Source organism: Urocitellus parryii, chromosome 4 (assembly GCF_045843805.1).
Source record: "Urocitellus parryii isolate mUroPar1 chromosome 4, mUroPar1.hap1, whole genome shotgun sequence".
Classification (NCBI taxonomy): Eukaryota; Metazoa; Chordata; class Mammalia; order Rodentia; family Sciuridae; genus Urocitellus; species Urocitellus parryii.
Genome location: NC_135534.1, coordinates 61710832 through 61782920, shown reverse-complemented (window position 1 = coordinate 61782920; position 72089 = coordinate 61710832). Strand labels below are relative to the sequence as shown.

The 72089-nt window shown below is 34.6% G+C and overlaps 5 protein-coding genes across 5 annotated transcripts; 4 read left to right on the top strand and 1 right to left on the bottom strand.

Annotated features, from left to right (window-relative positions):
• Nucleotides 1–14605: 14605 nt before the first annotated feature.
• On the top strand, nt 14606–15553 carry LOC113191348 (olfactory receptor 51L1). The gene has a single exon (XM_026401059.2). It carries the CDS (start codon nt 14606–14608, stop codon nt 15551–15553), a length of 948 nt encoding a protein of 315 aa, XP_026256844.1.
• A 14908-nt stretch (nt 15554–30461) lies between these two features.
• On the top strand, nt 30462–31403 carry LOC113191387 (olfactory receptor 51G2-like). The gene has a single exon (XM_026401107.2). The coding sequence runs from the start codon at nt 30462–30464 to the stop codon at nt 31401–31403; it is 942 nt and encodes a 313-aa protein (XP_026256892.2).
• A 7733-nt stretch (nt 31404–39136) lies between these two features.
• On the top strand, nt 39137–40072 carry Or52j3 (olfactory receptor family 52 subfamily J member 3). Its single transcript, XM_026401017.2, has one exon. The coding sequence runs from the start codon at nt 39137–39139 to the stop codon at nt 40070–40072; it is 936 nt and encodes a 311-aa protein (XP_026256802.1).
• Nucleotides 40073–50377: 10305 nt separating this feature from the next.
• On the bottom strand, nt 50378–60742 carry LOC113191318 (olfactory receptor 52E2). Its single transcript, XM_026401010.2, has 2 exons — nt 60738–60742; nt 50378–51332 (listed from the first exon to the last, which is right to left on the bottom strand). The coding sequence occupies exons 1-2, from the start codon at nt 60740–60742 to the stop codon at nt 50378–50380; spliced, it is 960 nt and encodes a 319-aa protein (XP_026256795.2).
• Nucleotides 60743–67982: 7240 nt separating this feature from the next.
• LOC113191320 (olfactory receptor 52E1-like) lies at nt 67983–68921 on the top strand. Its single transcript, XM_026401013.2, has one exon. It carries the CDS (start codon nt 67986–67988, stop codon nt 68919–68921), a length of 936 nt encoding a protein of 311 aa, XP_026256798.2. The 5' UTR covers nt 67983–67985.
• The last annotated feature ends 3168 nt before the right edge of the window (nt 68922–72089 follow it).

Here is a 72089-nt window from a genome sequence, read left to right as displayed (position 1 = left end):
TTTGTGGTGAGAACTTTTGAAATTCACTCTTTAGGCAACTTTAAGATTTACAATACATTCTCATTAACTATAGTAACTATGCTGTGCAACAAATCCTAAACATTTGTTTCTTCTAACTGAAAATTTACACCTTTGGAACAACAAATCTACATTCCTTCTCTCCTCACTATTGAAGTTGTCGAGTATCTTTCTCACTGTTTGTGTTTATGCTTATTTTTGAATTTTTAAGAAAATCTCATCTTCAGTGGAAATTTCCTTATTTGTGTGATGATGTATTTTTGTTCATGCTACCAAATTAGACATGATGTTTGGTCTTCCTTGTTCCCTGAAGTTTGCCAATATTATCAGTTTTTTTTTTTAATGATAGGTAAGAGATCATGTTTCAAAAGATAACCTAAATAGAGTTTTGCCCAATTTATTCCACCTATCCCAAGATATAGCATGTTATATGTTGCAGACCTGCGCTCTGACAACAGATACTTCCGTGTGCCATATGGATTAGTAGCTTCACATCCCATAAAAGGTACCTTCACAATTTTCAAATGTGGAACACTATTGTGTTGAGTTCCTTTAAGTTATTAAATTGTCAAAAACCAATACATCTCTAGACTAGGAGCCAAGTTAATCCATGAATTCAACTCCAATGAAGGATTATATTTTTACACTGAATTCCATTATCTATGTATCTGTCCCTTGGCATTTATGAATTTATGTATCTATGTATTTATTTACCTATGTACCAAATATCTAGCATCCATCTTTCCGTTCGTCTATGGAGAATGGCAATGACCCTTTTTTTTAACATTATCTATTATTGATACTTTTTTTTTGAGTGGAAGTTAATATATTGCATTTGGCTTATTTTATAATATTAAATATAATCTTATATAAATACCTAGAAACAATTTTACTGATGTTACCTATTAGAGCACATGATCAGAAGACATCAATTTTGTGAAAGATTAATGAATATGCTAATTTATTTGATAATACACTAGAGCTCTTTGCAGATTTCAACATCACTACAAAATATTTAGGCAACTTCTTATTATTACTGTATGAATAGTGAGTGATATTTAAACAGTAAAATCATATTAGCTTTTCAGGGATAAGTTTGATGATCAATGAGATACACAATAGGAACTTTAGTGTTTAAGTACTTACCAAGCTGTCTGCCACTTAGTGTACACTTCAAGGTCAAAAAGGGTTGAGCCCAGGAAGAAGCCACCCCAACCTCAATTGTTAGGCACAGATACAGATCCTTGCAGTCTAATTCTGATCCTTGTATCCTGATGCTTTTTTAGTAAAACAAAGGCTCCTGGGAATTAAAACTCTGCAAGCTATACACTGAGGGACTAAGATGTCCACAATGTCCACAGATTTTTTTTGCATAAGTGAATCTTTAAGTGAGAGTGGATTCAAGAAGGGTTCAGTTGAATTCCCATTACATGTTGTGTTAGCCATTAGTAACCTATGATATCTCTCCTTCTCCATCCAAAATAATTACGCTTTCACCTTCTTTTGTCACACTTTATTTTCCTAGGTGATTATATTTGTGACATTATAATTGAGTTTATATATTCATTTTTGCTTCTTGCTGATAAAATGAGAGATGGTAGTCTTCATGTTCAAGACCATTTGAGTTTCTTTTTGAAAGCCAGTCTATGTACACAATTTGTTCATTTTAAAATTTTATTTATTACTTTGTGAGAGTGCTTTCTGTATAAAATCAATTAACCTTTTTTGTGATGTGACATACAAAGAATTATTCCCCTTGATCCATTTGTATTTTTCTTTGATAATGATGTTGTCATTGGTTGATTCCCTTTAAGTTGAACACTGAAGTAAACATTTGTGTGCAGAAGTATATTGGGGGAGTGCACTTAACTTAAACAGCTAAGTGGAAAGAAAGTACAAAATTACAACTAACAGAGAATTTGAACTCTATTCAATTGTATCAAAGGCTACATTCAAATTTGAAGAAATTTCTGGAGTTAATATAATGACTCTTAAGTATCTTTCTGAATGGAAAGAAAACCCTTTGGGGTTTTCTTTATGACAGATCATGAAATGTGGTCTTCCCACAAGAAGGGTATATGACATTGGTAGCCCCATTCAGAAGGAAAAATTCTCATGAAGGGCTTGAATAAGGCCTGTCATCTGTAACACTCTCACCGGAGGAATAGGTGTTTCAGATCTGGCATGATCATGAGATCTGGGTGATGCACCAATCATTATTCAATAACCATTGCATACTTGGATCCAAATGCATCAATGATAAATTCTGAAATCAGCTTCTCCAGAATTCATGTAGTTTTTTATTTCTTCATTGGGAAGTGACAAGAGGATGGTTAGTGGGAAAATCGTATTAACCATCTGCACTATAGCTGTCCTGAGGTTCTAACTTTATGTCATCTCTCTGCTCTATCAATCTTAGATTTTTGCCATCCTTAGCTAGTAGTTCACCCTTGGCCACCATAAGCTTTGCAAACTGTGACTGTGACTTTTGCATTTGACCATTTACAATCAATACTGAGCAAAAAATGTCAAGAGATGCCACAGATCATCTAATGGCAAGTGTATTCTTGGCTATGTTACTACATTGAATATCAGTTCTATTTCAGGTTGATTATTAAGAATCAATCAATTATTTTCTTAGAATGATATGGTGATCTACTAACTGAAAATTTAATAGGAATATATATTCTTTAGTGTTTACTCCCACCAATGAAACTAGGACCCCTAAACTAACTGTGCCTGGCAGAATGAAAGAGGAAATCACAAAGTCACTGAGTAGGTAACTGGAAGTGATGTTCAGTAATGACAGCACTGATTTCCACTACCAGGCTCATGTTTTCTCCTTATTTAAGAAAAATAATAAATTTTGATTTAGGTTGAATATTACATCCCAGAGGATATTGCTCCAATCTCTTAGGAGTCATGACTGAGCTGACCCTTTGATTTTAACAGGGATTTTCTTCACTCTAAGAGACTTGTGGAATTTAGGTAATGCAGTTTGAGAAGGAACAAGAGAATTTCATGGTAGTTTCCCATCTACTGAGCTTTCTTTGCTGAAATTTAGGTTCCTTGTTGAGACTTGACATTATATGAGAATTTATATAAGTTGCAGTCATGTTCTCTGGACAGTTGGTGATGAGCACTTGGCAACTGTATAGCTTATGTGAAATTCAGACTCTTAGTTGCAATCAAAAAGCTCTCACATTGTGCAGCAGAGGGTAGGCTAATAATCAACCCCAAGACTTCATTGTCAAAGAGGCTAAATCTTAGACCTAGTTAAATATCCAGCCAAAACAAGTTTATTATGCCAAGTTCAGGGAAACATAGGGCCCTGATACATAAGATAGGAAGAACATAGTGGACAGACCCAAGGATTTATACTTCCCAAGATTCCTCCAAAACTTTGGATTAGCCTGTATAGCCTATCCCTCCTTTGTATTGACTCTTAGATCCATGTAAAAATTGATGACTCACATTGAAAAAAAATGAAATGTAAGAATGACAGATAGTGGAGAAAGGATTGAAAACGGTCAGAGCATGATTATGATGGAATGAATAGACTAGGTATAGGCAGAAGATCAGGCAGGTAATTATGTGCCTTTGGCAGATCTGAAAGTCACACCATTTCCTACGTCTCAGTGAGAGAAGCAGCAGAGTCACTGAGTTCACTGATAGTTTTCTTGGTGTAGACCTAGGATGGTGTTAGGAATTCCATTCCATTAATTCCTCACTAATGGCAATTGGAAATATAAGACCCCAAAGTTATAGATGCCAGAGGGGATCATAAATATGATAATAAATGGCAAGCTTAGACTAGCAGTCAAAGAGGGCTGAGGCACAGAAAGCTTAAACTTTAACCCAAAGACATGTCCTTCATGTCCTCTTCTCTCCCTTTCTCTCTCCCTTCTTCCCTCCCCGTCTCCCTCCCTCCCACCTTTCTCTCTCTCTCTCTCTCTCTCTCTCTCTCTCTCTCTCTCTCTCTCCTTTCCTTTTTTTTCCCCATTCCCTGAGTTCCCTTTAGCTCTTTATTTACCTCCTCTGACCAACCCAGGGAGATTAGCTTCCCATTCCAGTTACTCACTAGTCTAACTTGTGCATATGTTTATTACAGGGTTTATCACTGTCTCATAATGTTTACTTAACAGGCTATTTTATGGCTTTGTAGACTAATTTAAGGTAGGCTGTGTATCTTAATAACTTTTATATCATCAACAATATGGCATTTTTTTAATAGAAAAAAAGTAAGTTGTGAATGCAGAGTAGTTTCAGGAAAGAAAATCAACATGATCTAAGTTGGTAATTAAATATTCATGTGGTTCTGACATGGAGATATTGATGACTCTGTGTCCCACCCCATTGTGCCCATCTTTCATTTCCTCCCATGTAACCTTTCAGGGATTTTTTTCAGTCTAAGCCCAAAGTCAGGTCCTGTGGGAGAATCATTTGTTCTATATCATGATGAATTAGACTCTTTCCCAGCAGGGTTGCCAGTGCTATGACAAAGGAACCAAAGGGATACAAACATGAAAAGAAGAGGTTAAATTATTTTTTTTGTGCCAGTGACATTATCCTATATTTAGAAATTTATTTAGAAAACTCTCCCCCCAAAACCTGCACCAGAAGACTTCTAGAGTGCCGCAGTCTTGGCTGGGCACAAGATCACGAGCCACTCACAGCTTTGTAGCCCTCAGCACTAGAGCTCTAAATTAATTCAGTTCTGTAAAGTGGCCCCAAATTCTCCACCCCCACCCACGTGGCTTACTGAGTCAGAGAGAAACAGGTTACACATTACTCTGCCTTTAAAACTTTTGGTCATAACACCAAATAGTTTATTTAGAATGAGATGGAACAATACAGGATCTTCTGGGAAATGGCTGAGGCATAGGCTGGATTTTTAAGCCCAAAACACCAAAAACCATGAGAATGAGGAGAAGGGTCTAAGTGTAGGTAGGAGTAGGAGAAGAGATGGATTCCAATTTCTTACAGTTTTGACTTCAAAATAAAATACTAAACCTGGTTTCCAGTCTTAAAACATTCTGTTAAACTCACACCTCTCACATCCCCTACATTGTCAACACATTCCACCTCACACTGGCTATCTGAAAGCTTGCTAGAAATTCAGGATATTAGGACCATGAAAACCTATTGGATCAGTGTTTTTATATTTTTGAGGTTATTGTGAATGAAATAGTTTTCCTAATTTCATTTTCATCAGATTCATCATTAGAGTATAGGAACACGATTGATTTATGGGTATTGATTTTGCATCCTGCTACTTTACTGAACTCATTTATGAGTTCTAGACATCTTCTGGTGGAGTTTTTTTTAAAGGAGGTATTATAAATATAGGAGATGTCATTGGTAAAAAGAGATAATATAAGCTCTTCTTTTCATATTTGTATCTATTTAATTTCCTTCCCTTGACGACTAATTGCTCTGGTTACAGTTTGAAGAAGAATGTTGAATAAAAGTGGTGAAAGTGGGCATCCTAAGTCTTATTTCTGTTTTTAGAAGAAATGCTTTCAGTTTTTCTCCATTTAGAATAATGTTGGGCCTTGGGTTTGTCATACATAGCGTTTATAACCTCTATCCCTGGGTTTTCTAGTGTTTAAAAATTAGTGGCTCTTGCACATTGCCAAATCCTTTTTCTGCATCTATTGAAATAATCATGTGATTCTTGTCTTTAACTCTATATGGTGGATTGCATTTATTGGTTTGTATATGTTGAACCAACCTTGAATAACTGGGATGAATCCTACTTGATCACAGTGCATTATCTTTTTCATGTATTTTTGTATGAAGTTTGCCAATATTTTATAAATAATTTTTTTGAAAAACTAAAATACTTGGGAATCAATCTAACAAAAGAGGTGAAAGACCTCTACAATGAAAGCTATAGGACACTATTAAAGGAATAAAATAAGACCTTAGAAGATTGAAAGACCATCCATGTTCTTGGGTAGGCAAAATTAATATTGTCAAAATGGCCATACTATCCAAAGTGCTATACAGATTCAATGCAATTTCCATCAAAATCCCAATGATGTTCTTCACATAAATACAAAAATCAGTGTGAAATCCACCTGTAAAATTAAGAGGACCAGTAGCCAAAGCAATCCTTAGCCAGAAAAGCAAAGCAGGACGCATCACAATCCCAGTCCTTAAATTATACTACAGAGATATTGTGACAAGACCAGCATGGTATTGGCACCAAAACAGGCAAGAAGACCAATGAAACAGAGTAGAAGACATAGAGACAAACCCATATAAATACAGTTAACTCCTAATAGGCAAAGGCAGCAAAAACATACATTGTAGAAAAAAATAGCCTCTTCAACAAATGGTGCTGGGAAAACTAAAATCCATATGTAATAGAATGAAATCAAATCCCTCTTTCTCACCCTGCACAGAAACATAACTCAAAGTGATCAAGGACCTAGGAATTAGACCAGAAACCTTGCACCTGAAAGAAGAAAATATAGACCCAACACTATATCATGTCAACTCAGGAACTGACTTCCTTAGCAGAACTCTAAAGTACATGAAGTAAAATTAAAAATCAATAAATGGGATGGCATCAAACTACAAACTTCTTCAAAACAAAGGAAACAATCAAGAACATGAAGAGAGAACATATAGAACGGCAGAAAATCTTTGCCACCTGTTCCTTAGATAGGACATTAATATCCAGCATATACAAAGTGCTCAAAAAACTTACCCCATAAAACAAAATAATCAATAAATAGGCAAAGGAACTAAACAGACACTTTCAAAAGAAGAAATAAAAATAGTCAACAGATATATGAATAATGTTCAACATCTTTAGCAATTAGAGAAGTGCAAATTAAAACTACACTGATATTTCATCTCACTCCAGTCAGAATGACAATTATCAAGAACACAAATAACAATAAATGTTGGTGAGGATGTGAGTAAAGGGAACACTCATACATTATTGGCGGGACTGAAAATTGATACAACCACTCTGGAAAGTAGTATGGAAATTCCTCAAAAACCATGGAATGGAACCACATATGAGCCAGCTATCCCACTCCTTAGTATATTTCCAAAAGATTTAAAATCAATATACTACTTTGATCCATACACATCAGTGTTTATAGCCGCACAATTCACAGTAGCTAAGCTATGGAACCAACCTATGAACCATTCAACAGATGAATGGATAAAGAAAATGGGGTATATATACACAATAGAGTATTACTCATTCATAAAGAAGAAATGACTTTATGCCATTTGCCAGTAAATGGATGGAACTGGAAACTATCATGCTAAATGAAATAAGCCAATCCAAAAAATCCAAAGGTTGAATGCATTCTCTGATGTGCAGAAGCTAATTCAAAATAAGGGAGGGATAAAGGAAAGAATAGAGAAAATATGAGTGGAATTCACAAATGGGAATGAAGGGAAGGGAGGAGGAATAGGAAAGAAAGTCAGTGAAATTAATCTGATCTTTCTTATGTATAGATATGAATAACCCACAGTAAATTTGACCATCATCTGCATCTATGAGACACTAATTAAAAAAATACTACAAGTAAATAGGAGAACTGTCAGTAGAAGGAAAGGAATAGGGGGTGAGAGGAAGAAGAAATACTGAGGAATGAATTAGAACAAATTATATTCCATGTTTTTTTACAATTATGTAATAGTATATTGTCATATACAAATAAAAATAACCAATAAAAACTATTGGATCAGAATCTGTATTTTCCTCAAAATTTCCAGTTGATTCCTATGCACATCACACTTTGAGAATCACTAGGAAGAGGCCCTTTGTGTTACCACAGTGGGAGAGTTTAAGAAAATAGTTCTGTTGTTGCTGTATTTATGATGTTAGCTGTAGAGTGTTAGGTTTGGTGGGTTATCCACTTACTACCTACGCAGCTTTGGTCAAGTTATTTGACGTTTTATGACTCAGTTTTTATATTTGTTAAATATTTCTAATAATTTTACTATCATAGTTCTAACCAGCATAGGGTGAATATAAGCCTCTTTAGTCTATTTTTCACAGTATAATTTTAAGTAGTATTGTTATTACAATAGAAGATATAAATTTATTCTTTTCAGCCCACCCTTTGACTGTGTTTAGGGGGTGAAATCTTGGATGGACAATTTGGAATGGATAGGTCAGCAGTGTGTGATCAGGTGTGTAGTAGAAGACTTATAGGTTATTAGATTGAAGAATTATTCCAGTCACCTGGACAGACAAAATCACATACCTTACCTATTTAGAATCAAGAAAATTGGAGAAAATTTCTGACACAATGGATTCTTATGACTCATACAGTATGCTTTTAGTAATGGAAAGAGGTAATATATTCAGTTTAGTGCATATAGCTTTTTGAAAATACAAAGATATTTGGGAGTCGTTTCTGAAAATTCTCAAAATTTTCTGCATCAAATAATAATTTGGAGTTTCCAAAAGAAACTGGGGGATATTTGATGAAATAGAAGAAAACAAATGTGTTGAAAACCCATCTAATTATGTGGTAGGACATGAACAGAGATATTTTATCTGCTTCTCCAGGGTTTGTCTCAATCCCTGAGAACCATGCTCCTGAGGTCAGTCACTTCCAGGCATCTCATGTTAGATGAGCAGATGGATCGGAGTCTTAATGCCCCAGTGTGGGCTGGAGAGCCCCCAGCTGTAGGCCAAGATATTGCCAGGCACCTTTTACAGTTCATCTTGCCCAGTCCTGATTTCTCTCTCTTCCCTTCACAGGTTTCAATGCCTCATACATAATTTGCATAAAAACTTAACTCTGCATGATCTTATAATACCAAAACATGGCAAAGACATAGTTAAGTAAGGGATATTTCAGGCCACTCTTACTAATAAACATTGATATAAATTTTGTAACCATATATTAACAAATCAAATCCTGTAGTAAATAAGGGAAAATAAAGTGATATGCCAATTGTGGGTTTATTCAGAAATGTGAGGTTGATATTTGAAAATAAACCAATATAATTAATCACAATAATAACATGATAAGAGAAAATCATAAGGGTCATAATGTCATAAATCTCAATGGGCACAAAATAATTTCATGAAATCTGACATTTATTCTTTTTTATTAAATTTTTAAACCATTACTTTCAATTATTTTTAATAAAGGCACATTTCTAATTTAAAAGCAGCACGTATAATTACAGAAAATAGGTATAATAAAGACAATAAAAGTAACTAATCATCTATCCACCCAGATATTTATATTTTTTTTATTTGTTCTAATTAGTTATACCTGACAGTAGAATGCATTTTGACACACTGTTCTCAAATGGAGCACAACAAATGTTGAGAATGGTAACTCTGATATCTGCAGAGAAAAGGAGTTTTGATCAGTTCCACTCAGTGTGGCACTGGAGATTGGAACCAGTGAAGCAAAGCAATGAATAATATATCAGATTGGAAATAAGGCAGAGGAAGCTGGGTTAACCTGTGTGGGTGTGATTAGTTACAAAATAAGGCATGAAGAGTCTACCAATTGCTTACTGAAAATAAAATAATATAAATCAACTTCATTTTTGTACATCAGTATTGAAGATTTAGAAATATGGAATTTATAAAACTACTTACATTAATATAAATTTATACAAAATACATAAGAATGAATCTAAGGTAATATATGCACTCTCCAAACAGAAAAAAAATGGATAAAATATTTCTAAAATTTATATTTTTTATTATTAGTTGGTTTTGTTAATTGAAACCAGGGTGCTGTACTTCCAAGCTTCACTCCTAGCACTCCTCCAACCCTTTTAATTTTTTTGAGACAGAATCTTGCTAAGTTATAGAGGCTGGCCTCCAATTTGCAATCCTCCTGCCTCAACCCCCCAAGTTGCTATGATTACAGGGATGCACCACCCTACCCTGCTAGAATTTAGAAATAATTGCAAAAAGTTAGAATAATTAACATATAAGAAAAGATTGCACTGAGGGGACAAGCTCCATACTGTGGAAACAGTGGTGGACTTCTGCCTTTACAGTATTTAGCATGGATACTTGAAGGTCATTGTTTTTTAATAGATGGTTTTTAAAGATATGCCTGATAAACAAACAGACAGCAGAATACATCAGACACTAGAAAGGCAATTTGTCAATCAATGGAAGGGTAACTGATGTGATTCAGCAATCTGTATACGGGGTATAATTGGGAGTTCATAACCCACTTGAATCAAATTGTGAAATATGATGTATTAAGAACTATGTAATGTTTTGAACGACCAACAATAAAAAAAAAAAGAAATGCAAAACAGAAAGCTCTACAATTCTGCTTCGTTGCTACGGTTCTGCATTGTTGCAGGGCCTAACCTTAGATCCTCATGGAGGAATGCTTATCTTGCTCATTGTGAAGCAGGGAAGTCCTAACATAGAACGTTTTGTTTTGGGACAGAGTGCTGTCAGAATACTGGCAAGTGGCATTTCCTTGCTCCCTTGACAAGGAGTTATTCCCTGTTTGGTGCAAAGTTGGCCTATGTGACAGTTTCTTGACTTGGTGTCTGGATTCCTGTAAGATGGTATTTATGTATCACTTCTGGCCTATCATGACTGTTATGTGTAAATTGGCACATACCCATTATAAAAGGTATTTTTGCTGTGCTATAAAGCAGATGCTATTCTCTGAAACTGTCTCTGGAGGGGTTTCTCCACGCCCTCAAGCTCCCCACAGTGGATGCTGGAAGGGCAGGCCCCTCAGCACTGCATCGTGTCTTAATTCAAGTCTATTTCAGGATTTCTCTGCATCAGTGAAGTCATTGCAAATTCACTTTATTATGCTCACTGGAGAAAAGTATTACATTTGAAAGAAAAGACTGCAAATCACATTTCTGTGATTTTGAGGAGTCTGATCACATTCTGTTGCTGGAGCTGTGGTTAAGACCTGTTTACGGCTGTTTCATCCCTGGAGATGCAGCACAGGCTGTTATCCATCCCTCATGTGCTATCCCAGGAGAAACAAGGAGTGCTTATAAACCTAGTGGAAGCATCCAATCCTCACTACCTGCAGGATTAAAAGTTTTCAAGATCTGAGGTCCAAGGAGAATCAAAATTGTAGATTTTGTAACCAGTACAGGTTTGAGTCTTCCCAGGTAAGGGAAAATCCAAAAATAGCAAGAACTAGAAGTACAGAAAACAAAACAAAACAAATAAAGGAAAAAAGATAAGGTAAGAAAAGGACTGAAAAATAGTATTATGTGCTGAAGAGACATACATTTAGACAAACACAAAATAGAAATAAATGACAGAAGAGAAAGGTACAGACAAGACATTTAGACAGTAAATTAAAAGAGAGAAAATGAGAAAGTCACAAAAGTAGAAACAGAAAGAGGATATTCCTTCATCTACAGTGAAGAAAATTTTAGTCAGAACGGCACAAAGTGCAATTTAAATAATTTGGGAAACAGCTCTTGGTTGCATGCTAAGCCTTTATAGTGATACAACTGTCTAATGCACAAACTTCAGGTAAGTGTTAAAATTAAATTATACATAATATTAGATATATTTTATTATATTTTGTGCTAAGGTATAGTTCCAAAGAGTAAAATTATTAGAAGGGCAATGTATAATTTTATGTAGGAGGGAAAAATGGCTGTCACCATGTGTGAACAATTTTGAAATGCATGGTATATTTTAAAGTCCTTCTTCAATCTTTTTTTTTCAATTTTAAGGTAATACGGTTGGTAGAAAATAATTTTCAAGAACTTTGGCTAAGATGATGAAGAGGCTGCAAGAAAATAATCTTACCTTTAGGCTTTTCCCCTCATTACTTGCAGTGTGTGATGTGAGTCTTTTAACAACTCCACCTTTTGAAACAGTGGTCACTGCTCTCAACTTCAGTGTGGTTAAATTACATTAAAACAAACAAATAAACAACACCCTGAATTACTCAACGTGAATGATCTATAAATAGAGTTAGAAGAAAATCAACTGAGAAAAGACAACAATAAAGAGAATGAAGAAAAATAAAATATGTGAGAGATTTATAAGAAAGAAAATGCATACACAAAAACAGGAAAACAGTGGTGGGCAGGGGGAGGACAAAGGGAGAAAATGGTCAAAGGACGTAAACTTGTAATTACATAGTAATAAAAATCTAACACAGAGCATGAAGGCTAAAGTTAATGATAGAGTATTGTATACTGAGAATTTGGTAAAAGAGTAAATTTTATGTGCTTTTACCTTCCATCCTCATAACATGTATGGAACGTAACAGGATAATCTGCTTGACTGTAGTAATTATTTCACTATACATATGTGTATCAAAACATCATGCTCTAACCCTGAAATGTATGCAATAAAAAGAAATGGAAAGCATACACAGGGGTATTCTTGTATGTTGTAACTTTAGTCTGTGGAATTAACGGACAGGATTTTAATTTTATTAATTACAGCTGCAATTTTCTAAGCACTGCAATCAGCACATAGGAGATTTAGAGCTGGGAGAAAGATCTAAAGAATGGTGATTTGTTTAATTTCCTTATACTAATCTGATAACTTAAGAAAATATGATTTTTATTAGGGTTGGAAGAATTAAGGAAGAAAGCATAGAATAATTTCATAGCATGGAAAAAAAAAACAAAAACAAAAACAAAAACCCCCAAACCAAACCAAAAACAAAAACAAAAACCCTGCTTAGGAGTAAAGAAAAGTAAATGTCCAGAATGAGTATTCTGCCTGGTAGGTGTTGAATTGGTGAATAGTTGACTGCTTTATTCAAGACAAAAGCCCCAATGAAAGCTCAATTTAGGCTGCTTGGGTCTGGAGAAGAATACCAGGGTGGAGTCTGATCCAGAGGATGGACTTGTGGAAAGTGAGATAAATCATTCTTAACACATGGAGAGTTGGACTGGCATTTTCTTCTTTTCTAAAGTCCTCTTCAGAATTTTAGGTTGCACAGCCTAAGAACTTTTAGTCTTCCCACTATAAAATGGAGATAAGAATCAGTAGAAAGGAGAAAAAAAATAAAATCTTTTTATACAATCAAAACAATAAGAGATCACTGGTAGGTAGCCAGAGCCCAGACTCTTCAGTAAGAGCCTGAAATCTTCTAGGAGCAATGAGGGAGAGGCTGAGCCATGGCTGTAGAGATGTCTGAGGTCTATGTGGCCTGAACTCTAAAGCACAAGGTATGTGAGGGCTAGACATGGGTGAGATAGGAAAGCACAGAATGGAAGGGCACAGAACCCTGTAGCGCTTTGCTGTTGAGTTCAGTGCCATCAACCCAGGAAACGGCAAGGGCAACAAGGGCATCTAGCTCATCAGGAGAGGCTGCCACAGCAAAGATGACCCAGGAAAGGAAAGGCAGGCATTGGAGTCAAGTTTTGAAACAGGAGGAAAGAACTTGGTGGTTGTAAAAGGCACTGATGGTGAGTATTCAAGGCTGTGTTCCTGGGGCTCCTATGGGTTCATAGAAGTAGGTGCAAATGAGTCTAAAATTTGAAGAAAAAAACCTTGAAATTTGTTATTATAAGCAGAATTTAAAAAGAATAATTAGTCAATCAAGAAATGATAGGGGCTGGAGGTATAGCTCAGTTGCAGAATGCTTAGCTAGCAAATGTAAAGCCCCAGCACTACAACAAAGAAACAAAAATCCTTAAAGAAATGATGAATTCCAATAAAGTGGGATATTATTCATTTTACCTATTTAAGACATATTTGATAAGTACCTCTTAAATGTATTGTTTTAATATTATTTTGTAGGGGAACAGTTGCAAAACTGCCTTTGGAAGGACTTTCATGTTTGCAAGTTGATCTTGCACTCTAAAGACTTATTTTTGAAGTATTTAATCCATGATCTGATATATACATAAAAGTGTGTGTATATGTGTGTGTGTGTGTGTGTGTGTGTGTGTGTACATACAGAAACATTCCTCTTCCTCCTCCTCCTTCTTCTCAACCAGGAGAATGGTTTAGGTTGGGAAGTAGTTGTTATGTTAAGCTGCTAAAACTTATATGAGTGTGTGGCTATTGTGGAATTTGTTTTCTCTTGTCTGTTTTCTTTTCATACAAAAGGGGTATTTATCTTTTAGCACTATGATATTAAATATTTAAATGCTTAAATATTATGAATTATCAAATAAAAATAAGATCAAAGGGAAACTATGTTAAGTTCTTGGAATCCATTCAAAACTTATTCATAAAAATAACCTTAGAACAATACTGATTTACTCCAGAACATTTATAACTGGGTATTTATGCAAATACTTAGGAATTTTCATTACTTTTAAAATTATCTTTATACTATATAGTAAAACTTACTTTCTCTACTCTTGTTCTGCTTGAGTTTTTTTTTTTTTTCAGTGTCCTCAATGCAAATCCAAGAAATCTTTCATCAGAGATGACCACATTTATGTGGTGCAAACTTTTGTTCCAGAGTTTGGTGCCCTTTAATTTGGGGAAATGTTTCTTATGTAAGACCCACAAGAGTCTCCTTCTTTCTTCTGATGTGAGGTTACAGGAGGGACATATTTATCATCCCAGTTACACTGTTGCACTCAGAACAGATAACTTTGAGGAGTAACACAGAACGTTCTTCACTATTCACCAAGTCACACAGGGGTCATCATGGTAGTTTGGAACAACAGTAATTCTGTGGATCCCATATTTATCCTGAAGGGCTTTCCTGAATCGGAGTATGTTCACTCTTGGCTCTCAATTCCGTTCTGTCTTGCATATTTGATAGCATTTGTTGGAAATATTACCATCCTCTCTGTTGTTTGGATAGAGTCCTCACTCCATCAGCCCATGTATTACTTCCTTTCCATCTTGGCAATAACTGACCTGGGTATGTCCATGTCCACACTTCCCACGATGCTTGCTGTGCTCTGGTTCAATGCTCAGGAAATCCAGGCAAGTGCTTGCTATGCCCAGCTGTTCTTCATCCACACATTCACATTTCTGGAGTCCTCCGTGCTGCTGGCTATGGCCTTTGACCGTTTTGTTGCTATTTGCCGTCCATTGCACTATTCCACCATCCTCACCAACAGTGTAATTGGGAAGATTGGTTTGGCCTGCTTGCTACGAAGCATGGGAGTTGTACTGCCCACACCTTTGCTACTGAGACGCTATGACTACTGCCATGTCAATGCCCTCTCCCATGCCTTCTGTTTGCACCAAGATGTTCTGAAATTATCCTGCTCAAACGCCAGGATCAATAGTGTTTATGGACTGTGTATAGTCATTGTCACACTAGGTATGGATTCAGTCTTTATACTTCTTTCCTATGTTCTGATTCTGAATGCTGTGCTGGGTATCGCCTCTCACGATGAGCGGCTGAAGGCACTCAACACTTGTGTATCCCATATCTGCGTGGTGCTCATCTTCTTTGTGCCAGTTATTGGGGTGTCGATGGTCCATCGCTTTGGGAAGCATCTGTCTCCCATAGTCCACAACCTCATGGCTGACATCTACCTGCTTCTTCCCCCAGTGCTTAATCCCATTGTCTACAGTGTCAGGACAAAGCAGATTAGGCTAGGCATTCTCCGCAAGTTTGGACTATGGAGAAGGCTTTAAATAAACTTCATCTTCCAGTTCTCCCACTGAAAATATTGGACAATTTATTTTGTTATATAGTAAATATAAATAATTTAGGTCGTAGTCTTATTCATCTTGTGAAATTCTTATTCTTTCACTTCCTAGATCTGTGATCTCAGTTATTCATTAATCTTTATATCATTTGGGTTTTCTATGACAAATTATGATAATAACCATGGCCTTATTTATCCCCAAGATCATTATGAAGTTTAATCATAGATAATGTGTAAATTAGAAATGAAGGTTTAAATACTGTATACATTTTTAATATTGTAAAATTAGTAATAATAGCAGCAATAACTTTTCTTCAGAAATGTAACTGCTTATATAGTTAATGATAATGTACAACTCAGAAACCGATCTCTATTTCTTAATTTTTTTCTAACACATGTGCTCATATTTTGTTTCTTGCATTATAATTTCATAACATTCAACGTAAAGACTTCTGAGTTCTTATGGCAAGTTAAGAACTTGAGGTCCTGGCATGACTTTGAACTGTTACTATGGCTGTTGGCATAGACTAAATCCTAATCTCCTCCCTGGACAGTGATATGTCCTTCCTCTCATTGTTATTCTAGAACTATAGTTTCCCTCAGTTTACAATTAGATACACAAGGGTTGCTCAAAAAGCCTGAAAGTACCTTTCTGAACATCCAGACAACTGCGTGGAACAGTTGGTTGGGAACTGGGTACCATCTCCGTCTTCATCTTTTAGCAATCATTTTCTTACTGTTCTACAAGTCTATGCACATCTTTAGAACTGCATTTTCATTCAACGTCTTTATTATAGATAATCCATTAACTTTTTTCTTTTCCACTAGGAAGACATATATTCATGCTTTTGTGGATGATGTTTTTATTTTTTCATTTACATTCACTTTCTTATAAAGTATACTGCCAAATATTTTTAGTATAGGGCTATAAATTCTCCAGTAACACAGCACTGTACAGTTGGTCTCCTCCAGTAATGAGTACTCATAAAATAGTTGAAAGTATAAAATTTGCTGCTTATTCATTCATTCAAGAAAATATATTGAGACAAATTAATTGGGTATTACAGTAGTTATTACTTTTAATACTGTAGGTGTATAAACATCAAACTGCATGGTCTTAATGTTAAGTAATATATTTTTTTAAATTGGGGATTGAACCCACAGACACTTTGCCACTGAGCTATATCCCTGGTCTTTATAAGTTTTTATTTTGCTAAGTTGTCAAGGCTAGTTGTGAGTTTGTGATTCTCCTGCTTGAGCCTCCTAATTCACTGGTATCACAGGCATACATCATTGCTCCTGGCAAGAATAAAATTTTAACAGTGAAGATACATATATAAAAAGTTTAGTAAATTCAGTGTAATGGATTGTATTATGAAAATAGGTGCCCTATATAATATTAATAAAGAATAGTCAATTTTACTCAAGGAATTAGGAATAAAGAATTATAGTAGTTGTTACTTTAACTTTGTCTTGGGTTTCCAATTCATTCTCATTACTTGAACAAAGTTTAAAAAAATGGTATGCTGAAAGCCAATTGGGAATGTTTTATTCTAACTGTGTTCTATAATGTCACATTGGTAGTTTGAAATTGGTCATGATGGGGTATTTAAGTTCCAGATATTATCAACACTATATACCAGTGTTTTAAAAATAATTCCTATAGAGCTGATTATTAAGAATTTACTTATATATCACTCAGAATGTATTCCTGGGAGAGGAGATAGCATGAATAAAAACAAAGGATTTAGAAGTCGCCTGTATGAGTAATAATCTTCAATCTCCAAAAGAGACTAAAAAGTTGTCCAATGCATCTTGCATTTACCCCAAACCCAAAGTGCTTTGACATGGTTGTGATGGACTAGAAATGTACTATCCAATCCCATTTGAATGAAGGATTTGTAGCTCTTGGTCCTATTTCTAACAGAGAACCTTCAACCATTAACCCCTTCGAGGATTGCCTCAGGTGAAGAAATATGCCTTGTTCAAGATTATTACCCATCCATGAATGAAGTATAAAGTAAGATATAGAGGCATGTCATTTTGGATCAATGCATAAAAAAATGGTTGGACAGTTTGAGCTCTTGACTTCCTTGTTGTGTTGGATAAGAGTATCATCAGACATGATTTACAGTTCCAGTTCTCTTTCTGCCCAATTCTACCTTATTCTATTCCTCTTCTTTCTTAGATGCTTATCCCAAGGATTCTCTGCATTAAACCTAGTTCACATTATGGGTTAACTCAAGTTTGTTTCCTAGAGAAACTTGGGGTAAGAAGTTCCCAGAAAACCTAGGGCATAGAGAAAACATGAAATAAAAAATTTAAGGATATCCTTTTCTAGAAAGTTGGAACAGAATGAGAATTCAAGAATAGGTAGCCATATTTTTTAATTTTCAAAGTTTAAAAAAAAGGCCAAACTAGTATGTGAAGGAGGAAAAATGGAAGTAACCCTGTGATCTAGCTGATATTTTAAAATATATATGTCATGATATGTGTATGTCTTAATATGTGCATGCTCTTAATACTATGTTTCAAAAATATTCTTAATTTTAAATAAAGTCTAATTTATAAATTTTCTTAATTTTATTGTTTTTAAAGAGATTTCTGTCTACTATGCCATTCAGAGTCCAATCAGAAAACAAAACTGCATAAGAATTTGAATAGGGTTAGTTAATCCCTGTGTAAGTAATTGACTTTGTCAAGGAATGAGTTTTAAAGAGAGACAGAAGTAAGTCCAAATAGTAACCTAGACTGAGGGAGACTATTCAGGGAAGGAAGAAACTTGGAAGAGAGGTGGTCTCTGCAGGTTGGAAGTAGATGCTTTATTGAAGGACATGTGGTTTCTACCCACTGGATACCAGGGCAGTTCACTCAGTTGCCTTGAGCAAGAAAGAACATCCCTATGGGGAATAGGTGGCCTGAGGCTGGCAACCAAGATTCCCTACTAGGCATAGGGGGAAGAAAGTATCCCTCCAGGATGCAGGTGGGCTGAAGCTGGCAGACAGGGAAACATAGTTGGGACTGGCAACTATGATACCTTTGTGAAGCACATAGGAAATCACAGCTTGTACTGGCAACTTAGAAACACTCCCTGCAGTGTGAGGGTATCTTATGGCTGGGAAGCCCACTAGTAGAGTGACTGTAAAATTCAGTTAGAAGTTAGTCAGGGATACTGCTGGAATTTGATGGAATGAAACCAGATATAGTGCTGCATACCTGTAATTCAGGAGAGCGAGGCAGAGAAATTCTAAGTTTGAGAACCTGGTCAACTTAGTATGAACTTGTCTTAAAAAAAAAAAAAAAACTGGAAGGTTGGGGAGTTAGCTCAGTGGTGGAGCACACATGAGTGATATCTCTGGTTACACACACACACACACACACACACACACACCCCTCCCTATCCCTATGTGCCACTCATATCTGCCTAATAGAAGTAAGAAGAGCATTTCTCTTACTGCTGTCTTTGTAATGTCCTCTACTGGCTAAGCTTAACACCGTGTCATAGCAAAAAAAAAAAAAAGTCCATTGGTTCTGGTTATCATTATTGCAGAGTAGGCAATAAAGACCATATTTGCATGTTTGAGGCTGGGGCAATAAATAGACAACTGTCATATTTACTAATGTAATCAGTGATATCCTTCTGGGAAATTTTTGAAAGTTCTATGGCTTTACTTTTTATATTTGAATATGCAATCTGTATTGAATTTATTTTTATGAATAATGAACATACGTTTTGTATGAATATAGAGTTCAATCAGACTCTTTATTTACATAAAATGCTATATTGTATACTCTTGTCATACAATGTAAACGAATTTGTATAGGCCTATTTATGATCATTTTTGTTCTATTAATTGGATAATGTTTTGCTTTCCTGAGTTAATCTAATACTGTCCTTAATTACAATGGTTTTACATTAAGTTTTGTTACAGGATAGTGTCAGCCCACCAGTTTGATAAGTATTCTCACATCGAAGACTATAAATATTTTTATATTTGTGTTTCACTTCTAAGTTTTACAGGAGATATTCAATTTCTACAAAATCTTGAGCTTGATTTTATACACTATTTTGGAGTGAGCAGCCATTTAATAATATTAAGACTTACAATATATAAACACAGTGCAACTCTTGATTAAATTAGATGATCTTAAATTTCCCTCACTTTTCTTTGAAATTTTAAGTATAGAAGTTTTGCACGTTTTCATCAGTATTTTTATCCTCTGTAATTTGGTTGCCAGTATGAGCAGCATGCTTTAATTCTTAGTTTATCTTTACTTTTGCTAGCATATGATTTTTGGAAATAGAAAAGGTACAAGCTTACCATGATGAGTTAACTTATTGGTTCTGATGACTTATCTTTAGAGTATTTTGCATTTATTAAAGGTTAAACAATGTTGTATGTGGATAAAAATTTTTCTTTCCTTCTAATCTTTATATCTTTTGTGTCTTTTCTCAACCAGTTTTATTGATGAAGACTTTAGCAAAATTTAAAAGTATTGTATTTTCTTTTCCTCCTTTATCTCTGGGAAAATTGCTTAATATTTAATAACTCAGATTGAAGTATCATTGCAGCTTTTCAACCAAAACAAGTACAATGTCTTCTGTTTCAGTTTTAATGTTTGTTTTTGCATTATTATTAACATTGCACTTATTTAACATTGTTTCTTCATAAATCTATATTATAATGACTTCCTCATTTTATGTTAATATAGTGAATTATTTGTGATTTTTTTCATGTAAAATGACTTTAATCTCCAAATAAAATTCAAGAAAACCAATATATGTATGTGTGTGTGTGTGTGTGTGTGTGTATGTGTATGATCACTACATAAGATTGGAAATATTTTTGGATTTCATAATCATTTTATAAAAGAATCATAGTCTTTGATATTTGCTTTCTGTGATAGTGTTATCCAGTATTTCAGTGCAGATTGTTGTTGCTTTACAAAAATCTCTAGGGAAATTATCTACTCTACATTCCGTAGCAATAAATTTGTGAACTTCCTATCATTCCTTACTTAAAAGTTTCAAATGATTCTTAAAGATGGTATCTTGATTTGGAGTTCTTGATGATCTACAAAAATGAATTTCAAATGGGAACTTCAGGGCCATTCTACCTTAAATATCAGTCAGTCTTATTCTATTCTCTCCTTAAACCCCTCCATATATTAGAACTTTTAGAACATAACTTGGATAACAATTATCTTTATTTTTCTGTTTGTTTTGGTTTTTCATCTTTTTTGTTTGTGCTTTGCGTGGGCTCTCTCTTGTCCATCGAGGAACAGGAGAGAGGAGAGTGTGGCTGTGGAGTCAGTATTCACAACCTCTGGAGACCAAGCTGGAAGCAGCTCTGATTTTATTGCGCAGTTACCATGTATATATACTCAGGCAGTAGCTAGGCAGATTACAGGCAGCCACCAATACACTTTCTTGCTAACTGTCCTTGCAGTGACCAATCAAGGAGTGGGTTGTGGAGTAAGTGCTAGGATTGCAACACATGGCCCCATACCCAGGGCTGTGCTTACCAGTTAAGTGTTCTGTTGCTCAGGCACCTAGCATGAGGGGATGGCCTGCCACTCAGAAGCCCTTAATGTAAGCCATGTATGCAGTACTCCATGCATTTGTCCCCAAAGTGCTTTATATAAGGTTTTAGCAAAAGACTCTGTGAGTAAAGGCTTGATCTTGCCCAACTAATTTGCCTTGAGAAAAGGAGATACGGTTTCTATCCCCTAGTGTACTAAACTTTGTTCCTATGGGGTTTTTTATGGGTTAGTTTTAGTTTGATTTTTAAATTTGTTTTTACCTTCCTTTTTTTTTGTTCCTTTTATTAATCTTTCTTTACTTCCCTTCAATCCTCTCTAATAGCCAAACTCCCTTGTTCTGTCTTCCTCTCCCTTTCTCTATTAGTTTTAGTTTTCTCTACTTCATCCTTATAAACATAACCAGCTACCTCTCTCCTGGTTCCCTTCTGTTCACTTTTCAAATATTTCAAATTTTGTCTTGCCTTCTTTTCACTTAAGGAACTGCAATTTTACTATATTTTTTAACTCTTTATTTATTTCTGTCCCCCATCATTCATGTTGTTATGGTTATTGGTACTGTGGATGGCATAGATGACATTTGCTATTTAATGCTAGATCTATTATGCAACTGTTTTGTTGTTTTTGATGATGTTAAATACTGAGTAGTAATCAGTATTATAGATGTGATATTAGACACCAAACATTTATTTTAATTCTGTATATTAGTGCTATTTATTGCTCTCTCTTTTTCTAAGCGTGAAGAGATTGGGACATTACAAGTTCAAAGTGTAGACTCTCTGCTGCTGAGCTACACCCATAACTTTACCAAGTGGCAGTAAACCTTAATCCATGCACAAACTAACTCCATTCAAGCTCCAATATTACTTAACACATAGATTAGGAGAGGCAAAAACCCAAACCAATATTAAGGCTCCAAGCAGGAACAGTTAGAAGGGGACTTCTGGTCTACATCGCCAAACTAAGTGGCATTGGAGGTTGAAATTAACAGTGGGATTGTGCTTAGCCTGGGTGTTGAAGTTTAAAGCTGCCAACAACATAGGAATTCATACAAGAAAGATAAATACACACCAAACAACACACACACATAAAATAGAAAGAGGAAGCCATCTCAATAGATGTACAAGACCAGGAACTCTGAAAGTGCAAGGAAACAGGCAAACAAATCTACCCCCAAAATTTACAACTCTCCAACAAAGAAATCCACAGATATGAAAGTGGATAACATTTCAAAAATAGTATAAAATTGATTACTAAAATGTTCAATGAACTAAAAGAAAATCTAAGGAAAGAATTAAGAGAAAAAATACAAGTTGGACATGGTGGTGCATGTGTGGAATCTCAGTGACTAGGGAGACAAAAGACAGGAAGATCACAGATTCAAGACCAGCCTCAGAAATTTAGCAAGACCCATAACAACTTAGTGAGACCCTGTCTGAAAATAAAAATAAAAGAGTGCTTGGGATATGGCTCAGTGGTAAAACACCCCTGAGCTCAATCTTAAGTATGAGAGAGGCAGGAGTGGGGGTGTGGAGAATACAAGAAGAGAAAGAACAATTCAATAAAGAGGTAGAGATTCTGAAAAGAGAATAATTAGAAATCTTATAAATTAAAGCACAATGAATCAAATAAAATATTCACTTGAAATTACCACCAACAGATTACATTATGTAGAAAATAGAATTTCAAGCCTTGAAGTCAGAACTTCTGGCCTCAAAGGCAGGGTATGTGAACCTGAACACTCAGTATGCAGAATGGGGAAAAAAAGAAATATTATCACAATATACTAGAATTAAGGACAATAAAAATAGACTAACCTAAGAGTCATCAGAATATAAGTTTGGAGATACAGGCTAATGACATTAAGAAACGTTTTAGTGAAATAATAGCATAAAAATTTCCAAACCCTAGAAACAAGATGTCAGGTCACATTTAGAGGTAAACCAATACAGCACATTTCTGACTTGTCAACATAGACTCTAAAATCAAGGAGGACTTGAAAGGAGATATTCTAAGTCCTGAAAGAAAACACATGCAAGCCAAGATTGCTATATCCAAGAGAGACATCTTTCAAAATCAAAGAAGAAATTAAAAATTTCCCTGATGAGAATAAACTGGGAAAAAAAGAATAATGTGAAAGTATTCGTGATGACTAAGCCAGAACTACAAAAAAATACTGAAAGATAAGCTACACATGGAAGAATTGAAAAACAAACCCTAGTACTCTAAAATGGATGAAACCCTTTAGAAGACCAATTATGTAAATGAAAATTAAGTCCAAATTAAATAAAGGAAACAAGCTAAAATGTCAGGAAATAACAAACATATTTGCATAATAGCACTGACTATTAATTGTCCAACTCTCCAATTAAAAAATCTTTAGATAGAATGGATTAGAAAACAATATTCAACTATATCTTGTTTTCAATAGACTCATTTCATAGACAAAGATATCCACAGGCTGAAATTAAGAGGATGGAAAAAGATAGTTCATACAAATAGAGTCTGAAAACAAGAAGAAATAGCTATCCCTGTATCTGACAAAACAGATTTCAAGCAAAACTTAACTAGAGGAGACAAAATAGCTCACTACCTAAACAGTAAAATTCCAACAAGGGCATACAATAATAATAAATATTTATGTCTCAGCACCAGTATATCCAATTACACAAAACAAATACCTCTTGACATTAAATCTCAGATAGACCCCAGTACAATAATAGTGGTAATTTCAGCATGCCCCTCTCACCGATAGTTAAGTCAATCAGAAGTAAAATCAATAAAAATATTTTATACTGATAATATTGTAAATCAAATGCATCTAACAGACATCTATAGAGTATTTCATCCAAGCCAGGTATGGTTGCAGAAGCCAGTAATCCAAGTGATACATGAAGCTGAGGCAGGAGGATCACAAGTTCAAAGCAAGTCTCAGTAACTTGGTAAGGCCCTAAGTAACTTATAGATAACCTGTCTTAAAATAAAATATAAAAAGGGGTTGGGGATGTGGCTTAATAGTTGAGTGCCCCTAAATTCAATCCCCAGTATTAAAAAAAGAATATTTTATCCCCAAACAGCTGAATTTACTTTCACTTTTTTCTCAGAAGATCATGGAACATGTTCCAAAATAGATCCCATTCTTGTTCATAAATACAAAACAAAAAGATAAGATAATCCCATGCATTTTATCATATTATAAAAATTAATTAGAAATCAACAGTAAGAAAAATTATAGAGAACACATAAATATATGGAGGTTGAATGATATGCTTTCAAATGAGAAATGGATCGGTGAAGAAATGAGAGGAGAAATTTAAAATTCCTAAAATCAAATGAGAATAGTGATATACACAAATCTCTGGAACAAATTCAGCAAAGTTACAGAATACAAAATCAACACATGGAAATCAATTGCCCTCCTATATTCCAATAATGAATCTGTTGAGAAAAGAATCCAGAAAACTATTACATTCACAACAGCATCAAAAAATAAAATAATTGCTAATAAATCTATTGAGAAGGTGAAAATATCTGTACAGTGAAAATCATAAAACACTGAAGAAAGAAAATTAAGACCCTAGAAGATGAAAAGATATTGTATTCATGGATAGGTAGAACTAATATTGTCAAGATGGCCATATTACCAAAAGCAATTTGTAGATTAATTTTCATCAAATTATCAGTGAGATTCCTCACAGAAGAACTAGAATAGTCATAAAATGTGTATGGAAGAATAAAAGACCCAGAATATACAAAGTCATCCTTAGCAACAAGTGTGATACTAGAGGCATAAAAATACCGGATCTCTGGGGTTGTGGATGTGGCTCAAGCGGTAGCACACTCGCCTGGCATGCGTGTGGCCCGGGTTCAATCCTCAGCACCACATACAAACAAAGATGTTGTGTCCGCCGAAAACTAAAAAAAAAAAATAAAATAAAATATTGAAATTCTCTCTCTCTCTCTCTCTCTCTCTCTCTCTCTCTCTCTCTCTCTCTCTCAAAAAAAAATAATAAAAAATAAATTAAAAAAAAAAAATACCGGATCTCAAATTAGACCACAGAGCTATAATCACAAAAACAGCATATAGTTATTAAGACTAATAGTATAAACAAGAATACATAGAAACAATCCACATAAATACAATCAGCTATTACTTGATAAAAGTGCCCAAAGCATAAGTTGGAGTTAAAATAGCCTCTTTAATAAATGGTGCTGGGAATGGTAGATAGCCGTATGTTGAAGAATAAGACTAGATCTCTACCTCTCATGCTGCACATAAATCGACTCAACATTCATCAAAGACTTAGGCATTAGACAAGAAAGAGTGAAATTTCTAGAAGAAAACATAGGAGTAACACTCCAGCACAACATCCTTAATATGACTCTTTTTCTTGGGGGTGGGGAGTACTGGGGATTGAACTAAGGGGCACTCAACCACTGAGCCACATCCCCAGCCCTATTTTGTATTTTATTTAGAGACAAGTTCTCTCTGAGTTGTTTTGTGCCTTGCTGGCTTTGAACTTGTGATCCTCCTGCCTCAGGCTCCCAAGCCACTGGGATTATAGGCTTGCATGACCATGCCCAGCCTTAATGAGGCTCTTAAAGCTCAAAAAATGAAATCAAGAATTAACAACTGGGATAGCATTAAATGTAAAAGCCTTTGCACAGCTAGATACAGAAAATCAGGTATACATACACAATACAGTCTTACTCATTCATAAAGAAGAATAAAATTGTAATTTTTTTTGTAAATTGGATGAAACTGGGGAACATCAAACTAACTAAAATAAGCCAGACTCAGAAAGTCATGGGGCATATGGAAGCTAAAGAGACAAAGGAGGAGGAAGGATGGGAGAGAGAAGCCAAAACTAGGGAGTAAAGTTGAATGAATGATGCTATGTGCATGTATGACTATATCACAATGTACTCCAAGTTTATATGTAATTACAATGCATTGATTAAAATAAATCAATTAATAGAAGGGAAAAATCAATAGAGTTAAGAAAGGAGATCAGGGGTAGGGAGAAGAGGAGAGAAGAGATAATCCTTTAAAATAGAGAAAATCAAAATCATGTTATACACATTTATGAATGTGTAAAATAAACCCCATTGTTATGTATAATTACACAGCACTAAAAATGTGGCAAAATAGAATTACAATATAAATTTTGCATTAAAAAACCTATTAGATATAATCATTATTAATTAATTTCGCAAATGAAGAAAAAGAGGTAAAAAAGTCTATATAATTTTCTTAGATTGTACAATTCATGTCAGAATGGGCACTCAAAGAAAAGTCCTTCAAGATCTAGAGTCCATGTTCTTTAGTGTCAGGAGTCCAGTATCCACACCCTCTGTCTTTACATAACCTGAGAATTAAACAAAGAATTTTGATGTTTAGTGTAGTTTTCTCCAAAAAAATATTGTTTTTCGACAATGGCACTATTTACAATGGACTAGATGACCCTTTTTTTTTTTTTTTTAGGTGAATGCTTAGAAATATCCCAAGTAACTACATTCTAGACGTCAGAAGCATTTCCCCAGTTATGAAACTTCTCAGTTTCATTTCCATGCCCCAAGATAATGCCAAAAATCCTCTATAAAGCAAAGCTGCTTTTGTTGAGAATCGCTGCCTTAAACCAAGGATTTTCCAGTCTGTTATTCTCACATTGAGTTTCACAGAACACAATTTTCCTATGTTAACATATGCTGTCTGGGTAAAATGTGTGAAAAGTGTCTGGAAAAGACTGATCTGACTGTTAAACAGATTTTCCCAATTCTTGATTTCCTGGAAATGTTAATATATTAATGGGATTTATGGATATACACACACATTGCTTTTACAATGGGAAATTTCTCCCAAATATAGTGGACTAAGAATTGATAATTGATATGTATTTTTTGGCCATTAACACTTTAAAATAATGGTTTATTGTAAGATTCAATAAAAGCCATCTGAGAAGAAAAATACAATTAGAGCAAATTTTAGAGAAGGTGAAATTTGAGAGGCTAGTAAACATATTATTTCGTAGGAGACCATTGTGGAATTTCTAGAACCCCCATGAAGTCATTTTCCCCTGAGTCAAGATTTTATTAGTAATGACATGAATTTATCTGGCATTAAAGAGAATAAAATCAAAACAAGGGATCCAATAAGTAGTTTACATTGTGGATGGAAAAATACTTGTTATTTATGTCATGCTTCAAGAGAAAAAGTGGGGGAAAAGGAACTGTTCATGAGAAACAGCAACAAGACATTTGAGAAAAATTTGCTAGTGCTGAAAGAGGCAAGAGGAAGAGTAATAAAGAAATAAGACAAGCAGCATAAAGTATTTTAACTTAAAGCAGAAGAGTATTGCCAAATCTGTCCTCTCTTCTCATATTTATTATGTGTACAGTTTGTGAATGAACAGATAAGATGTGATTTACAACTGTACTTTGGGGAATTGATTGATTGATTGAGAGGATATGAAGGCATAACTTTTTGTATAATATCACATTTTTGTCTTTTCCACGAAATATAACAACTCAGTATTGCTCAGAGACAGATTTGCGGGACAGTGTAAATAGGAATTGCTGCAGGATAATAAAGATTGTGAAATATCACCCTTCTTTCAGGGGTCTGCTAGAAGAATTGGATATTATGGACCAACTATACATGGATCCCATAGTTTTTTAGGATTTATGATTGCTATCATAAGCACTGCTTTTGAGTAATAAATTTGCATTTTATATACAATTGTTTTACATTCTTTACAATAAGTTAACAAAGAAGAGCTTCTCTGTTTCCATGGTATAGTTGCAAAATATGACCCTAAACAATTTTCCTAGTTTCTTAGTGCGCAAATGTTTCCTTATTTTGACAAAATTCATTCCTTTTCTCTATTAGATAATCTTCAACACTTCTCAATTACTTTGAATCTGTGAATCCAGATCAGTGTGTCCACCTCCCATCCTTGAACAGTAGAAATAACTTGTATTTCCCTAGGGTTACAATGAAGGGGAAAATAATGGTCTTAAGGGAATGTACCAGTCAAGAGTGATAGACAGGTGAGAGTAGTTTAAAAACAGAACTTCAGGATGCTGGAGGCAAAAGTCACCCTACCCTGGCTTTGTCTTCACAAGAGAAGAGACTGTTTCTTTGCTCAGGGTATCTACAGTTCCTTGAAGAGCTGTCTGTCTTAGAACACTGTATTCTATTCTTTTACATCCATCTTCAGTGCTTTCTGTACCTACAAGAAGTTCCTAGGTTGACAAACTGGAAACCCAGCCAACCTACATCAGGGTGAATGGCTGTCTGCACCTGAGGGTTCAATTGTGTCAGAAAGAAGGCTTTGAGGTGAGAAGAAAGGGTAAGATGTTAGTACATCAAATATTTAAAGCATTCAAGAAGTGGTAGGGAATGTCAAGAGGTATCACTGATTGTTCATGTGAGATCACTGCTCTGGGACAGGCAAGAGCTAAAGATGGAGTAACCCACAAAGGGGCCTGTAAACTCATCTGTAAACTCATCTCCAGGCATAGTCAGTACCTAAGGTGAGAATTGTACTGAACTCCCTGTTCTTTCCAAATATTGCTATCAAATATTAACTAAAAACCCAAGCTCTAAACCCTTCTTATAACTCAATAACTCAATATTGCATTCTTTCTTTTTTTCATTTTCTTTTTTTTTTCTCCAAAAAAATGTTTTTTTTTTTTCTCTCTCTCTTCTTGTTTTGTTAAGAGTTCTTAATAATTTCCTGTGAGTGGAAGTAATTTCCTCTTTCACAAACCTCTATTTGGAGCAATATACCACTACCTCCTCAACATATATACCTCGAATTTATCATAAGTTAACTCATGAATTTCCCCAAATTTTCATGCAGGACTTTTTTTTTGTTTCTGTCTCTTTCAATAAATGAGAAAAGTTCTAAAAAAGAAATGAATTTATCCTAGTTCACTTTCTTTCTTTCTCTTAGCATAAGATAATCCACATTATCTGTGCTATTTTTCTTTGTATATAATGTTTATGAGTATATATCCTTATCTTACTGGTAGATTTTACTTTCATTCATTGTTACCACCCTAATAATTTCCATGCTTTCTCTCTGCCAATTTAGAACTTTTGTATCATTGGTCCCAGTTTGTCATTGGTATAATATACATTTGTTCAGCTGACCACTTTTTATTGTAGTTAGTATATCGAGTCCTCTAAGAATGAATACAATCCCTTTATATTTACATGCAAGTACCTTTATAAATTCTGATCCATTTATTTTATTTTATTTTATTTTTATTTTTAGTGGTTGAAGGACCTTTGATTTATTTATTTTGTATGTGGTGTTGAGAATCAAACCCCATGCCTCACACATCCAGGCAAGCACTCTACCACTGAGCTACAACCCCAGCCCCCCATTTCTTTTTAAAGTTAGCTCCAACAAGCATCTGGAGAGCCACTCATGTCCTGTAATTTTGCTAGATTATATGGCTGACAGTAATATAGTAGTCATACAATAACTGGTAACTATAGCAATACGGTAGTTCCCCCTTTACCCGCAGTTTTGTTTTCTGCCATTTCAGTTATCTATCAACCTTGGTCTAATATTAAATGGAAACTTCTAGAAATAAATAATTTGTAAGTTTAAAATAACTTATTGATGTACATTGTAATCATTCAGTTTTAGCACTAGTTGTTATTATTCATCTATTTTTATACTAGTTTATGAATTAAACTTCATCATAGGTGAATGTTGTAGGAATACACAATACATGCAGAGTTAAGTCTATTATCCACAGTTTGAAACATCCACTGGGATTCTGGAATGCATCACCAGGTAAGAGGAGATCCACTACACTCTTAGTTATACATCTACAATGACCTGGGTGCCCATCAGTATGGAATATAGATCATATCCCTTTGATTCCATCTAACTTGTATTTGAATTTTAGACCCGACTGAAGAATCATTTTCATTAAGTCTTCCCTGACCTTCCTGAATGAGCTTCCATCCTCTTTTGTATTTTGCATCTTATGTTTTCATATCACCTTTAAAGTTTTAAGCAAACATCTAATTTTAGCTTTCCATCCACTAGTTTTTAAGTATTTCAAGACATTTCTCATTCATTTCCCTATTCTTAGTACTACTATATTTCCTTTGATATGCTCTTAATAAATCTGTCATGAAAAAAGAATAAATTTGTTGGTAAAATATTACTAGTGAAAATTAAATATAATGAGCAAAGGGGAGTTATCAAAAACACTAAACACAGAGCAGTGTACATAGAGCATTTTTCCTTCTCAAAGTGTTGACTTCTATCCCAATTTTTTCTTGTTCTTTTCTCTCCAGGTAGACTGAGGGTGCCTCCATCAGCACGATGTCTGTCTTTAATGACACTGCCCTGTACCCTCGCTTCCTACTGACGGGCTTCTCAGGCCTTGAAAACAGATATGGCTTGATTTCTCTCCCTTTGTTCTTGGTTTATGGCACTTCAATTGCAGGGAACATTACTATCCTCTTCATAATAAGGACTGAGCCTTCACTCCACCAACCAATGTACTACTTTCTATCCATGCTGGCGCTCACTGACTTGGGTCTATCCACCACTACCTTACCCACTATGTTGAGCGTCTTTTGGTTCCATGCCCGGGATATCCCTTTCAATGCTTGCCTGGTCCAGATGTACTTCATTCATTTTTTTTCAATAATTGAATCTGCTGTGCTATTGGCCATGGCCTTTGACCGCTTTGTAGCAATCCGAGAGCCTCTGCGCTATGCAACCATTCTAACCCATGGCGTGATCACTGGGATTGGGTTGGCAATTGCAGGAAGGGCCTTGACCCTGGTCTTTCCAGCTTCCTTCCTCCTGAAGAGGCTTCAATATCATGCTGTCAATATTCTTTCCTACCCCTTCTGCTTGCATCAGGACTTAATAAAGACAACTGTATCCAGTCGCCGGGTCAGCAGCATCTATGGTCTCATGGTGGTCATCTGCTCCATGGGACTTGATTCAGTGCTCCTTCTCCTCTCCTATCTCCTCATCCTGAGCACAGTGTTCAGTATTGCCTCCAAGGCAGAGAGAGTGAAAGCCCTCAACACCTGCATTTCCCATATCTGTGCTGTACTCACTTTCTACACACCAATGATTGGGCTATCTATGATCCGTCGCTATGGGCAAAATGCTTCTCCAATTATCCATGTGCTCATGGCCAATGTATACTTGCTGGTTCCACCTCTCATGAACCCCATTGTCTACAGTGTGAAGACCAAGCAGATTCGTGACAGAATCCTCAAGAAATTCAAGAAACAAAAAGTTTAGTTGAATCAGAGACTCTAAAACACAGTCCCCCACCCCCACATCGGATGACTCTCTGTATGAGAGTGTTTCTTAGTAATAAAGACTTGAATGTAAATATTACTAATAATTTTCTTCAAGGCATTGCATCTAAACCTTACTAATAGCAAATATTTGCTGTTTCAATAAAGAGAATAAAGGCATGGTTTCATAGTGGAATCATTTTGTATCCCTTGGGAAACCTTCAATTTCTGAAGATTTAGATTTCAAGGGGCTGGGGATGTGGCTCAGGCGGTAGCGCGCTCGCCTGGCATGCGTGCTGCCCTGGTTCGATCCTCAGCACCACATACAAACAAAGATGTTGTGTCTGCCGGGAACTGAAAAATAAATATTAAAAAAAATTCTCTCTCTGTCTCTCTCTCTCTCCCTCTCCTCTTTCTTAAAAAAAAATAGATTTCAAGAAAATTCTGTCTAAACTTAGTGAGGTCCTAAGCAATTACTGTGTTGATTGTGGCCATAGTTTTAGGAGTGTGTACTCATATCCAAATGCATGAAGCTGTATACATTAAATCTCTACAGCTTTTCGTATGTCAATCCATGTCTGCCTGATGAGGCTATAGTCTCAGCCAGTGCTATAATAAAGTGTGAAAGAGAAGACCCTATCTCAAAACTAAAATTAAACAAAGGGTTAGGAATGTGACTCTGTGATATAAGTGTCCCTGGGTTCAATTCCCTGTACAGAAAAAGAAAGAAAGAAAAAAATTCTGTTTAATACAGACTTTGCAAACTAGATCAGCAATATTCACATATAGTACTATACTGCAGTATAAAAATATTTCAGCACATTTTTATTTTATGTTCAGCACAGAGAAAAAATTTCTAGTAGGAAAGGCTGTTAGCAAAAGAAAATGATGAATGAATGAAACTTAGCAGACTTTCAGTATACTATAAGAAATCAAAGCTGAGCCAAACTCATTCATTTAGTAGTTTATTTATATTAATATTAACTTACAGATATTTATTTTACTTTTGATTATAAATCAAATACTTTTTATTTTGTTTTTCAAGTTGTTCCTGCTTTGACCCAAAGGAACGTTTTTAGTTGATTTCTATGTTCTTTGACATATACCCATTAACTTTGGACTTCATTTACTTATTTTTTTTATCATGCCCTTGCTCTTTTGTGCTATTGGATGTTCCTGGATCATCTTCTATAGTCCATGTTAAACTCTTTGCATCAGTTATTTCTCTAGATAGCCTTGATTCCTTTTAAGAATGTTATATGAAACCAAGATGTGGGTACTGGATATACTTCTTTCTAATAGGGTGTACTTGATTTCAGTCCTTTTTATCTGACAAACAAATGGAAGATATACATGCATAGCAACCTGTGCATACACACAGGAATGTCTATAAAGATTCCTTTGTGTAGCCACTTGTATCTACACCAAGAAGTATGAGTTTATGCTGACATCTCCAAGTATAAGCCATTACCATACCCATTTTTCTATCACCTCCTCACTTACCTGTAAATGCTGATTCCAACCTTGTTCCTATTTTCAACTATCTGTGTACAGATCTGTTCATCTCTAGTATATAGAATTTGCAATATCAGAATTACATTCTGGGTACAAATCATTTGTCATTTATGTAATTTGTAAATAGTTTTTCCTAACTGTGGCTTCTCTTTTTATTCTCTTCTTTTTATTGTTTTTTTTTTACTAACATGACAGTAGAATTCATTATGATATAATTATACAATCATGAAATATATCTTATTCTAATTAGGACTCCATTCTTGTGGTTGTACATGCTGGTGGTATTCACTTAGGTATTTTCATATATGTACACAGAAAAATTATGTTAGATTCATTCTATCATCATTCCTATTACTCTCCTCCCTTCCCTTTTCTCCCCCTTTGTCTAATATACTGGATTAGCTTCCACATATCAGCAAAAACATTCAATCTTTGTTATTTTGGGATTGGCTTACTTCACTTAGCCTGATGATCTCCAGATCCACCATTTACTGGCAAATGTGATAAAGTCATTCTTCTTTATGGCTGAGTAAAACTCCATTTTATATATATACAACATTTTCTTTATCCATTTATCTGTTGAAGGGCACATCAGTTGGTTCCATAGTTTAACTATTGTGAATTGAGCTGCTATAAACATTGATGTGACTACATCACTGTAGTGTACTAATTTTAAGTCCTTTGTATACGTACCAAGGATTGGGTTAGCTGAGTCTAATGGTGGTTCCATTTCTAGTTTTTTGAGAAATCCCTGCACTACTTTCCAGAGTGGTTGCAACAATTTGCAGTCTCACCTGCAATGTATGAGTGTACTTTCCCCTCCATCTTCGCCAACGTTTATTGTTAACTTATATTATTGATAATTTCCATTCTGACTGGAGTGAGATGAAATCTCAGTGTAGTTTTAGTTTGCATTTCTCTAATTGATAGAGAATATAGGCATTAAAATGATAAATTTCCCTTGAAAAACTGCTTTAGCTGCATCGACAAATTTTGATATATTTTGTCATTATTTTTATTAAACTAAATGTACCAAAGTAAAAAATCTATCTAATTATTTCCTAACAGTTTGACTTAATTTTTGATTAATTTATTATTTAAAATTTTCAAATTACTTTTGACATTTGTGTGAGTTCCTTATATTTTTTGTTTTTTAGTTAGTTTTTTTTTTTTTTTTTGGTGTGTGTGTGTGTTGTTCTTGTTGTTGTTACTGGTTTCTAATCTTATCTTGTTGTAGTCCAAAACATTCTTCATTTTATTTATATTATTTCAAATGTACTGAGGTTTTTTTATGTTTTAGCAAATATTGTTTCCTGTAGAATATTCCATGTGCACTTGAGAAAAATGTATATTCTATTGTTATTGAGTGGAGTGATTTACAGTGTTGATAATGTTTTCTATTTCCATATTGACCTTCCATATATTTGTAGGTATCATTTATAACAACATATTAAAGTCTTAACTATTTTCAATTGCTTATTTCTGTTTTTATTTGTCAGTGTTTGCTTCATGAATTTTGAGAGTCTATTAACACAGGAATACATGCTATTAATTGTTATAGTTTCCTGATGAAATGGTCTTCATGTCACTACACTATGACCTATTTTATCTCCTACCATTATTTTTTTTTGGGTAAAATAATGTGATACATTGCAGGTTTTTGAAAAACAAATAATCCAAATGATTTTATCCATTAATGGAGATTCATTGGCTCTCATATCAATAAAGGTGTTGACTTGTTCTTATATAAGAATTGCTTGATAACTAAAGGGTGTCACCAAAGACAATTTTATTTTTATGTTTGGAGCTGAGATTCTGTACTTCATCTTGGTCCTAAAGTTCGCCTCCTCCTCCAACATGGACCCAAGATGTCTTGAGTAGCATTCAACTTTAGGTGCTTCCTCATCTATGACAAGAATGTGTCTTTGAGTAAATGTCTTAAGATTGATTTTGATTATAGGTGGAAACTTGATCAGACCAAAGAGAATATTTTATTATATATACACAAGACAAAAACTATGAATTTGATGGAGATAATTTAAACATTTGTATGGAATTATGGAGAAGATAGAATCAGTTTAAGGATGTTATTTCTCGTGCTTACATTTAGTGCTTTATTTTTTAAGCCTGATGATGTCCTAAGGCATTCACAGAAACCTCATCTGGGTAACAAAGTGATTATTTCATTTAAAAAAACACATTAAAAATAGAGACCACACAATATTTACATGTATGACTTCAAAATTAGGTTGGAATTATTTCTCATTAGAGATTTCAGAAGAAAAATGTCTATAAAATTGGTAGTATACTATACATGATTCCTCAATTTGTTCTGCATGAATAATATCTATGGGGCTGGGGATGTAGCTTAGTGGTAGAACACTTGCCTAGTACGCATAAGGCCCTGGGTTCAATTCACAGCACTGCAAAAAAATAATTAATTAATTATAAATAAATAAATAGCCTATGGAGTTATTCTTGCAAACTGAAATCCAGAAATAATAATTTAAAAATTAGTATATTTGATAACTTTCTAAGTACAAGACCCTGTTCTAATGCCTCAAAGAAGTTTAATTTATGTGTCATATCTATTGAATGATGGAAATATAATCATAATGTTCTCATTATGTAGATAAGAAAATTGAGACATAGAAATGATGCATAAGACACCCAAAATCACATAGCTAGAATGTGACAAGCCAGATATGAACACCAGCAAGATTACTCCAAGATTGGAATTTTTGAGATTTGTCATTAGAGTTTTTTTTTTTAAAGTTATACATTTGAAAGTTTGGTGGTGAATGTGCAATATTCTTATACAGAAAAAAAATTTGGAAAAAAATCAAGGCTCTGTGTTCTTATGTTAAGCAGGGAATACTCAATGTAGTTATAGCAGAAAAAAAACTATTCATGAGGAGAAATGGTGACACAGTAAAAAAGAAGCTTTTGATATTAATAAAAATGCTTAAATTAAATCAGCCAGTTTCTTCTATATGTAGAAAGACCATAGAATTGGGCCACTTAATCATATTCATATGGAGAAGCAGTTATCTGTTTTTACACCATAAAATACAGATGACATTACCTGTGTGTTTTATCCCCACTTGTTGATGTTTATTTCCATACCTCTCAATTTGCTTTTGTGTTCCTTGGGCTTTTCTGCTCCTGAAGCAGGATCTAGGAGTTTGTGGAAGTCTCTGAGGACTTCAATCCCGTAGGTCTAAGTCAAGATTAAAATGGATATCCCATAGGTTTTAGAAAACTGATATAAACATGTCTTACAGGCTCTACTCAAAAAGGGGAGTAAGTACTGGGCTGTTTGATGTTTTGTGGAAGACGGAGGTGAATCAGCTCTTGATGTCTGGTGCGTATATGTGGCAGTACATGGAGAGATATTTGGACAGTGAAGGCCAAGACTAGACCATGTGTCCAACATGCACCAAGCAGACAAGAAATTTAGGTGTTAAATTGTAATACATTTTGTCTCAAATCATAATATATATAATTATGCAAGCATTAAATCATAAATATAATAAAAGTTATGTTTTAAATTTAAAAGTTAGGTATGAACTCTCTCATGAAGATATAAGCCATAATATACTATCATTTGCCTTAGATGAAATCAATTTCTACAGCAGTAAATGCAATGAGTCCAGTAGAAAACATCTGTTGTGGATGGGCTCAGAGGTTAACCTTAAAGTAAGCCCCTAGAACTTACTAGCATTGAGTATTGCCATTGTCTTTCTATTGAACAACGATGGTTTAATTTGCCAGGGTGTGTCTATTTTTTAATATTTTTATTGACACCTTATATTTATACCTAATAAATACATATCTTACAGGCTCTACTCAAAAAGGGAGTAAGCACTGGGCTGTAACTAACTCTAATAGTAGGGTTAGTTCTGATATAATCATAAATGCTTTTAATATAGTTTGCTGATATTCAGTTCCTAGTACTTCTTCTTTGCCTCTACTCCTCCCTCCCTCGAATCTCCTTCTTCTACTCTAGTGGCTTCTTTTTATTTATTTACTATTCTTAAATAGGTGCATTATAGTTATACAAAAGGCGAAGTTCAATGAGATGTATTCATACATGCACATAGCTTAATATGTTCAGTTTTATTCTACAGTTGCTTCCCTTTTTTACTCCTCCTCCTTACCCCCACTCCTTTTCCTCTACTCCATTGTCTCTTTTTTTATTTTCATGAGATCTCCCCACCTTTTAAAATTCTTTATTTATCTCTAATTTCTGCATGTGAGAGAAAACATCTGACTCTTGATATTCTGAGTCTGGCTTTTTTCACTCAGCATGATATTCTCCAGTTCCAACTATTTGCTTGCACATTACATGATTTCATTCTTCTTTATGACTAAGTAAAACTTCATTATGTATATATGTATACAACGTTTTCTTCATCGTTTTGTCTGTTGACAGGAACATAGGCTGGTTGCATAAGGTGGCTATTGTGAATTGTGCTGCTGAAGCATTGGTATGCATGTGTCACCATAGTATGTTCATTGTGATGCTTTTGGACAAATACCAAGGAGTAGGATAGCTAGATCACATGGTGGTTACATCCCCAGTCTTTTGAGGAATCTCCATACTGTTTTCCAAGTGATTGTAACAACTTTTAGTCCTACCATAAATGTGTAAGTGTACTTTGTTCCCACATCCTTACCAGAAATTACTGTTATATGTATTCCTGATGATTGCCATTCTAATTGGAGTGAGATGATATCTCAGTGTAATTTTGATTTGCTTTTCTGTAATCGCTAAGGATATTGACCAGTTTTTTATATGTTTGTTGACGATTCATATTTTTTCTTTTGAGAAATATGTTTAGTTTCCCATTTAGTGATTGGGTTATTTGAGGTTTTTTTAAAAATATATTCTGAAAGTTAAACCCTGTCATAATAGTAACTAGTATGTCTACATTTTATTGAACACTAATAAGACTCAGTGCACATTGCATCAACTGTTTTCTCTATGTTGAGATAAACTCAAAAGGATGGTGAATTTATTTATATATTTTTTACCTTAGTATGTTTCTTGTATTGGAAAAAAACAGAGAATTTTAAAAGTGGTTAGAAAATGAAGCTATGCCAAGGATGAACACAACCGTGTCTAGGCTTGATTTTGAATCATAACTATGGTTTCACAGGTCCCAGGACAAGTCTCTTCATCTCATTCTAAGTAGCTTGGTTCATTTGTAGAATTTTGAAGGTGTTAATTTAGTTTATCTTTATCCATTCCCTTTAGATTACTGAAGTAGATTCCTTCTCCATTGAAGTATTGCCATCCAAGAAAACTTAAAACAACAACAAAATCTTCTCGAATACCCAAACTACCTGAGCTGCCAGGATTTTCTTCTATCTGTACTTCTAGTGCCTTGAACTGGTAGGAGGAGTGACCAAGTTAAGTGTTGACTTCCTAACAAGAGTAAAATTAAAACAGGTAAAATTAATAGTTATTTTGAGAGTACCTGATGTGGTAATGGACAGAAGGGTGTGATGTCATTAGCCCTCCTTACACCTTTTCTGACTGGTACTCAATGTAGTCTGTATGTCACACACAGTAGTGATTTCTACTCCTGGTCAAGCATCTCAAATAACCAACATTTGTGAACATCCAAATACATTTTTTTGTGGTCTATTTCAGTGTGCGTGAGAGGTTATTGGGCTCGAGTCAGAGCTTATATATGTATCAGTATGTCAATCAATAAGGGGGAGTCAGAAAATTTAGGTGTTGAGTGTGGGAATGCCTATATACTAGGGTTTATGATTTAGTTTGATTATGGGCTGCCTACAGGCATTCTTGACTATCTCTGTAGTGTGATCATTTTGTGTCAGAGTCTCACCAAAAAATGACTCCCCAGAGTTTAAAAAAAATGTTATTTTCTTCAAAAAGGAACAGAAAAGTCTAATTATTAGAAATCTGCCTCACGTTTGTGGTAAACCTCCATGTTCACAACTAGAATGGAGTCAACAGTCAGAATGAAAACTTTGAATCTGACCATGCCCTGAACCATTTAAATGGCCAAAAGGATGATCATAAGCTTTGATAGAAGGCCTGTTTTCATGATAAATGTGACTTTGACTCTGCTGCAATGTAGAGCCAGCGATTTAATGTGTCATCACCTTTCTCATCTTACTTTTCTCTCTGTCTTTTGTTTTGTCCCCAACAGGAGGAAGAGTGTCACCTGTTCTGACCAGGGTAGGATGGTATACCACAACAGGAGTGTTCTTCACCCAGCCACATTTTTTCTCATTGGAATCCCAGGTCTGGAAAAGGTCCATGCCTGGATCTCTCTGCCTTTCTGCTGTATCTACCTTGTGGCTTTAATAGGCAATGCCACCATTCTGACAGTCATCAAGGCAGAGAAGTCTCTCCGAGAGCCCATGTTCTACTTTCTGGCCATCCTTTCAACAATTGATTTGGCCCTTTCTACAACCTCTATACCTCGCATGCTGGGTATCTTCTGGTTTGATGCTCATGAGATAAACTTTGGAAGTTGTGTCGCTCAGATGTTTTTGATTCATACCATCACTGGCATGGAGGCTGAAGTCTTGTTGGCCATGGCCTTTGACCGTTATGTGGCCATCTGTGCTCCACTCCATTACACAACCATCTTGACATCTCGCGTGCTGGTGGGCATCAGCATGTGCATTGTAATTCGTCCAGCTCTGATCACATTCCCCTTCATCTATCTCATTTACCGCCTACCTTTCTGTCAGGCTCGGATAATGGCCCATTCCTACTGTGAGCACATGGGCATTGCCAAATTGTCCTGTGGAAATATTCATGTCAATGCTGCCTATGGGCTCTTTGTAGTCTCCCTCTTTCTTCTGAACCTGGTTCTTATTGGCATCTCTTACGTTCACATTCTCCGTGCCGTCTTCCGACTCCCATCACAGGATGCACGGCTAAAGGCTCTAAGCACGTGTAGTTCTCATGTTGCAGTCCTCTGCGTTTTCTATGTACCGTCCCTCTTCTCCTTTCTTACTCATCGATTTGGACACAAAATACCACAGTACATTCACATTTTGGTTGCAAACCTCTATTTGGTTATTCCACCTTCACTTAATCCCATTATTTATGGTGTGAGGACCAAACAGATACGAGAGCGAGTTCTTCATGTGTTTACCAAAAGATGACACTCATGTTCCTTTTCTAAGGATTTTGAACCTTCTTGGGAGACTCATGCTCTTGCCTTAAATGACTGTCTCCTGTTCCTTCCTTGATTGCTGCCAATTTTCAGTACAAGTTGGTGTGTTCCTGGCTGTAGACAAATGGATCCAGAGACTTGTAGAAACTTCATTGTATCTCAAGTTCAAAGTCTGATGGGTTTTCCCAAAAGGAATATCTTAGGAGAGAGTTGTGTGGCCTTTGCCTGTATGACTTGGAAATGAACTTATTATACTGGGCCTCTTGTGCTCTTCAATTTGAGATATGTGGCACTGGAAATGTGACCTGTCAATCCCTTCTGTTCTTCCTTCTTTCCTTTTCTGTTTTCTTCCATTCATGCATTCATACATTTGATTATTGATTTAATTTGCATTCACTTTGTGTCTGTTGTATACCTTGAATCATTTTTAACTGCTGAGGATAAATCAAGACATCAAATTAACACAAATGTCTGACTCTGTGGAGCTTGTACTTGGTTACTTTGTTGTGTTTTTGTAAAGCCATGTCCTGGGTTGAAAACAATCATTGCCAAATCTATAAGTTCAAGTGGAATTATCTGCCAAACACATTAGATATAGTACATGGAAAGCCAAAGCAAATATGTTATTTCAAGACTATATCTCACGCATAGCAACAATAACATCACTGATTGACCCTCTGCCTTGAGCTCCTGGTAGAAGCATAAGTGAGTTCTAATAATCTAACTAACTATAGTTTTTCTCTTCATGTGATATATGCTTGTCTTTTAAATCTGGAAATAAGATTCTGGATGGCAGCAGCATAAGAGAGGTAGACACCAAAGAAGAACAGAAAGAAGTACAAGAAAACTATATCCAGCTTTTTAAAAAAAATATACTAAATGACCATCTTAACTTGATGAGACATATTTTAGTAATTTACTTCTACAATTGTCTTTGTATTTTCTTGCTCTGGGTTTCATTAGTCTTTGTGGGGAACACTAAGTATTTCCCAGCTCTGCCGAGAGTCATTGCCCTCCTTGCTTTGACAATATTTAGTTATATCTTTATGTCTAAGTATTTCCTCATTTGTCCTAATATTTGAAAATTAGAAATAAAATTTAGAATTTTGGAACAAAGTTCTATTCCATTAACTTTGTATATTTACTGTTCTGCTTTGTTTCCTCTAGCAATGAGCACTATTGACAAAAATCATGATGCTACTTTTTTTTAAACTTTTAAAAATTTTTTCTGTTCTTTAGATAGAATGTCTATTTTTAATATTCTAAAATTTTCATATTTAAAATTATGTTCACTATTCAGTAGGTCCTTAGGTAATGAAATTCTATATTTCCATTAATTCTAAGAGCTTTTCAAAAATTTATAAATCATTTCTTACCAAATTTCTTTTCATATTCTTACATCAATATTAAAAATAAAACTTAAACTCTTTCATTCATGAATTTTACATTATTATTATTATTATTATACTAGGGATTAAACCCAGTGGTGCTCAATCACAGAGCCACATTCCAGCCCTCTTATTTTAATATTTTATTTGCAATCCTCATGCCTCAGCCTCCAAGTTGCTGAGTTCCATACCTGAATTTTACCTTTCTTTCGTCACTTTAACTAGTTTACTTTTGTTTTTCTGAAAAATCCTCCTCTTCTTAAAACTAATGATTTTTATTTTCAGTATTTTACATTCTACTCCTCAGATCTTTGATATTATCATTTTCAAACACTGGCATTTTCTATCTCCACTTCTTTGCATAATAATAGATGTTTGTTCAGGGTTGTAAATTTTTGTCTGTTTCCATCTATGTCCCTCTCTCCATTTCTTGTATACTCACATGTCTCTTTAAGGCTACATGTATTTAACACAGGTTTCTTGCTGATTATATCACACATTTCCTTACTAATCTGTTAACTCTGTTTTTTGATGTTGTGAATTATCTTTGAATGTTTGGTGAATATTTTCCATGAACTTTACTTTGTCTTTGTGATTCTTAGCTGGACACTTCAAAATTTTGACTGGACAGTTTTTGCATGTTGAGTTTTTTAGTGTGAATATCCTGAATAGATACTGGAATGCAGGAAGCTTACTTGGAGTGATGTGGGTAGGATAATAACCACTGAAGGTGTGTGAGTCCTTATCTCCAGAATTCACCAACATATTAAGTTTCATGGCAAAAAGAAATAAGGTCACAGATAAAATTAAGTTTGCAAATCAGCTGACTTTAAGATAGGGAGAGTATTGGATATGGAAAGTGACAAACCCCAAAATAGTGTGGCCTGAGGAGAGGGAATGAAGGAGAAGGCAATATATTCATCCTTTCCCAGTACGCTCTTTCCCAGTGACAAGACAGGCCCCCAGAGAGGAGACATCCATCAAGTCTGGAATGGCAGTCTCTGGGAAGAGGCCAAAGCATTGAACTTTCCTCAAACAAATCCTTTTCCAAATACTCACTACTGACCCCAGACCCTTTCATCTTGTCCAGTAAAACATCGAAATTCTTGAGTCCCCAAACTGACATGCTTATTAATAGTCTCCTCTCAGTGTAACCTATATAAGCATAAACTCCCCCTTTGACCAGGGCCTCATTTTCTACCAGGAAAGTGGGTCTATCAGAGGCATGACTCCATTTGCTGAATAAAACCTGTGCTGATCCATGGAGTTTATGTTTGGCTCGGTCCTTTTGTGCTAACAGAGAGTATCCTGGATCATTAGGGAGATCCAAAGTAATCACAGGAGCCTTGAAAATGGACAATGAAAGCAGCATGATCTGATGCAAAGGAGATGTGATGATAGGGCAAGTGCATATGGGAAGGACTCCACTCTCCATCACTGGCTTTGAAAGTGGAGAAAGGGGGCCATGAGTCAAGGAAGGCAGCAGCCTAGAGAAGTTAGACACAGCAACAGAGCTGATTGTCCCATAGAGCCTCCAGAAAGGCACACAGAAGTGACAATGCCTTGGTTCAGCACAGTGAGAAACACACCAATTTGTCTTGCACTAAGGCAGGACATTTCTAGCACACCTTTGTACTAATGCATCTGTCAGGCTTGATGAGCTCCCCTGGGAGAGGGATTTGATTTGGACCAAGGAATCTCATTGGACAAGGGAAGAATCAAGAGACTCAACTGAGTTTTCAGTTGTGTTTCCAGTAAGTGGGGGAAATTAGCACTCCAGGGCTTCCTCCACCAACCTCAACTGTGCAACCTCGCAGAATTCTTTTGGAATCTTCCCCTCATTGCTTCTTGCCTCTGGTTTAAAAATCTTGAACCCTAGAGAAACTTTCATGTCCCTCCCTGTATTTTAAATGTAACTTCCCCCTGAATCTGTAGGTATGCACCAGAGTGCTCGTCCTTGTCTTGTAATAATTACTTCTATTGATTTTGAAGCCAGAATATGTAAAGAACTCAAAAAACTTTACACCAAAAAATCAAATAGCCCAATTAATAAATGGGCAAATGAACTAAACCATGACTTCTCAAAATAAGAAATATAACTGGCCAGCAAATGTAGAAAAAAATGTTCAACATCATTAGCTGTCAGGGAAATGCGAATCAAAACTACACTGAGATTTGACTTCACACCAGAATGGAAGTCTTTAGGTTAGGTACAGGGAAGTTAAAGGAGGGAAGGGGAGGGGATGTGGGGATAAATAAAGATAGAAGAATGAAACAGACATTATTACTTTATGTATATATGTGACTACATGACCAACATGATTCTCCAACATGTACATTCAGAAAAATGAGAAATTATATCCCATCTATGATATATCAAAGTGCATAAATGCATTCTTCTGTCATTATAACTAATTTAAAAAATTAAAAATAATTAATTAAAAAAGATCAAACATACAACTCACAAAGCAGAAAATGAAAAATAGTAAAGCAGCATATGAAAAACACCAAATTTTATCATTTTGTTAGTTTTTAAACATCACTTTGGATATTATTTTTCAATTTGAATATTCAATTAAAGGCCAATATTGGATACCTCTTCATAGTAGTAGTACAGACTTTTGAATTTTTAATTAGGTTTATCTTAATTTTATATGAGAAATGTATTACATTTATAGCTAACATATGCATAGAAATCATCTTTTCTATGTTTGCTTTAATGGAAACTGTGAAAATTGTGTAGTTTTTAAAAAGACTGGCTTGGAATTCTTCCCCTAAAAATCTTTACATTATATACATAAATTCAAGTATAATGTATCGTGTATTGCTATATTGCAACTTTGGAAAATACATTATGGAAAAGCAAGGATGGTGGAATGTGATGGTCATTATTATACAAAGTACATGTATGAAGACTTGAATTGGGTATCGATATACCTTATATACAAACAGAGATATGAAAAAATGTGGTATATATGTGTATTAAAATTGTAATGCAAATAAAAAGAAGAACAAATTTTTTTTAAAGTATTCAGTATTAAAAAAAGAAGAAATATTGTAACTTAGGAAATTGAGGAGTATGAATTAACCTAGAGGAGTCAAGTAATTTGGGACTTTAATGTGGCTTAGGAAGAATGTCTAGTTTATATGTATTGGGTAAAATAAAATTCTTTGTGAAAGGATGTAAAGATATGATTGAAGAAATATATTTAATGATGAAAAAGTCTGAAAGGATAATAAAAATAAGAAAATAAAGAGAACCAGCTGTATCATGGTAAACAATTGTAACTTTATGTCATAAATAGTTGCATCACATCCAGGGAAGCAATTTAACCTACCTAGGTTTTAATTTTTTCATTTCATATAATAATTGTAACAGCAACAATCCAAGCAGTCCAGTTTTTCAAATACAATGATTGCAAAACGCATTCCATGGTGCATACCTCTTGATTAACAACAATAATATTTTTATTCATTTATCATAAATTTTGTGAATACTAAGGCATCTCTGTGAAGCATCCTTTTCTGGCAATTTTAGTATTTGTTGCAGAAATATAATTATTAGAGGAAGATACACACACACATACACAAGGATTATCTATTATATTTCAGTCTAATGTTCTATGTGCTTTTTATATTCAAAATCAAATTCAGAATTATTCCAAAGAATTTAAAAGGTAATATTTTAAAATATAAATAAACACCTAGGATCTCCAATTTCAGTATAGATTATCAGATTTTTGTTTTGTTTTGTTTTGTTTTTATAAAACAAGAGTCAGAACAACAAGTCAATGAAAACTTCTCTAGCCTAAAGCAAAGACTTGGCTATATGGCTTGTGAGACAATTTGAAACCCATTTATTACTCTACTATCTTCAAAATGAACTACTGCCACAGGACACACTCTAAGGTTATTCCAGCCTACTCCCTAAATGACTCTTACCTTCCTGTGTTTTCTTTACAATTACAATTTTTTCTCTTTTTCTTCCTTCCTTCCTTCCTTCCTTCCTTCCTTCCTTCCTTCCTTCCTTCCTTCCTCCCTCCCTCCCTCCCTCCCTTTCTCCCTCCTTCCCTCTCTCCCTCTTTCTTTCTTTCTTTTTTTCATTTTTTTTTTAAATTATTGAAACCAGTCATGCTTACCCACTGAGCCACATTCCCAGCCCTTTTTTAAAAAAGTATTTTATTTAGATACAGGTTCTTACTGAATTGCTTTAGGACTTCTCTAGGAGACTAACTTTGAACTCTCAACCGTGCCTCAGCCTCCTGAGCTGCTGGGATTATAGGCATATGTCACTGTGCCTGGTTACAGTTATGGTTCTTATGAACCTTTTAAATAGTATTTATCTGTAAAATCGTCTGAGTATGACAAGTCTACCAGTTCTTATTTACATTATATCTGAATATCTTAAGTATGTTCTTTTCTCCTTTCAAGGGTTCACCCTCTCATTTAAATCTCCATGCTAATTTTAGCAGTTAGAATATGTTATTCCTACCTTCAAATATATTTTCAAGAATATGGAAACCCTGTGGAAGATGAGAAAAAAAGCCAGTAAATTCTCTGATGATATTAAATCATGATACTATTACAATGTGATTAATAAAATAAAAGGCATCAAATCATGTTGCTAATAGGAAACCATGAAGCATCAGGCTAGGAAACACTTCATAAGCTACATCTATAAGAAGACTAAGCATAGATAATTGTGGTGCTGATTTTATAAAAGAAGTAAAGCTGGGAATGGAACCACCATTTGACCCAGCTATTCCCCTTCTCGGTCTATTCCCCAAAGACCTAATAAGAGCATGCTACAGGGACACTGCTACATCGATGTTCATAGCAGCACAATTCACGATAGCAAGATTGTGGAACCAACCTAGATGCCCTTCAATAGATGAATGGATAAAAAAATGTGGCATTTATACACAATGGAGTATTACTCTGCATTAAGAAATGACAAAATCATAGAATTTGGAGGGAAATGGATGGCATTAGAGCAGATTATGCTAAGTGAAGCTAGCCAATCCTTAAAAAACAAATGCCAAATGACTTCTTTGATATAAGGGGAGTAACTAAGGACAGAGTAGGGATGAAGAGCAGGAGAAGAAGATTAACATTAATAGAGATGAGAGGGGGGAGGGAAAGGGAGAGAGAAGGGAAATTGCATGGAAAGGGAAGGTGATCCTCAGGGCTATACAAAATTACATACCAGAGGAAGTGAGGGGTAAGGGAAGAATAATACAAGTGGAATAAATGTTTTACAGTAGAGGGGGTTGAGAGAGAAGAGGGGAGGGATTGGGAGGGGAGGGGGGATAGTAGAGGTTAGGACAGAGAGCAGAATTCATCAGACACTAGAATGGCAATATGTAAATCAATGGAAATGTAATTGATGTAACTGATGTGATTCAGCAATCTGTATAAGGGGTAAAAATGGGAGTTCATAACCCTTTTGAATCAAACTGTGAAATATGATATATCAAGTTCGATGTAATGTTTTGAACCACCAACAATAAAAATAAATAAATAAATAAATAAATAAATAAATAAAAGAAGTACAATTTAATAGTGGTAAGTTAGAAAATTAGAATTAATTTTTACTCTAAGAAAAGCTAGAAAATCAAATAAATTATCTTATGTCAGGAATTAAATTGAAAAATTACAGTCAATTTACAAGAAACTTGTCTAGAATATCGGGGCTTTTTCCTTTGGGGAAAACTAACAGTTATGATAAAGAAGCCAACAAGATGAAAGGCTGTGTAAAGAGTTGGAGATATCTATTGGGTGATGAAGATTAACAATGAATATTATAATCTGTCCATAAGGGAGATTCTGGGAAGAATCTATGTGTGGCATCTGAACCCTAAAGGGAAAACAGTAACAGGGGTGATGAAGAAAAAGTCCAGGCCCTAAGTGACTGGCATGATTCAGGAGTACCACATCCTCTAGTCTTTGGAAAAGTTGAAAAATTCTGAAGGAATAGAACATCCTTCTAGACTTAATATCACATGCATAATTTTAATATAGAGCATCTAGAACTATCTTAAAAAACAATTGGCCAAACAAAACATAACAATGATAATAATTTTTTTTACATTTTAATTTCTTTTAATTAATTATACATAACAATAGAATGCATTTATGCACTTTGATATATCATACATAGATGGGATATAATTTCTCATTTTTCTGAGTGTACATGTTGCAGAGTCATATTGGTCATGTAGTAACACATGTAATCTTAATAATTAACCAAGAAGACAACCAATAGGCAATATGATTATTCCCACAGGCCACAGGTCCTAGAGATAACAGCAAACAAAAACAGAGCTTTAAATTATGTATCCAAATGCATAAAATAAGACACTGATATTATTGGCAGACAGTTGAATGGTATAAGAAAATAGATGTAATAACTTAAAATAAAGATATCTTAAAATGAGATGGAACTAAGGATGAAAAATCAGTAAAATAAAATCTCTAAACTAGAGAGAAAAAAGGATGAAAATTTTAAGATATTGATTAATGTAACAGGAGAGTTGATAAAAAGATCTACTCATGGAATTGGAGATTAAAGGAAAGAACATGTAAAATATTGTGTGAATTAATGGCAAAGAATTTTGCAAAGCTAAAGAAATAAGTAAAAGATTTAAAAAGCAATTAAAACATAAGTAAAATACAAATAGACTCATCACCAGGGGAAAATCATAAATTCCATCAAGGGTAATAGGCATATTACCTTTAAAAGAATAATAATGAATTTTATAACTGATATTTCAGCCAAAACCTGGGAAGCAGAATGCAATACAAAAACACTTTCAAAAGACTGAAAGAAAATGAAAAAGTTAACTTAGAATTATATATCCTCAAAAAATCCTAAAATGAAGATAAAGTTATTTTAGGAAAATAAACATCAAGGACATTTTTTTCCAACAAATTATATTAAATGAGCAGTTAAGTTTATTCTTAAGAAATGCATAAATTTGCTACAGATGGAATTTTGATGATTCAGGGAGGAATGAATGAAAAAAGAAATAGTAAATATTTGGGAAAATTAAAATGAATGTTGACTGTGTAACACCAACCAGATGTGTATAAAATTTAAAATGTATAAGGAAAAGTGGATAACACCCAAAATAGTATATAAATCAAGAGGTGGGTAAATACACTAAAATTCTTCTAAGATCCTTATTAACGTAAAGAGGTAAGACTGTTAATTTATGTTAGATTTGACAGTTTGCATAGACACCTTTAAGGCAATGGCTAAGTTATTGTAAACATGTATAAAATTAAAATAAATGAGACATGCAGTAATAATAGCATTATAATCCAAAGGCAGAGAATTATTGTTGTAAAGGAGCCACAGCTCAGGCTGAAAAAACACGCGGTGCCTATAAGATAGTTGACTGAAGAGGATAAAAAAATAACAATGATTGTGTTAAATGTGCATGACTTTAGTGGCAAACTTATACTAAAATTACTGAACTACTATGAATAGAAATATTATACTTCCTGAAAGGGGAGACAAATGTAAATTCTAATGATATAAAAAGATGGATATTTTTAAATTGAGTTTGTTGAATTATTTAGAACTATAAATTTCAGAGACAGGAAAAATAACACAGTCACCATTTTCTCCCAAGCATCTTGCAAATTATGGAAACAAAGATTCAGAAAATAAATATAATTATATTGAGAGAAGAGTCTCCAGGAAATATGAATTACTCTAGTCACAATAGATAAAATCTGCTGCACAAATATCAGCTAGATAAATTTTAAAAATAGAGAAAATTAGATAACCTTCTAAAATAAAAATACAAGAAAATCAAAGTGGGAGAACAGAATCCAATAACAGATAATGAGAAGAAATGGTATGAAAATCATGTGGAAATGAAATGCATTTAAATATTGAGTATATTTCAATATAATAAAAATATTGAAAGAGTCAATGTAGCCAAGCATCAGAACACAATTTTTATGATAAAGCATTTCTCTGCCTTAGTTTTTATGATAAAGCATTTCTCTGCAATTTCTTTGTATTAGGTGCTATTCCTTTTCTTTTCTATTTTTATTTTTTAATTGATTTTATTTTTTAAATACATGACAGCAGAATGCATTACAATTCTTATTACACATATAGAGCACAATTTTTCCTATATTTGTATATAAAGTATGTTCATGCCAATTCATGTCTTCACACATGTACTGTGGGTTTTTTTCATTACAATTCTTATTACACATATATACCACAAATTTTCATATCTCTGTATATAAAGTAGGTTGACACTCAATTTGTGTCTTCATACATGTATTTTAGATAATGATATCCATCAAATTCCATCATCCATGCTAATACCCTGCCCCCTCCCTTTCCATCTCACTCCTCTTCTCTATCTAGAATTCACTTATTCCTCCCATGCTTCCCCTCCCTACCCCACTGTGAGTCAGCCTCCTTATATCAGAGAAAACATTCAGCATCTGTTTTTTGGGGATTAGGTAACTTCACTTAGCATTATCTTCTCCAATGCCATCCATTTACCTGTAAATGCCATGATTTTATTCTCTGTTTTTGCTGAGTAATATTCCATTGTGTATATATGCCACATATTTTTATCCATTCATCCAATGATGGGCATCTAGTTTGGCTCCACAGTTCAGCTATTGTGAATTGAGCTGCTATAAACATTCATGTGGCTGTGTCCCTGTAGTATGCTGTTTTGAAGTCCTTTGGGTAGAGTCCAAGGAGAGGAATAGCTGGGTCAAATGGTGATTCCATTCCCAGATTTCCAAGGACTCTCCAGACTGCTTTCCATATTGGCTGCACCAATTTGCAGTCCAACCAGCAATGTGTGAGTATACCTTTTCCCCACATCCTCACCAACACTTATTGTTGTTTGTCTTCATAATAGCTGCTATTCCTTTTCTGTTCCTCGTTTCTGCAGTACCATTTTCTTCACACGATCATATATTTGCTTGGTTCTGACCCCATAGATGACAGGATTGAGCATTGGTGGCACTACAACATACAGATTGGCCAGGAGTATATGGATATAGCGGGGGACATTTTGACCAAAGCGATGTGTCATGAAGGAAAAGAGGGCAGGTGTATAAAAGGCCAGGATGACACAAACATGAGAACCACACGTGCTGAGGGACTTGAGTCGGGCTTCCTGTGAAGGGAGACGGAAAACAACATGGAGAATCTGGATGTAAGAAAGGGCAATGGCGATGATGTCAAACACTAGATTACATATGGCACATAAACCATAGATGATATTGATCTTGATGCTGGCACAAGACAGGCGAGCAAGACCCATGTGCTCACAGTACGTGTGGGGAATGACGTGGTTCCCACAGAAGGGCAGTCGTAGTATAAGAAATACAAATGGAATGACAAATATAATTGCCCTCACTAACACACCAAGACCAATTACAAACACAATCTTGTTGGTGAGGACAATGCTATATCGGAGAGGGTTGCAGATGGCCACATAGCGGTCATATGCCATTGCTAGGAGGACTGCTGACTCCATAAGTGTGAATTTGTGAATGAAAAACATCTGGATGAGGCAGTCTTCAAAGATGATCTCTCTGAGATTAATCCAGAAGATCCCAAGCATCTTAGGGATGGTTGCAGTGGAGAGCCCCAAGTCAATGGTAGCCAACATGGCCAGGAAGTAGAACATGGGCTGGTGAAGACTGCTTTCAGACTTGATCACCAAGAGAATGGTGAAGTTCCCCACGAGGGCAATCAGGTATACAGCACAGAAGGGAAAGCCGATCCAGATGTGAAGAGCCTCTAGTCCTGGGATCCCCAGCAACAAGAAGGTAGAGGGGTGAGACTGACTATCATTGGAAAGGTATATCCTGTTTAGGAATGCATGAGTCCATGTTTTTTAGATTGGTATTTACATCAAAACTGCAAGTCACCAGTTTTCTGCAGCCTTTGAGACCTAAAGATAATATAAGGAATATTGTACCTTTTAATACAGGTTCTTCTGCAAATCTGACAATTTGAAATACACTTTCTACAGAGAACTTCAGATAAGTGACATCCAAGGATAAGTCTCTAAAGATAATTATGAATTAAATTAAAATGAGATGTTCTGCATGTGACTTTAAACTTTGCTAGCCTTCTCCTCTTTGATACATTATCAATATCACCAATATTATGAAATAATTTTAGCTCTCTATTCATTAACTACTTTTTATTATCAGCAGTATCATCAATACCAGAACTCTCCTGAATTTTGATCAACTTAGGTGTCTGCTAGCCTTTGAATACAGTACTGGAAATTAATCCCAGTTGATTGAATGATAATATGCAAGGTGAAATAGAAAATTGGTAATATATACTCAATAAACACACAAATTTGCCAAAATATATGTCAAAATATTAAAATTACTCTAAAGGATTAAAATTTGTTCATTCATTAATTTTCAGTCATATAATTACAAAATGAGATAGAGAATAATAGTGAAATCAATTGTTGCAGTATTGCCCTCTATTTATAAAACTTTTTTTTAACTTGGGAAAAATCATCTCTAGTCCTTACAACAGACATGAATAATATCAATTTTACATAATTATTTGAACAATCTAAGAATTTAGGAATTTAAGAGGCTTCTAGAAGTTTAAAATTATCTTATGGAAATTAAATGATGGAGGAAAGTGGTGAATGGAAATGGAAAGAAAAAGGAAAGAAATAAAAGGACAATGTAGACCTTATATATACTATATATCACACACAAATAACCCTCCACATGTAGTATGCAAATACACAATCTTGTTTAAAGCTCAGAGAATCTACCTGATTAACATAAATTTGTACCTACAGATCATTGCTCAGACAATGATGGATATTGATGAAATGCTGAAGTAAACACTAGAGAAAGAAGCAAAAGGAACACAGAAAATTGGATTCATGATAATTCATTCATTTCAAAAGTTATCTAAATCCCTATTATTTGTCTTCATGTCCCTGGCTTATAATATTTTATAGGAGATTACTAACAAAGTATCTCACCCATATGTACAATTATCTTATAGCAAAAACTTTCTTCTGACCATTTGAATATTCCAGATAGCAATACAAATTATGACCACCTTCTTGGTGAAAAAAAATGTTAGGGCATTATCTAGGTATTGGTATAAAGGAAACAAACCCAAGAAAACCTGTGACAGAGATTTATAGAGAGAGTAGTGCTCTTCGGGTGATAAGCATGTGAAGAAAAGCAAATCCAGGAGTAGGAGGCACTGGGCAGATGGTGCTCTGTGGCAGGACCAGGAGGAGGAAAAATTATTTCCATCGGTGATGGGATTGTGTTTTTTTTTTAAAGATATGACAGTTGATGAATGGAGGAGTAAAAATATAATTCACTCATGGAGACAACATTTTCTGTGGATTCCATGAGTGGAAAATGGTAAAACATCAATAAAAATTCCCTTTTTCCAGTTGTACATATATGCAGTAATTTCTCAGTAAATAGAAACTTTACTTTTAGGAATAGATGCAGAGCTGATTATTAATGAATTAAAGTAAGTTACTTAACTGGCATTTCCAAGGGGGGAGGAAAGAAATGGTGTTGTATTCTCTGATTGCAAATAAAATGGGGGAATTTATGTTTCCTAGATCATATGATTGTATCCTGAAATGGTGCAAAGTCTAAACATTAGGTAGGTAGCCAAATGAGTCATGAATAAATGATTTAGATGACAACAATGAAAAAAGAAGCAACACACACACACACACACACACAAATATCAAGGGCTGGGAACGTGACTCAGTGGTAGAGTGCTTTCTTAGCATAAACAAAACCCTATAATAGAATTAGGGAATATGGAAAAGGAAGAAAACATCTAATTTCTAGGTTATATAAATGTTTACACTCTTATGGATATTGATTTGTCTTAAGAACAAAATTGCTAAGGAACAAAAATGTTGACATTTCAGAATTATCTAAAGTTATAGTAAGGGTAGTTTTAGATCTGTTGACAAGATATTTTCAAGATCACTGGGAGAAAAATGATAAAGGCATGAATGCTTTAAAGGAAGAATCGTTAATTAGAATCTCATCTTCCAAATCAAGAATGCCTGCAGTCTTGTGTTTAAAAACATCTTGCATTTTCACTCTTTTCCAGAGGTATCCTGCTTTGTTGGTGTTGCTATAAGAACAACTTGATATTTCTTCCTGGGCCTTCTGTAGAGTTGATCCTGTCTTCTTCTGGGTGCCTAAAAGTCTTAATACCAATCTCTCTTAATAACAATGTATCATTCATGTCTACTTGTCTGTGTCTTATTTAAAATGTGGAACACTCAAAAAATGTCTATAAACAATATAAAATTAAATGCAATAAATTAATAGAGTGAAATGTCATACAAATGAGCAATCTTACAACTGTATACAAAAATATGGAAGAATCTTAAAAATGAAGATTAGGGAAAGAAATCAGTCATAAAGATAAAAAGCAGGAAAAACGGATATAATGCTTAAGAAGTCAAGATAGTTATCACTCTGTGGTATATTCCAATAAATTTAAGTGGGAATTCTGAAGTGCTAATAATATGTGTTGATTTATATGCTGGTTATACAGGTGTGATTATTAATCAAGCTGCACATGTACAATGTGTGTTTTGTGGATGTGAAAATTCAATAAAAAGTTCATAAAATATAAATCCCTTAATGGCAGATGGGATATAGTCATTCATTTTTGCACCCCAGCATCACTTATTAGAATTCATTGTTGTAATTCAGAAGTTAATATGAAAATGATGAATGACTATAAAAAGTGCCTAGGCCAATTACAACTTGTACTCTAATCTTATTATTAACAGTTTCATGCATGTGTCCATTAAGTAAATACTTTAAATATTTTGTTATTTGCTACTATTTTGAGGCAATTTAAAATAGAAATTGAAGTCCATGCAATATGACACCCTTCCCCCAAATGTATATATTAGTGTTTATAAACACTAACTCAGTGTTTATAAATAGGAATATTTATGAAAAATATTTCTTATCAGTTTCTGATACTTTTCTTCCATTAGTTAAATAAGTTTCACAGCAATATTTTAATTTAATCATAATCTCTAAAATTAATAAAGTGGATGTTCTCAAAAGTAAGACCTTCTGATCCATCCACACATATATCCTCAATAACATGACCAAATGCTTCTCCATGAATGTCATTATTGACACATGATGACATTTATAACTGTAGAATTATATAATGCAATTTTTGGTTCTAGAAAGACAAATAATTCACTTTTCCAATTTCCTTTCAACCTCTCTTAGTTCCATTTTTTAAATGCTTTCAGTCTTTTAGAAAGATATTTGTCCCACTGACCATTCATTAAATATAGGTAGTTCTTAATCTTTGGCCTTAAGTCCAATTTTTGCTCCCTTCTTTGTTATCCCTTTCCTTCAGTACTTTAATTGTTCCAAAGAAATTTGTCACACACAAAATTAAAGAAGATAACAAAACTTGGAAACATGAAAAAAAATCCACATGGATTTTGCAAGTATCCTAACCTAGGGATAGTGATAAGAATGTAAATAATGTTTTAAAAGATTATACCCCAGTTCCTTGGCCCATTTGTTGATTGGATTATTGGGTTTTTTTGGTGTTAAGATTTTTGAAATTTTTATATATCCTAGAGATTAGTGCTCTATCTGATGTGCTTGTGGTAAAGATTTGCTCCCATTCTTTAGGCTCTCTATTCACCTCACTGATTGTTTCTTTTGCTGAGAAGCTTTTTAGTTTGAATCCATCCTATGTATTGATTCTTAGTTTTAATTCTTGTGCTGTAAGAATCTTATTAAAGAAGTTGGGGCCTAATTCAACATGATGGAGATTTGAGCCTACTTTTTCTTCCATTAGGCACAAGGTTTCTGGTTTAATTTCTAGGTCCTTGATCTTCTTTGAGTTGAGTTTTATGCATGGTGAGAGCTAGAGGTTTAATTTCATTTTGTTACCTGTGTATTTGCAGTTTTCCCAGCACCATATGTTGAAGAGGTTATCTTTTCTTCAATCTACATGTTTGGTGTATTTGTCTAATATAAGAAAACAGTAGTTATGTGGGTTGGACTATGTGTTTTCTATTCTGTAACACTCTCTCATAAAAAGATATGCAATCAATTAACAAACTTATGAAAAAATGTTCAACATCTCTAGCAATAGAAGAAGTGCAAATCAAAACTACTCTAAGATTTCATCTCATTCCAGTCAGATGACAATTATCAAGAATACAAACAACAATAAATGTTGGCGAGGATGTGGGGAAAAAGGCACACTCACACATTGCTAGTGGGACTGCAAATTGGTGCAGCCAATATGGAAAGCAATATGGAGATTCCTTGGAAAACTTGGAATGGAACCACTATTTGACCCAGCTATCCCACTCCTTGGTTTATACCCAAAGGAGTTAAAAACAGCATACTACAGGGACACAGCCATGTCAATGTTTATGGCAGCACAATTCACAATAACTAAATTATGGAACCAACCCGTATGCCATTCAGTAGATGAATGGATAGAGAAACTTTGGTATGTGTACATAATGGAAAATTACTCAGCATTAAAAGAGAATAAAATCATGGTAAATGTATGGAGTTGAAGAATATAATGCTATGTGAAGCAAGCTAATCCCCAAGCCAAAGGCTGAATGTTTTCTTTGATATGAGGATGCTGACTTATAATGGCAATTGGAGTGGGGGGAGCATGGTAGGAATGGAGAAATTTTAGATAGGGCAAAGGGGAGAGAGGGGAAGGGAGGGGGAATAGGGAAAGGAATGATGATGGGATGAGTTAGACATCATTACCCTAAGTACATGTATGAAGACACGAATGATGTGAAAATATTTTGTGTACAATCAGTGACTTGAAAAATTGTGCTCTAAATGTGTAATATGAAATGAATTGCATTCTTCCATCATGTATAATAAATTATAATAAATAAATGACTAAAAACAAGATTATACTCCAACTTCAAAAATTTAGCATATTTTATAGATAAAAGAGAGTAAATGACTACTAGATAGATGTATCTGCATACAAAAATCATCTTCATGAAAAGTGTATAAATGTACAAAACAATTCTAGGCATCATTTTTTCTGAATATATGACACCACATAAAATGTTGCTAAGAGGTAATCATGCACTACTTTTTCTGAGAAATAAGGACTACCTATCCAGTTTCACACATTACATCAAACATTCTTCACTTATTAAAATTATTCCAAATGAAATTATAAATACAAGGTCACTAAACTAAATTGTCAGTGAAATATAAAATAGTTCCAGTTTTGGGGAAAAACTTTCTTCAAATACTCACCTCTAAGAAAGTTACAACTAATCTGACTTCTTCAAACTCTGTAGAATTACATAGTTCTTTCTGAATTATTTTTTGTGAACATCAATGTCTATTTCAAGAAAGGCATACCCCAATCCATGTAAATTGGGAGTAATTAAGGAGATCATCAGTTTTTACAAAGCAAAACAAAGAATTGAAGCACAGATTCACTCATTATTTTTCTTTATATATATGTGTGTGTTTGTGTGTGTAGTACATATGCATATACACTAAAAGATAGTTTTAAATGTCTATAAAACACATAAACACAGTACAATTTGGGAAAATTAGAATAAGATAGCATTTAAGCACCATGTATCATTTGAACAAAAAGATAATTTTTCTTGTTTATGATGATTAAATATCTAGAGATCAAGATCATTTTGCTTGATATTTTTAACCTTCATAAAGCTAAATTTAACAGTTAAGAATTTATCAAATATGATATCTTTAGTCAAATATAATATCTAGGATGTTCGTATTTTGTTGCTTTATCTTTTAAGTATAATACACTCGCCTATTTTTTTCTTTACTTCTTCCCTCTTTTTTAGAGTAATTTTCACATGGCTTCTGACCAATACTACAATCATATAGGCACGGTATATACGTCCATATATAAGGCAGCCCTGATTTTTGAAAAAAAAACATTAAAATATGTATTTGGCTAACAACTTGAATATAAAAACATTTCCAATAAGATGAAATATTCAAATATCTACTTATGGAATTTAATACATAAAACTGGTTAAAATAGATATTCCAAATATATACTGGTGAAGGCGATCCCCCACTCACTGTCTTGACAGGGTCACAGTGAGAAAAAGTGTTGGCAAAGCCGCTCTCCCACTGTCTTGACAGGGTCACAGTGAGGATGAATGCTGGCAAAGCCACGCTGGTTGGTGGGTAACCGAAACCATGAGACCCTTTTTTATGTAATTGGGACTTTGCATTTTCATGCTTATGTTTCTCACAGGAGGCATGAGTATGTTAAATGCCAAATAAATTAAATTTCAGATGGCTAGAACAGAACAGGTAGTTCATGCCTTGGAAGCTGTTCTGCTACCCACCCCTCAGCATATCAAGGACAAAATAAAAGGCTATTCTTCTATCTTAGTACATTGTGGACAAACCTAATAACAGACAACAATCATTCTCTGAAAAATAAACTCTATGAGAACTAGTGCACCTTGACTGAGAAACAAACTCTTTGAGAACTAGTGTACCTTGACTGAGAAACAAATTCTTTGAGAACTAGTGTACCTTGACTGAGAAACAAAAGAAACTCTCTGAGAAAGCAGCTCAACCAGTTTTATGAGAATAAATTTAGGAATTAATTAAAATAGTTTTATAAGACACAGTTTTAAAATAATGTTAAAAATATTATTTTATTTAGATTCCTAAGTTTAGAAATTATTAAGTCTTTAGTTATATAGGTTTCTGATATGCTTTAAGGATGATTCATAAACTTTAGGACATTTTAAATATAAGATTTAAAGGGACTTTTTTAGATGGGAATTTTAGATTAAAAATAAAGTGCAGGTGTACTTTAGGTTAATGATTAATTAAGAAACTTAGAGTCTGGATACTTAGTTTGACATTAGTTAATAAGGAAATAACATATCTTGGGAAAAATAGTAAATCTTGGGAAAATCTGAAGGATGTAAATTGGTGACATGTTTTATTGATGATTCTGTACTTTGATGATTGTATGGCTGGGGGTCATATCCTGGAAGAATGTAGATCGGTGTGCTCTCAATCATGGTTAAGGAAATGTCATGTCTTGGCAAAGTTTTAAGTTATATAATCAATGACGTATTGTGAATCTATAATGATGAGAAAAATTGTAATAAAAAGGGGACCCAGAGAAAGCAGCTTTAGCTCTCTCTCTCTGAAGATTGCTCAAAGGGAACGACTCCTGTCTCATCATTTCGCCGACGCCACTCCTCCTTCGGGACTCCCTGGACCCCGCCGGGGCTGGCCCCCGGCAATATACAATATAAGTAATACATTTATTTATAATTAGTTGTTGTAGTATTATATTTAATAAGAAGATTTATGCAACCTCTTCAAAAAACCAGTGATTTCAAAGTTTACATATTTTAGGATTTTTGAAAATTGTATCCTATGTCAAAGAAACTTATTTCCACCCCAATAGTATAGTTTGTATAATTTCTTGTATAGGTGTGTGTGTGTGTGTGTGTGTATATATATATATATATATATATATATATATATATATATATATATATATATTCATTCTACATAAAATAACAGCTTACTCTATTGCTTTTAATTTAAAAGTATTACCTACAAACACCCTCTTTGTTATTGTGAGGTATTTCATTTTCATTCAATGTAATCAATATGGAAAATCTCATTCACATTCACAGTTTTGATAGCTATCTTTCTAATAAAGACTCCTAAATAAATGTGTCCATAATATTTATTCAACTAAAACTGAGATTTACATGACTAAATTCTCCTAAGAAATTATTTTTACCTTTTTTTCTAAAAATAGTACAAATTAATTATTTCTAAAATTGAATTCCCAACACTGATTCCGCCAAATGCCAATTGTCACTTATTCGTCTTTTTTGCTGTCTAATTCTATGAATGCCATTATCATTCTGCAAATGGTCAATTTAAAAATATAAGGATCATCCTTTTCCTTTTTCCACCTCTTTAAAGAAAAATACTAACAATTCATCTTTTAAAAACACATCAAAACCAGCACACTGTCTACATTCTAATTGGAATGGTTCAAATCACCATTTCTTGAAGTCATTACAGTTCAGTGCTTCCCAAGGCTCAAGAACACAAGCTCTGCACTGGACTGATTGTGTTGAACCCTAGTTTTATGACCGAGTCACTCTGGATTTAAAGGGAAGAAAATAGTAACTATTGTTTATTACTTGTATGACATTGCATGAGTAATGTAATATTTCTACAACTCAGTTTCTTAATCTAGGAAACAGAGATAATAAAGATAAATAACTTAAATCTGTTATCAGCTTTATAACAGATAATTCCTTCAAAACATTGAACCATGTTCCAAAGAGATCCCTCATGCATATTATCCCTCATGCATTAGATATAAAAATTTTTTTCCAAAAGGCACACCTATTGGATTCAGAATGAAATGTAAATGCTTTTATTAATATTACATAGCCTTTATTCACCATGATCCTATTCTTTCCCAAAGCTTCATCCTTAGTCTGTTTTCCCCAAACATAACCCTTGTCTCCTGTCATCTCTTCTATGCCTCTTCTTTCCCCTGTGCATCTCTAAGTTGAGAGACAGAAAAGACTCACCAGGCTGAGCATCAAAACAGACTCCTATCTCTGCATTGTCAAAACCTGCTCAGTTTTTATGAGGGCATTGCTTTTTGCCTGGGAGGAACTTTCATTAGAAAATTCCCTAGAGCCAGTTTTTTAAAAGTACACAGGTCTCTGGGGATTTTGGTTTCCAATCTGGGTCATGAAGTGCACCATGACTTACAAGAAAATAAAGTCAGGAGAAACAGATTTTTTAATTACCTAGAATATTTCTATGAACCTTTCATTAACTCATTCTATAGTGCAAAACAATAGTAGATGGAGCTCATGCCTTCATAATTCTGGACCATCATTTATGGAGAAAATATACTTTTGTGTCAAAAGACAAGGGCTGTCCAGTCAATAACTCTGCTCTACATATAATATTATAAATTTTCTAAGTAAATTGATATTGGACAGATCATCCACTTTATATTATTTTTTATTTCTTCAGTTGTTCCTTTTTAAAAAAATAAACTAACCTATTTCTCATTCATAGTTATTGGTACAGGTATGTTCCTACAAAGTCATTTTCCCTTTTTCTACCCTGAAATAATAACTAACCTATATATCTGCAAAGCTGAACTCACAGAGCTTAGCTAACGCCATGGAGGACTTCATGAGTGTGTGTCCAGGGCAGTACATAGCACTCTACTCTAAAATAGGGCTCAATGCTTGTTTGAGGTTTAATGCTCTGTGGTTGCAATCCTTAATTTTAAAAATAATTCTGTCTTTGAGTTTATCTTCTTCAGTTGAAGTCTGATAGGAACATGGAGCAGGTGCTGGAGAATTGGAGCTCAGCTCAGATACACTCATGTCCTTTGCAACCTCTGCATTCCCTCAGGATGATTTCATAGGCATTTGTTACTCTATCCCTGCCCAGAGACTGCTGCTGTTCTTTGACCTTGGCAGGTTCCTGACCCTGATCCTATCCACACCTATGTCCAGAGCACATATTCTCCTGTTCATGTTTATACAACCTTAGTGTTTCCTGCTTTTATGAGTCTTTACCTTATCATTATCTTGGCTCATCCATAATTCAGCAACCAGCTCTGCATGTGCTCAATGACAGCTCCAGACTGGAAGGGCTCCAACTTATACCTGTGTTGAGCCTCACCCTTGAGAGTCTTCCTGTTGACACCATATTGGTAATATATCCAGTGTCTGAGCAAGGGCAACCAAGAATTCTGGATGAAATTAATGCCTGTGGGTCAAAGGTTTGGCTAACCAGAGAAAAGCATCTCTGATTAAATCACAAACAGCTTTTTATCATTCACTTTTCCCACTTGTATGAACCTGAGAAAAAGTTGCAGAGCAATACCCCAGAAATCAGTCAATCCTTTGCATCTGGTTGGGGACATTATTGTGCTATGATTCAGTGCTCTTTTCATTATTTCTCCTTTTTCTAAGTCTAAACAACAAAACAGAAATCCCCTGCTGCACACTTTTTTTATTCCTATAAAATCTGTGTTAGACATGTGTGTCTTGCATATCTCTTGAAAATTCATACCTTTCAATCTTTTATGAAATTAACTTACAAATGTGAGTGAAGTCCATCTTTCTAGACCAGCTAAATCTTTTATCCATGGTCTTACAAAATTTAGAACAGGGATCAATACATTTAGTCTCCTTTGTATCCAATATCAATTTAGAGTTGAGTGAAATAGGCAGGGTTTTGATGCATTTATGTATATAAGCAAGAGTCCTTTATCTAGTATACTTATATTTTATTTTTTTGGTTTTATTTTTCCTTTATTTTGTTAGAATCCATAAATAGAAAGACAAGAGAGGGATCAGCAACAAATGGAAGTAAATGAAGAAATGTCTCCCCTCTAAATGTAAATAAATTTTAAAATGTGACCAAGATTGAAGGACCAGTAAGAGTAGATAAGAAACTGATGTTTAAGTGCAACATGAAGGAGGTCTATGGTGGACAACTATGAGAAGATAATAATCCAGACAGAGTGAAATATTCTAATTAAGGAAGAAATTTGCCAATAGGATACCTTTAAATAATTGTAATTTTCAGAATATGTTGGTCTGTTACTACTTGTGGGGCTGAAAACAGGGACTGGATCACATAAGGACAACCTGTATCTGTAGAGTTTTTCTAGTAGAGTAGAAGATACTAAAAACAAATATTGAAAATTGTTAACATGCATGTAAAATTAGTGGTAAGTATATACAAATCTAACATATCATTTTATTTATTTATTTTTAATGCCAGAGATCGAACCCAGGAGTATTTAACCACTGAGTAACATCTCCAGTCCTTTTTATTTTATTTTTTAAATTTTGAAACAGGGACTTACTAAGTTGCTTAGGGCCTTGCTATGTCTCTGAGGTTGGCTTTGAACTTGTGCTTCTCCTGCCTCAGCCTAATTTTATTCTATCTTTGAATATTGAATATTGATAAATATTATATTACATATAATATGTAATATATAAATATTATTTATTTATTATTATTATATATTTATTATATAAATATAATCTCATTGAAGTCAATAAAATGTTTGAAGGAATAAGTTATTGGTTATTAAATTAACCATGAGTAAGAAATGGAAATGGAATATATCAGGAAAATAGAGGGAGAAACTGAAAAAAGATAAAGAAAAAAAGACATGTGGTTTAAGAACTTAAAAAATGCAATGTTTTAGTTGATTGAAATAGCTACAACTAGAATAGAGTTGCTCTTCATAAGAATGTTTATCCTTGAATAAACAAGTATGCTTTGTTTTTAAATTAAAGTCAGAGATTATGAAGGAACAGGAGCATCAGTTACTGCACTCCAACACAGAGTGAGTAAATGAAGGGTTCAGGTAGACTCACAAGGTAATCATTAAATTTCTCATTTCTTTTTAAGTTTTGCATTTTATTCTAAAGCTTCATACTACAACTAATGTGTTTCTATAACTTCTGCCTTTTTAAACTACACCACTGAAGTATAATTAATGCACCACAAAAAGCATATGCAATGTACACCGTTTGATGAATTTGGAGGTAAATACACATCTGTGAGACCAAAATATGTGTCTTCAACTGTCCATTAACTTTCAAAGTTTCCTTCAAAAATTGTGTGTTTTCTGTGTCATAATCAGGAAATCCTTGCCTATAAAATGTCAGGGAGATTTCCACCTAGGTCTTCTTATAGGAGTTTTATGTTTTCATGTCTTAAGTTTTTAATCCAGTTTGAGTGAATATTTGTTTATGATATATGATAAGGGTGAAGTTTTATTCTTTTGCATCTGGATATTCACTTCATCAGAGGGATTATCTTTACCTTATTGAATATCCTTGGAACTCTTAGCAAAATCAGTTGACCAAATGTTGATGGATTTACTACTGGACTCCTGGTCCATTCCATTGGGTTGTATGTCTGTTTTTATGCCTGTGCCACATTGTTCTGATTACTATAGATTATGCAAATATTTTTACATCAGGAAGTTTGAGGTGTCTAATTTTGCTCTTCTTGCTGAACATTTCTTTGCCTTTTGACTTGTGTTGTGTTATGAAGGATTGTTTCTTATTTCTGTAAAAAAATAATATTTGGATTTTAATGGGGTTCACATTGAATCTGTAGTTGGTTTTAGTTTATGTAGACATTTTAAGAATATAAAGTCTTCTAATCCATTAACATGGAAGATGTCTCTGTTTATTTATGAGTGCTTTGACTTCTTTTGATAGTATTTTATACTTTTTAGTATAAAAGACTTTGACTTTGTTGAAGTTTTTTTCTAAGAAAACATCTTCTCCTCATCCATCAACATGATGATTTTATCCTTCATTCTGTTAAAAACATCTAGATATGTTGAAACAACCTTGTATCCCAGGTGTAAATTCTCTTGGTCATGGTATGTGAATCTTATATACTGCCAAATTAGGTTTGCTAATATTTTGTTGAGGATTTTGCAGCTTGTTCATCAGAAACATTGACTTTGAGTTTTCTTGCAGTGTTCTTGACATGATGTTCTTTTTTTTTCCTTTGTGGATATGGAATCCTTTTTAACAGGGGTTATCATAACTTGACAGAAGCAAGAATGAGAAGGTATATAAATACCCTCAGGGATTATCAGTCAACTTTTTAAAGAGTAGCTATTGATAACTTGACAATGTGTTTGTTTTTCTTCTGCTACCATGCCTTTAAAATTATATTTAAAATTGAAAAGAAAACAAACAAGCAATTGGATTTACTGAAATAAATTTCATGATCTTCCCTGATTGCTAGATATTATGAGAATCTCCTTAGGCATTTTCCTGTTCAGAGATAGCCTGTGAATGGCTATGTGATGGTGAAGATCTGTGGGTTCCTAATTTTGTTGTATCATAGAGACTTTGATTCTGTGGAATGTGCTTTCCTGTACCACGCCAAGATACTACTGCTTTCCTTTACATTTGCTGCTCTCTCCGCTTGGAATGCTTCTCTTCACCCTCTCCCACATTCTACATGATTTTTTTCCTCCTCACCTCCTTCAAACCTGTGCTTAAATTCCATATTTTTAGTGTTAGTTTTCTGATGATCTTAGAATTGCCAACCCTTACCATCACCATCCCCACTCTGCTCTGCGTTTTATGTTTCCATGTAACTCATATTGTCATCTCTATACTAACCTTAATTGTTCTGACTGTTGCTCTTCTCTTACTAGAGAAAAAGTATTTTGTAGGTTCTGTTTAATACTAAACAGTGCCTGAAACAGTGTCAAATGCAAAGTTGATAATTGGTTCATATTTGTTGAATCATTAGAGAATGTACCATGAAATTTAATCTTCTGAGAGTCTAACATCAGTCCCTGTCCCTCATGGGCAAGCCTTCTAGAATGGAAGACTGAAAATTCAGCTCTATAGAATTCTTCTGGTCTCCTCTACTTCTGTCTCCATATCAGTTAGGTAGAATAATAAACTCATGTTAATATAAAAGAAATCGATCTTAGTTAACAAATTTCCTCCTTTTATAAGCTTCAAAACTGAAATTAAGAGAATAATGAAATTTGTACATGGTTTAATTTACAAAGTCAATGGGAAAATGATGACAACATGACTAGTTTCTGCCTCCTGCATTTTTTTTTTCTGACTGGAATGGCATGATAGATGCTAGTGTATGCAAAACTGTATGAATTTCTAACTTTAAGATAAATGCTAAATATTGAGTTATGGTAATGGTCTTAGTGTACTTGCTTAATTTTTTTGTAGTAGCACAATTATAAAAAATATGAGTTAATGTGGTAGTTTTGCATAGTATTAAGAAAATAAACCCAGCAGTATTATAGTCATTAGCCAACATATTAAGGGCCATGGAAGGGCCCCATACTGCTTGGTGAGGTCAGGATAAAGACCTTAGAACAAAATCCAGGCCCCCTGTTGGAAAAACAAAATTAAGAAATTTATAATCATCATCTTATCATCATCATCATCTTCTCCTAGAATTAAGATAATCCTAAATTTGAGAATCCAGTTTCAGAATCAGGACATGGATTGTCTATTCTGTATCTCTTAACTTAATGTGAAATGGTTAATTCTGATTTCAGAATTCTGTGGTCTCCAGAGTCCCCAGGATGTTCCTAAGGTCTCACTCTGGAGGTTATGAACACAGTATAAAACACAACCCTCCTAAGTATATGGAATTCAGAAGAATGTATGGGAGATATGATCACTTCTCCAGGTGTGTCTGCTGATAAGTAACATTTTAGTATGGATTCTTATCTATGGCTAGCTGAGCACAAAGGAAAGAGCAGTAGGTGATATAGTAGTGGGAAGAAATTAAAACCTTCTGATCATAGGAAAATGGTATGAGAACTATGGTAAGAATGTGTTGGTAGAATCTTTTGTACATTTGAGCAATTGTGGCTTTCATTCTTTCTATGTAGTCTCTACATGCAGTTCATATATCATTTGACATTTTTGCTAATTTTTCTGTGTACTGTAGTTATTTGCTGACCTGGATCCTGTCTATTTATTGATCTATGAAGGTTGTTTCTCTTCATATTTTCTGATTGTTTCTCATTGTATGTCTTCTTCAATCTCTTGCAACATAATTTAAAGGTCTGATAATGGCCCTAGCCCAAGCCTGTTTAACAGGAAGGGAGAACTATATTTGATTTATCTGAGACCATTCAAAAATTATCCTTTATCCATTGCAACCATGAAAAACACAAGAAATACTTTCTACTTTCCCCCAAGTAGTTTTAATCATTTACAGTGGTGTAGTCTCTAAGTGTGTAACTCTAAAGATAAGGAAAATCAGTTGCCTTTAACTATATTAAAATCCCCTGCTAGGGATTTCCTGACAAGCTACATTGGAAGTAAGCTCACTATAGCTTTTTACTTTGTGATATTCTTAAGAATGGGATAACCACTAACCTTAACTACCTCCGGCTTTTTTTGATGAACCATTTTGTAGGCATAAGGAAAATAATTTTCCCTAATATCCTGAAAATGAATCACCTAGCAATGAGCTGCAGAACATGAGCTCAATCCCTGTGTATATTAATATTCTATCATAATCATGCACAGAATTTTGTTAAATTAGCTGAAACAAAGAGAAAAGGTGTGATTATAGATTAAAATGTACTACAACTCTTTCCCCAACCCCTTAGTTTACTCCTTGCATACAGTCATCCCTGGGATAGTTTTCTAAACAGTTATTTTTTTTTTCTTTCTTGAAAAATCTCTTCTTGTCTCTCAATCTAGCAATTTGTTTGCTATTGACTAGTTATCGTAACTCAATTTTGTTGTCCCCTTCCAATAGCTGTGATCAAATTCTCCATTATAAGGGTTTTTTTTTTAGGGAATTGTTTAAAGACCTAAGCTGCTATGCACCTTTGCAAGACACACACATGCACACATACATGCACACATATGCTGAGAATTGTGTGTAAGAGAGCTCTTTAGTAGTGCTTAGCTTCATTAACAGGATATGTCCTGACAACAACTTGGTATAAGAAGAAAATAATAGAATTAGTGTCAAGGGGTGATATATATAAACTACCTTACTTACCTAACAACTTTGTAATATCTTAAAAAGTTGAACATAAATCCTTTTGTGTGTGCATGTGTATAAATGGTGTTTCTTTCTTGACAGTGTCAACCAGAAGACACCTAAAAGTAGCAAAGCCTATCATCAGGTCAAAAATGAAGAGTGTGTATGTGTTTTCTATTAGAAGCAGACCACAGTAACAGTAAGAGTATTGTCCTGATAAATAGTTTACTATGTCTTCAATATTAGAATCTCAAGGCAGAGTGTACTGGAGAGATCAGAAGACAACTATGAGATGAGAGATAGTTTCAGAAGCTTAAATAATAGGATGTCTACACATATACAAAATTGTTTTAGAAGATTCTGATTTGCTTCATTGATGTTTTTTTTTTTTAAGTCTGAATTATATTTCCACAGCACGGAAATATGGCCTATTTACAATCATAATGACTTTTATCATGTCTAAGTCCATTCCTACTTTTTTGTTCACAAAGTATGTAGTCATAAACCAAATATTCTTCTATGAAATAGTATAAAAATTCCAGGATAAGTTTTTGTATATCTAAAGAGGCAAGGGGAATAATTTTATCTTAGTAATATTTTATTAATTTAAATTGTTTACTTGTATAACTGATAACAATCACTACCTCTAACTTTAAATCACTAACACTTTAAGTTTCATGAGGAAAGGAACGCTTCTCTTGGTCATCATTTGCAATCAGTCTTTGCATACAATTCTGCAATTAAATGTTGGATAATCAGTTTGTTGAACTGAAATGTTGAATTAATGTTGTGTGTGCATTAAACAAGGATGAGACTTACTCAGTGATTGAGAGGAATTTGGCCTTTAATGTATTTTAATATAGAGAGCTCCAAAACATGGCCTCACTTAATACCACCCTATTTCATCCACACTCTTTCCTCCTGCTGGGGATCCCTGGACTGGAAAATATGCATCACTGGATTGGTCTTCCTTTCTTTGCTGTGTTCCTGACTGCTGTACTTGGGAACATAACCATCCTTTATGTGATCCAGACTGAACACAGTCTCCATCAGCCCATGTTCTACTTTCTGGCCATTTTGTCATCTATTGACCTGGGCCTGTCCACATCCACCATTCCCAAGATGCTTGGCATCTTCTGGTTCAACCTGAGAGAAATCACGTTTGAGGGCTGTCTCATCCAGATGTTCTTCATCCACCTGTACACTGGCATGGAGTCAGCTGTACTTGTGGCTATGGCCTATGACCGTTACGTGGCCATCTGTAACCCTCTTCGCTACACATTAGTGCTGACTAACAAGGTGGTGTTCATCATTGCATGGGTAATCCTCCTGAGACCCTTGTCTTTCGCCATTCCTTTTGTTCTACTCATCCTGCGGTTACCATTTTGCGGGCACCATGTCATCCCACACACTTATTGTGAACACATGGGCATTGCCCGCCTGGCCTGTGCCAGCATCAAGGTCAACATCATCTATGGCTTGTGTGCCATTTCTATCCTGGTGTGTGACATCATAGCCATTGTCATTTCCTATGTCCAGATCCTTCAGGCTGTATTTCGACTCTCTTCTCAGGATGCCCGGCTCAAAGCACTTAGCACCTGTGGCTCTCATGTGTGTGTCATGCTGACTTTCTACACCCCTGCATTTTTTTCATTCATGACCCATAGGTTTGGCCGGAACATACCACGCTACATCCACATCCTTCTAGCCAATTTCTATGTAGTCATCCCACCTGCGCTCAATCCTGTAATTTATGGAGTCAGAACTAAACAGATTAGAGACAAGGTGCTGAAAATGTTTGCCAAGAAATAAAATAGCCCTGGTGTTTATAAAGAATAATTTAAGAAAGAAGTAGTGAATTGGGCATGGTGGCACTTGCTGGTAAATACCAGGGGCTAAGGAGGCTGAGACAGGAAGACTGCCAAGTCCAAGTCCAGTTATGGAAACTTAGCAACATCCTTTCTAAAAAATAAAAATAATAAAAAAATAAAATTAAGAAAAAAATATCTGGAGATAGGGTTCAGTGGCAGAATGCTCCTGAGTTCAATTGCCAGTCCCACGAGGAAAAAAAAAAAAGATGTATGGGAGAAGAAAAAGGAAAAAGAAAGGTGTGGTAGTAATTTCTGATGTTCAAACTGGACAGAGAACATTAGGAAAGCACATAGATCTATCTTAGGGAAGGACTATCAGTAGCAATTCTTTGTCCTGTTAAGTCTCCTTCCTTAACCCAGAAATAAACATTACATCCCAAGTCTTATGCATATATAAAGTATTTATATATTTCCAATGTTTAAAAATTATTCACATTTCTACTGTGGAAGAAAACCAACACTGTCCTGCTTCCATTGTTACTAAGCACATTGAAGTTATGGGGAGCTGAAAGCAAAACCAAACAAAATTTACATACGAGCAAATAAAACAACAACAAAAACTCTAAAGACTTTCATAAAGAAGTATAAAAAGTACCAGATCAGTTTGATTAGTGTTGGTATAAAATAACAAATACTAGAGTGTTTTCATATGCCTGAATTCAGTATCAAAAAGAATGTTTTGGGGGGTGGGAATATAGCTCAGTTGGTAGAGTGCTTGCCTCACGCACACAAGGCCATGGGTTCAATCCCCAGCACCAAAAACAAAAACAAAAACAAGCAAGCAAAAAAAAAAAAAAAAAAAAGAATGTTTTCTTGACTTAGCTATGTTAATGTCAGATGTTAAGAAAGCAATACTGTGAATATGATAATTGCAAAACTTGCCAATTTTGTTAAATTTGTTATCTTTTTATTTTTAAAGATTTATTTTTTAATTGTTGGATGTGTTTATAGAGTCAAACTTACTGATATCTCTTTTCAAATAATCTATTCAATTCCAGTTTTGTCTATTGTCATTCCTTCTCCCCCCCCTTTTTTTTTCTTCTTAACACCACTTTTAGAAGCTTTTCATCCTTATGGAATGTTCAAGTCCCTGTGATGTCCCAGGTCTATCACAACCTAAGTGGGCTTTTGTTTATTTGTATTAATGGAACTCTAGTTCTATACATCATCCCTCTGTGTTATCTAGATCCATGTGACATTTTTGACATTATGTGAGGAAAAAATCCAAGGGAAAATTGATGAAATCTTAGAAAAGCCTAAGTTTCTTGAAATACTTTTATTGTAGAACTGCTTAGTTTTTAAATCCCACAAATAATCATTTAAAACTGTAAGGGAAGATTTGTTAGCATGCTCTTCATAGAAAACACCCAAACAAACACACAAAAAAACACTTTATTACAATATAAAATATGATGTCACAAATTTTTAGAAGGAATTTGTATCAAAATTGAATTCTGAACTTGAATTCCTTTGGAAATAAATCTATCAGTTATGCTCTGTGACTCCTTCAGTGATACTAAACTCATCCCTTATCTTTCTATTTATTTTACTTAGAAAATAACCTCTAAATTTTATTGCCCCATTTATGTTAAGTGAGTTTAGAAGTGTTTACTCTCTTGCTAAATATTGGTCATTTTGTGTAGAATTGGTACATAGTTCTTGAAACTTGGTTAAATTCCCCAATGCAGCTATCTAGGCTTGGAGTTTTCTGTTAGGCTGCTAACTACACATTCAATTTATTTAATGAGTAAACAACTATTTGATTCATCCATTTCTTCTTCTTGCTATCAAAGTCTGTAGTGACTGCAGCACAGGCTATAGAGGGCCTTTCTCAATGTCTACCCTGCTGTCAGCTTGAGGTGTTCCCTTTCCTCCTGAATCCGAGATCTGCTCAACCTCCAAGTTCTTGAGGCTCTCTCAGTGGATTAGATTGCTGCTGCTTCATCCCTGCTTGTCTGGTGGTGGGAACTGGGGGAATATTCTATTATCTTCTATGCCAGATGAGCTTTAGTCTTAGGCTGTTTGGGACCGAAAATCAAGTCAAGATGGCACCTGGCAGTTTGCCAGGAGGAGTGGTTTGTAAGGCAATGCCACGGAGCCATTAATTTGTTGGGGATTCCTTATTGGCTGGCTGCTGTGTCTAGATGATGCTAATTGAATCAAGCTGTGTGTAATCAGTTAGGTATATATACCTCTGCTGTTCTGCAATAAAGAGGCCTCCACTACCTTGGGTGCCCGCTACCTTGAATTCCTGCTCAGTTTCCCCACAATAAAGCAGTTTCTGCTTCAACCTTCAAGTTGCTTGTCACCTCCCGGTTATTTTGCCCAGCCGGACTGCGGCATTAAGCTGGTGCCGTTTCTGGGTCCTGGGGATGGAGGTTTCCCAGTGATTGCACTCCTCCCTGAGCTGTTGGAGACTTTGGATGATCCTGCCAGATGCTATGGTTAGAGGGATTGTTGGTGCTCCTTTCTTTTAGCAGCAATGATTCTTCATGTATACTATGCCCCAGTAACTTAAGACTCTTGCTCCTCTGGGAAGAGAAGGGAGAAGCAATTGGTTGCGTGTAGTTCCCACCATATACAGGCATCTATTTTCCTCTACTATGTCAGACCTGTGATGAAGACTTTCTCAGGTGTCTAGACCTGTTCCCAGTTTTTCTGATAATTAATTGATGGAGTTCTAGGGAGAAAAACCTAATGGGTTCAGATATAGCCTTCATCTTAACTGCTTCTTTGACTATAGAAAGTTAAGTACTTTCTCTGTGCTTCAGTTTCCTTATTTATAAAAAGGCATATTTTGGGGGAGGGAGGTACCAGTGTTGAACTCAGGGGCACTCAACCACTGAGCCACATCCCGAGTCCTAATTTGTATATAATTGAGAGACAGAGTCTCACTGAATTGCTTAGTGTCTCATTTGCTGAGGCTAGCTTTGAACCTGCAATCCTCCTGCCTCAACATCCTGAGCCACTGTGATTATAGGTGTGCACTACAGCACCCATAAAAATAAGCATATTAATGCTATAATTCTTGTCAAGTTTGAGTAAGGAATTGTTGGATTAAGATACATAAAGAATAGAGGAGAGACTGTATAATTATTAGATGTTATTA

Bases quoted from the DNA above. Each gene is read 5' to 3' on its own strand.
- LOC113191348 (XM_026401059.2), top strand. From the start codon at position 14,606: ATGGTAGTTTGGAACAACAGTAATTCTGTGGATCCCATATTTATCCTG.
- LOC113191387 (XM_026401107.2), top strand. From the start codon at position 30,462: ATGTCTGTCTTTAATGACACTGCCCTGTACCCTCGCTTCCTACTGACG.
- Or52j3 (XM_026401017.2), top strand. From the start codon at position 39,137: ATGGTATACCACAACAGGAGTGTTCTTCACCCAGCCACATTTTTTCTC.
- LOC113191320 (XM_026401013.2), top strand. From the start codon at position 67,986: ATGGCCTCACTTAATACCACCCTATTTCATCCACACTCTTTCCTCCTG.